Source organism: Aplidium turbinatum, chromosome 1 (assembly GCF_918807975.1).
Source record: "Aplidium turbinatum chromosome 1, kaAplTurb1.1, whole genome shotgun sequence".
Taxonomy (NCBI): domain Eukaryota; kingdom Metazoa; phylum Chordata; class Ascidiacea; order Aplousobranchia; family Polyclinidae; genus Aplidium; species Aplidium turbinatum.
Genome location: NC_137472.1, coordinates 12,013,788 through 12,085,876, shown reverse-complemented (window position 1 = coordinate 12,085,876; position 72,089 = coordinate 12,013,788). Strand labels below are relative to the sequence as shown.

The 72,089-nt window shown below is 38.3% G+C and overlaps 1 protein-coding gene and 1 non-coding gene across 2 annotated transcripts; one reads left to right on the top strand and one right to left on the bottom strand.

The window, feature by feature from the left end:
• Positions 1 to 16,825: 16,825 nt before the first annotated feature.
• Positions 16,826 to 46,329, bottom strand: LOC145777486 (uncharacterized). Its single transcript, XM_082588904.1, has 5 exons — positions 46,077 to 46,329; positions 45,140 to 45,184; positions 39,164 to 39,274; positions 38,151 to 38,319; positions 16,826 to 17,407 (listed from the first exon to the last, which is right to left on the bottom strand). Exons 1-5 carry the CDS (start codon positions 46,327 to 46,329, stop codon positions 17,167 to 17,169), a joined length of 819 nt encoding a protein of 272 aa, XP_082445030.1. The 3' UTR covers positions 16,826 to 17,166.
• Positions 46,330 to 52,236: 5,907 nt separating this feature from the next.
• On the top strand, positions 52,237 to 52,343 carry LOC145785140 (U6 spliceosomal RNA). The gene has a single exon (XR_014291132.1). It is a non-coding gene; the product is annotated as a U6 spliceosomal RNA (small nuclear RNA).
• Positions 52,344 to 72,089: the final 19,746 nt, after the last annotated feature.

Genomic DNA, 72,089 nt, shown 5'->3' with positions numbered 1-72,089 from the left:
GCATGCATGAAGCATGGACTTCTAAATAGTAGCATCTGGACTGGAAACTCACTGTACAACAGTTGGCCAACAGTGGGCCAACAGCCAAGTAACTAACCCTGTTGGCCCACTGTTGGCCAACTGTTTGGCCTCATGTTGTCCAGTGAGTTTCCAGTCCAGGTGCTACTATTTAGAAGTCCATGCATGAAGGTGGACACGATGATTGGCTTCCTTGCCTTCCCGTCCTCTTAATCAAAATCTTCAACCACCGGGTGTAAGCCTGGATACGACAAACAAAAATCACTTTTATGAAGAATTACATCATCACATCGTTATGTTATTGCATCAGCTTTCTTTGTTGCTTAAAAAGACAAATCGTTTTGTTTTTATTTTATTTCCAGTTATAGTAAGTTATGTTAAAGTTATCTTAGACTCACTACAAACAAAATTTAGCCCGTTTAAAAAAATGAAATGTTTTTATTTTTACAACAACAAGTCACACAAAGTTTTTCTTCAAAGTACAAAAACAAATACAAAACGACAATCGGACTGCTTCAACTATCATGGAAGCACCCTTCCAATATTTGATGAGTCCATCGCAAAGTCGCAGTATGGTTAGAGCAAACAAAAGCACCAAATACATAATAATTGTTCTCTCTCAGTTGCAAGAGGAATATAGAGAACCCATTTAGGGCCTCTTCGGCAGCAAATTCATGCATCGCTTTTCGATGATAGCACAACTTTGTTTGCTCAGACAGAAAAAGTAAGATAACCCTTAACTGTCTGTTTGAAAAAGGCTGCCATAATGTTCTGACTAGTGATCAATCTATGAAATATGGAAGTACTACATCAACCTCTCAAATAGCAAGACTGACAAGAAATGTTACAAAACAGTTCTTTTACTCCATAAAATATCACAACAATACATTCTCAGATGATACAGCAAACGTGCTTGTAATTTTTACAACCGTCTTGCAAGCAGGCAACTTCTTCAGCTACCACACAATGCTAGAGAAACATTTATACAATAAACAAACAGAAATAGAAAAAAAAACTTTCACAATATTATATAAAAAAAAATTAAAAACAAAATAATAAAAACTTATACAATGTTATATTCAAACAGAATGGCGTGTTCAGGATTTTATGCACTTCACATATGCAATGGGTTACTTACGATTTAATACAATTTGGCTAACCAGCAAACCATGGTCGTTTAATTCATTTAACAAAACAAATAGATCAGTGCTATGCTCAAACGTTTGAACCGCTAAATTATAAGAACAACTTTAGTTTATGTAATATGTATGTTTTCTTTAACGAGAGCTGATTCTATTTCAAGTAAAGTTATTTGATGCTGTTTATTGTTTAATAAAACAAACAAATAATCTTTGTAATATTAACAGCAATGCCAATTACCACACTATTACATAAATAGGCAGAACTGTATTCCACTGCAAGTAGGCTACTCAGGGAATATTATTTCTGTTTTTGCGTTTGGTCAAACACAAATGTATGATTTTTAAACTTTTAACGAAAGATGATACACTCACTGGGAAAATGTTGGCAGAAACAATTGAATTCTCGTCATTTTTTCAAGAAAGAGACATGAAGCGTTTCATTTATTTCCCATTTCTTCAGATGAAAATGGAATGGAAATGTCTTTAAGGATTACAACAACTTCCTACTGCAATCAAAATCAGGTTTAACTTCCAGAACAGGCTTTGTCATGAACGTTGATGTCAACGACAACAAGACATTAATAAACCTAAACTCGACAACATAAAACTTTGGTAAAACAAAACTTAAGACGAAAAACCCTCATTACATCACCTTTCTTTATTGATCACAAATAACATTTGTCATTCAATCTCCTGCCGGATTTTTTTTAGACACATGTTGCGGACAGCGTTATTATGAGTCCTAACTTCTGGCATCCAAGCATCCCAATGACGAGTGGCACAACAAAACAGAAGCATAAAAAATATTTCTTAAGATTAAGCAACAACACTATCATGATGAGATCAAAAATAGATAGCTCTCTAGTAGCCTCACATTGTATTCCGAGTGAACATTAACAATCTGGGATGGTAAGCAGGAAGACCAGCAATCCCAGACGCTCAACAACAGAAGTCACTGCCAGTTATTGAAGTAATACTAACATAACATAGCCTACTTAGCATACACATATTTTAACTTAAAATCATTCTTGTCCAGTTACAAAAACAATGAAACGCCATTAGTAAGATCAACCGAAGCCACTGCCAGTTTTTGAAGTAATACTAACATAACATACTTAGAATAAACGTATTTTAATTTAAAATGGATTTTGTCCAGCTATAAAAACAGTGAAACGCCATTAGTAAGATCTGTATCTATTACCTTGTTAAACCGACTGTCAAAGCCGAACCTCGACCCGGAACGCTCAGTACAGGACCCCACGAGAACCGCTCTTTTCAGAGCGCGGCAGTTCCACTGTCGACAAGTACCGTCGTCCCACCATCTTACAGCTGAACGCTGAGGGCATCACATCCAGCAAGATTGATGTGATCGAGCAGCTCGCTCATAAGGACCTTGTTAAACAATAATTAAATTCATAAAAGTCAAAAGGCTTTTTACTGAAGTTTACTATTAACAATTTATATAATACCACATCACAGACACTTAAAACGACCTTGATTCACCTGCTATTTTTCTCATGTAAACAAACTTCCTCTATATGTGCATTATCAGAATAGAAATAAAATTCTTAATAATGGTCTTTATTCAAGCGATCTTGTTTGGTAAAACAACGCCATTGTGGAAAATTCTTTAATGGTTACTCAAGACAAACACAATTTCATGAAGCCCTTTTTTCGAGTGTCAAATCACTATTTTAATTTAAGGCCTATAACTTGCACCCAATAAATTGCTGTATTTCACTCAGGTTTTTGCTTAAAGTTACCAAGCAAAAGTAAGTTTTTACAAAAGCAACTGATTGCAAACAATATGTTCAAAGAACACATAGTTAAGCAAGCTGGTTTTCAAAGAGTACAATATTATTTTAATAACCTCTTTATTCGCTTTGCTCTTTACTCACTAAACTACATTAAGTTAACAATAAAATTAACCCATTATAGTGGTAATAGAGAGAGTTATGCAGTGAATTTGGTTTATGCATTGTATACATAAGGAAGTGAGTGCACTTCGGACAGATTTTCAACGTTTTACTGCTACATGAAAATCATGAATAAAAACACTGGTAAAGATTTTCGACCATTATGTTGAATCATTGCGAAGAAACCATACAGAAGTGATCGCAGTTTTGGTAACATGTGTCACTTCATCTTCTGAATGGATACGTGATGGATCAAAACAAAGAGATGGGCAATTTTGGAGCCAAAACACTGGAAAAACAACAAATCAAGGTAAAATTAATTTTAACAACGACTACAGCTTTTGCTTCTGCAAACAAAGTTTGTATCGTCTTTTATTTCTTACAACATTTGCTTTGTCGCGACTGTAGTTTCTCCCTTCTAGATCCTTGCTGACTGAAGGCTTTTTTCTTGCGATTTTGTTTAATCCATTGTTCAGTCACAATGGCTGTTTGTGACATTATTTTGTGCGAAAGTGGCCGCACTTGCAAGTGCAAAGAAACAATCTCGGAACAAACTTAACTGTGAACCAGACATGCGATGTGAATTGTTTCCATTAAGCCACGAATTAAAGTCCAAACCTATGGAATCTGAGTCGTGGAATCAGAAGAATTTGGGCATGTCCGGAGTCGGAGTCGTCTAGAAAAGGCCGACTCATCTGTCTGGATACAAACGATAAACAATAAAATGTTTAAGACAAATGTACGACTAGTCCAATTGATGTCAAGTTATCTTGTTGTGTATCGCGATTTCGAATAATAAATTCTCTTCAGCACAACTTTGTAACAGGCATAGTAAAATCTTCAGTAGGTCAGTTTAAGAATGCAGCAGTTAAGTTTAGAAAGAAATCAACAATAGTGTTTTTCGGTTGCTAAGAAACAAATAAATTTAGTCTGCGAGCAGTAGTGACAATATTATGTAAATTATGAAGGGAATTAAGTCATACATTAGTAAAACGGAGTGACAACGCCAGGGAGGGATTCTGGGGAGGCAAGCCATCCTCGCACAAAAGTGACACAAAATTGCCCTATAACGGATCAAATTGATACAGTCACTATCAATTAAATGCAAAAATAATGAAAAAGGCAATATAACGCAAGAGAACAACTGCACGCCCAGCAAGCTGTAGTTGTTCTCTTGCGTTATATTGCCTTTTTCATTATTTTTGCATTTAATTGATAGTGACTGTATCAATTTGATCCGTTATAGGGCAATTTTGTGTCACTTTTGTGCGAGGATGGCTTGCCTCCCCAGAATCCCTCCCTGGCGTTGTCACTCCGTTTTACTAATGTATGACTTAATTCCCTTCATAATTTACATAATATTGTCACTACTGCTCGCAGACTAAATTTATTTGTTTCTTAGCAACCGAAAAACACTATTGTTGATTTCTTTCTAAACTTAACTGCTGCATTCTTAAACTGACCTACTGAAGATTTTACTATGCCTGTTATAAAGTTGTGCTGAAGAGAATTTATTATTCGAAATCGCGATACACAACAAGATAACTTGACATCAATTGGACTAGTCGTACATTTGTCTTGAATTTATAATTATTTGGCAGTGCATCCTATGGATCCGTAATTGGGCCTCTCTCTTGCATCAGCTTGCTGGGCGTGCAGTTGTTCTCTTGCGTTATATTGCCTTTTTCATTATTTTTGCATTTAATTGATAGTGACTGTATCAATTTGATCCGTTATAGGGCAATTTTGTGTCACTTTTGTGCGAGGATGGCTTGCCTCCCCAGAATCCCTCCCTGGCGTTGTCACTCCGTTTTACTAATGTATGACTTAATTCCCTTCATAATTTACATAATATTGTCACTACTGCTCGCAGACTAAATTTATTTGTTTCTTAGCAACCGAAAAACACTATTGTTGATTTCTTTCTAAACTTAACTGCTGCATTCTTAAACTGACCTACTGAAGATTTTACTATGCCTGTTATAAAGTTGTGCTGAAGAGAATTTATTATTCGAAATCGCGATACACAACAAGATAACTTGACATCAATTGGACTAGTCGTACATTTGTCTTGAATTAATAAAATGTTTGTTTATAATATTTTTTTCAAAATCGTCAGACTAATAAAATAATGGCGTAACTCACTTTTTGACGAAATTGAGATATTAGTGTTTTGTAGGTCCCTAAAGTATAGCGCATCTGCCACATAATTTTCTAAGACCTACGTTAACGAGAAAAGGGTATTTTCGTAAAAATGTCAAATGGCCTAACTCAAACGCATGACTTAGGCCATTTTACAAATCTTTTTAATCGTTTGCTGGAAGTAAAGCTTTCCTCCAACAGAGTAGATGGTCGGAAGACGACGATCTAAATTGTATCGAAATAGAGCTTCCACTTAATCACAAGACTAGACGATTAATTTAGCACAAAATAATTATGTTTTTTTGTATTCTATGTATCGTAATCTTGGCCATTTCCAAGTAACTACCCTACTTAAACCAATCTGTTTTCTTTCTGTTCCTTTGAGAAGCTTCATTTTCCTAGCACTCTGGTAGTGCGACTTATCACCTCACACTGTGATACAGGTCAGATCTTCTCAATGCACCGGTTCTCGGAGTCTTCTTGCACCCATGGCAGGTTTTTGTAGAAAGCCATTGTTGGATACAATTAATTCTCAGCTTAATATCACACTTAGCAACTTTATAAGCTCATTGCTGGTCCATCGCCATCATTCTTGAGTTTTACTGATGGGAGGAGAACATAGGAAAACATAGATTTCAAAACGTTTGAATTGACTTTTATGTGTAGGTAAATGTGCTAAAATGGAAAAAGAGGAAAATCACTTTTTGGCAAAATTTCTCAATGACTTGTTTATTGTAGTGTCCATATGCCCATTACTGTAGAAAGATCACAATGTACAGAAAGAAGAAAGTCTTCTACCCTGGAACTACCATAATCCAACTTCATCGGCAATACAAAGAGCTTGCGGAATCATTAGGAACATGATCATTAAGCACAGCATATTTTAGTGAAGTATTTCATAATGAGAACTTCTCCGTGTTCATCGTCGGCTCCAGTTCGTGTCCGAACATTGGTTTGTGTTCAAATTGAATTTGGCTTTGGATGGTGATGTCCTTTGTGGCTTTGGAGGCCCAGTCTATGATGGAAAAGACGTGGGCAAAAGGCACTGGGAGACGATCATCATAGATCCGCCGCCAATGTGTGAAATCGGGCTGGAGGCTTCCAACTCCACCAAGCTTGCCCCCGTTACCCGTGAGATCATCGCCATTGGGCTTTGTTTGGTTCAGGTCCAAATTGAGACAAAGGCCATTCGCTTGTATGGTTGTTTAAGGTGGTCGTGACTACGCGAGTGCCACGCACACACTCTTGGCCAGCTCCATGTCCACTGCGGTCCAATAAGATAGTAACGTGCAGCTTCAGGGGAACTAGTTGCAACCGGCTGCCGGGTGCTCTGTTCATACCACGTAAGGATCAGTGCGACGTGTGTGTTTTATTCAAACACGGTAATATTACCAAGGAACAATACGATGACCACATCAAGTAGAAGAATGAAGCTTGAGATGAGAAGACGAAAGACAAAAAGTCCGCTAGCACATTAAAATCCGTATGGACAATGGATTTACAAGCTGCACTTATGTGTCCCAAAACTAAGGCAAGCAGTACGTATTGTAAAACCAAGCTGCAGGTACACCATTTTACACTATTCAATCTTTAATCAAAAGATGCTTATTGCTCTATTTGGAATGAAACAAAAGGTGATTTACGCAGTGAAGTATTTGCTTTCTTGCAGTTTAATCATTTCGAACGGGTAATTTCTGGAAGCCCCGGTCTGGAGGAGATAGTTATTAGGAATGATGGGTGTGGATATCAAAATAGAAACTCTAATGTCTCTAGTGCCTACTGTGCCCTTGAATGGAAGCATGGCGTCACTATTACTCAAAAGTACCTCGTGGCTGGTAACACTCGAATGGAGTGCGATAGCACCCACACTGTGCACAGTAATATCGAGCAAAAATTGGTAAACGACATTTTTACGACGAGAGATTACGAAATTATCCTCCAGAATGCCAGGATCAGACCGCATCCCAACAATGTACAGAGGATGCAACACAGTGATTTTATGAAAATCGATGGATGATGCTTTTTGTGTATCAGACCTGGAATGAAAGCTGGAGATCCCACGGTTCATGATCTTAGAGGCCTGAATCATGAAAGCAGTGGAAAGGTATTGTACAAGGTTTCATTATGTGAGGCTGCACAGTGGGAGGATATGCCACAGCGGTCACAAACAAACTTAGGCGTCACTACATGGATTTCTATTTTTTCAAGCCATCTTCCAATAAAATTGAGGAAATACAATGATCTCCAACCTATGAAACATGTTATGCCAACAGGGTGCGACTCCTTTTTTGATAATTTGCCTCATCACATTTATTCAGCTTGTCTTGCCAACTCTGAACTGTTTTTGAGCGAAATATGCAGTCTAGCACGAAATATAACTCCTATCGTGAGATAGGAGTTGCTATTAGGGATTTTCCTGTTAATTCTAGTCATATTATTACTGTTATTATGTCACCGTTAAAAAACTCATATTGATAAACTCGAAATATCAAATGGCCTAAGTCATGACTGTGCATTCGGAAAATGGCCTAAGTCATTCCAGCACATTATGGGATGCAAAATGAAGCAAATCAAAGTATACATGCTCATTGTACTTGTGTCTACATGCTATTTTCGTTTAACTGTACAATAAATATGATAAAAACAACTGTGTAGACAGTTTTTTTCGATTTTCTCAAAACAAGAAAAAATGAGTTACGCCATTATTTTATTAGTCTGACGAAATATTATTTCTTATTTTCCGTATTAAGTTCAACAACTTTATCGAAATGAAATGTTTTTTCTTGTTAGTTATTATAAAAGTGGCTGCTTCAAATTCGATGACAACTTAAAGTGGAAATAAACTTAAAAAAATGAAAAAAGATAAACTTTTTAAAACAATCTGGCAATCTTTCAAAATGTGGCAACGCTGTAGCCGGAGTCAGAGTAGCGGAGTCTGACAATTACAGTATAAACGAGTAGTCTGAGCGGGAGTCGTAGCCTACACTTTTCGTCGGACTCCACAGCCCTAAATTAAACTGCTGTCTTCAAAAATGCAGCTATCTTTTTCATTAATGCGAGGAAAAGAAGATTGTGTTCCACTTAATCTTTTGATTGAAGTATGATAGAAAATACCCTTTCGTCACTTTAAAGTCCAAAAAATGTAAAACTAATGTAATTTGACTTTGATTATTTATAACTAAGACTAGAAAAGGAGTGAAAATGTTTTAAGGTGACGTCAAGGGGGTAGGGGCCTAAACAGTTTAAAAACACCTGCTTTAGACTGTAACAACCCATTCCATGAACATAACTTACAATGCAATCAAACAACATAATATTAGGCTCCTTAAAATGAACTTTCCGCATAAACTACTTCTCTGGAGTAAGTAGATAGAGCAAGACTTTATAGTTTGGGAAAGAAACTGTCTTTGCATGCACCTGGTATTGTACTGGCAGCCTATAGCCAATAAAACATCAGGCTGAAGTAGATGGCTTTGCGGTTACGCATTTGGCGCTGTTGCTGTAACAAATTGCTCAATCTGCAGCTGAGTGGAAGTTCTCATGACGAGATACAATGACATTGTTCACAATCTATATTCGAGAACAAACGTTATATCAATGTAAACTTACGGCAGTGAACTGTTAACTAAATTGCGTTTTTCTTTGTATTCGTCTTGCTGAACGATTGTAATTTACTATAGATGGATGATATATGTTCTTGTTTTTTGCACCAGTAGGCTATTGTTGGAAATCGTGGCAGAACATCAGTTTAAAATTTAAGCTTGCAGGTTTTGATTTTAATTTTATGTAACCATCTGTTTAAAATAGAATTTTATGCGTGTTGATAATATCGGAGTTTGCTTTATTTGTTGGTTTTACGTATTTTTCAAATTTTCTTTTTTACATGTGCTAGCTGAAGATGCTATTACTATAGCGAAATCGATTCTTACTTAATAAATAACACTAAGAGGTTAGATTGTTGTGCAAATGCCAGCATTTGCACAATTAGTTTCAGTTTTATAGCCGTAGATGCTTGATGTGTAGAGAGCAGACAACGTTTATGTTTATCAGGAGAACTAGTTTTGCGGATTTTTTGTTTTCGCTGGTTAAAATTATATAAATCAGTTTGTAGCCTTTGCAGAATCTTCTCTTGCTTCATGGGCCAATTCAACAGATGCTGTAGGTGCGACCTCTTTCTTTTTCACGTTTGTGTGGAGCTGGTTATATTTAAACCCTGTAAATTGACCAAAACTCTGACCACCAAAACCTATATTGTAGCAATCCAATAGCATGCCAAAGATAGTTTTTCTTCGGAACAAGTGAACCATTTTAACCCATACGTCATTTTCTAAAGATTTTGTATTTTTCCATCGAAGCTGATTGAAATAGAGAAAAAAGGAACAAAAATAAAACTGTTTACACTCGCCCTTTGAGAAAGGGAGATAAACAGCGACAAGAGAAAGAATAAAAATTAGAACGTATAGGCTACAATTTGGATGACTGCTATTGTGATAATTCGTAATCTTTTATTGTATCGTTATTCTGTAATGTTTAAATTAATTTTTGTTATAGACCTACAACATTATATGAATACCTTTTGAAACTAAAAATTATGATTCGAGTAACACAATTGTATGGAAATAGTGGTACTACGACAGTTTATCGAACGGCAGTTTATCGAACGACAGTTTATCGAACGACAGTTTATCGAAACGACAGTTTATCGAACGACAATTCATCGAACGACAGTTTATCGAAACAACAGTTTATCGAAACGACAGTTTATCGAACGACAGTTTATCGAACGACAATTTATCGAACGACACAGGGCCGTAGTCAGACCGCAGAGCAAGGGGGGGCCAACTTTTTTTTAGGGGTGGCCGAAGAAATTTAAATGAGCAAAATCATTATAATTGTAGCTGTTGCTCTTGAATGTTGGGATTTTGCCAGGGGGGGCACAATTTCTTTCAGGGTGGGCGAGGCCCCCCTGGCCCCCGGCAGGCTACGGGCCTGGAACGACAGTTAATCGAAAACCTAACCTAAAACCTGACCCTAACCCCCAACCCCTAACCCATAACCATTAACCCCTCACCACTAACCCATAACCGTAGCCATACCCCTAACCCTTAACCCCTAACCACTAACCACTAACCCCTAACCACTAACCCCTAACCACTAACCACTAACCACTAACCACTAACCACTAACCCTAACCCTAACCCCTAATCCTACCCTTAACCCTACCCCTAACCCTACCCCTAACCCTACCACTAACACTACCCCTAACCCTACCCCTAACCCTACCCCTAACCCTACCCCTAACTCTACCCCTAACCCTACCCCTAACCCTACCCCTAACACTACCCCTAACCCTACCCCTAACCCTACCCCTTAACCCTAACCCTTAACCCCCAACCCCTAACCACTAACCCCTAACCACTAACCCCTAACCACTAACCCCTAACCACTAACCACTAACCCTTAACCACTAACCCTGACCCCTAACTTTAACCCTACTCCTAACCCTATCACTTAACCCCCAACCCCTTAACCCCCAACCCCTTAACCCCCAACCCCTTAACTCCCAACCCCTTAACCCCCAACCCCTTAACCCCCAACCCTAACCCCCAACCCTAACCCTTACCCCTAACCCTTAACCCCCGACCCCAACCCCTAACCCCTAATTCTAACCCTAACCCTAACCCCTAGCCCCTAACCCCTAGCCTCTAGCCCCTAGCCCCTTTGATGAATTGTCGTTCGATGAACTGTCGTTTCGATAAATTGTCGTTCGATAAACTGTCGTTTCGATGAACTGTCGTTTCGATAAACTGTCGTTTCGATGATTTGTCGTTCGATAAACTGTCTTTCGATAAACTGTCGTTCGATGAACTGTCGTTCGATAAATTGTCTTTCGATAAATTGTCGCGTCACGTCTAGTTTATTGGAGTTGGATAGTTAAATTAGTTACAATGCCCATTAGGCAAATGCGGACAATGTTTCATGTTTGTTCGATCCACTTCTTGTTTGGAAAGTAATCGCCAATCAAATGATGAAATTTATGTTCCAGATTACAAATGCAGACTATTTACAAATGCAGACTATTTACAATGATTATAAATGCAAATTATTTCTAAACAATCAATATTTTCTTTTTAACCCTTTAACCCTTTGAGGACCGTTGGTACATATGTGTACCATGAACTTTTTCCACGATGTCTAATCATTTTTTTGTAGTTATCAAAAAGTATTTGTCTCTAAACGTTTCTTAAATAGATAATCTATTTATAAATAAAAAAAATTTGGAAATTGTATTTTTTTATAGCTTTGCTTTAACTGGTTTTGTTTGGTGAATTGGTCAGGGTTTGAAGCGGAAAACTTTGAAAGATCAACAAGACAAGTAAAAAATTAAAAAATTATATAATTTTTATTCTACATCAATGTTTAGTGATTAATCTGACTTATCCCATCAGTAAAACCATAAAGAAATTAAAAAACATGTTGCAAGACAATGCTAAACTTTTATGGTACACATATGTACCAAAGGTCCTGAAGGGTAAATTCTATTAGTCTAATGGAGGGATATAGTGATGTGGGAAAAAATTAAAAATTAAGACTGTTGTTGTGAAATTTTAATATAAATAACACAGATCTACATGCAAAGGTAAATTTAACTGATAGCATTACTTCCGGTTGAAAATTTTTCAATAGTTTGGCTCGAATTATGTCAATAGGCCTACTGTACAAGCAATTATGATTTTGTCGTCGTCGCCGTGTGAGTCTCTGAAAACAGCTCCACCTAACCGAATAACTTTACAGACTTATTGAAGCTAGTTTTTATTTCGCAGAGTAGCGATGAGCCATGAATGTAGAAGTGTTAGCTGTAGAGTTAGGGTATTCAACAGGTTATAGGAAGTGCTAGTCCAGCCTAGGACATCTCAAAATCACTTGAACCTTGTATGCAACGGCTAGGCTAGTCAAGACTAAGCTCAATACTAGTAAAGTTTGTCTCCAAAGCAATACTATTAGGTTTTTTTTAAATACAGCTTAGAAATATCAACTTTTCAATAAAGTTTGAATGCATTTTTTCAAAATTTGGGGTAAAACCATACTCAGAACGCACCAAATTTAATGTGATTTTTCAAATTTTTCTGGGAGGAGACCTCCCAAACCCTCCGCGAAGTCGTTTGCCTTCGGCGAACTCAGCGGCAGGCTTCGCCCCTCCCCCCACTATTCACTGCAGCCCCACTGCTCACAAACCGCACCAGCCGCCACTGTGTAAAACCATACCAGCAATGGTACTAAACACATTACCCTTAAGGACCAATGGTACACATATGTACCACAGCGTAACTTCTATTTGAAATAAAAAAAATTTTTTTTTTTTTTAAATACCTCTTTAAAGTGATAAACTTGTAGTAAAAATCATCAATATTTCAATAAAACATGTCTCAAAAGTTTATGGTCCTCAAAGGGTTAAGGGATATAATATTTCTAAGAAAGTTTTTTTCCAAATAAATATGTTTTGTAGTTTAAAATGGCAACTTAAATTGAATTTAAGATTTTTTTTTTAAATTTGTTTGTTTGTTTATTATAAAACGGTATGGTACATATGTGTACCATTGTACCTTAGGGGAAATTTTATTGATAGCTCTTTTGATAATAGTTGCTTCATATGAGGAGCGGTATTGTTTTTCATAAGCACTTTCGTTTACAGTCTTGGGATTTTAAAGATTTTACCCACACGACTATTCAATGTTAGGTATGTTGGGGTCAACTCAGCCCCATATTCACTCCTTTTATTATGAAAGTGTTGTTTCCACGCAATATAACTTGATGAAGGAAATCAGAAATTCCTACATTCATACAGAAACATCTTTCAAGTATAATGGTGACAGTTCAGTAAAGTTAGCCACACTCATGGTACAAAGAGAAGCAATTTCTACCATTTACATAGCACAGGTGGACATTGCACTCAACACATATAGGGAGTCAACTCAGCCCCATATTCACCACTTTTATTATGAAACTGTTGTTTCCATGCAAAATAACTTAATGATGGAAATCAGAAATTCCCACATTCATACAGAAACATCTTTCAAGTATAATGGTGACAGTTCAGTAAAGTTAGCCACACTCATGGTGCAAAGAGAAGCAATTTCTACCATTTACATAGCACAGGTGGACACTACACTCAATACATATATTGCTTGTTCTAACTTGGAGTGTTTTTCTGGTGCAATGTTTGCATATATGTACAATTTGTACATAGGCTATTAACATTTGATAATACTAAAGAGCTACGAATCAGCAACAACACGAAAACACGCTGCCTACAGGCACCTCAATAAGATCTGAAAAGTTATCTGATCTTTCCCCTAAGGGACAATGGTACACATATGTACCATAAAATTTATATGATTTTTTTCAATACTAAAATACTTTCAACGATAATAAAAACGTTTATATATTACAATACAACAACTATCCTTTATGTTTCGGAATGAAATAGAGCAAACTGCTGCTTGTTGTTTCCACAAACATACCGTAAACAGACGTCACCGTGGTACTGCGCTAACTGCTCACAAACCAACCTTTGAAATGTGTGAAAAATGATCCAGAGTTTCGAAATTATAATTTTATATTGAACAATCAATGCAGCAGAATACCATAAAAATGTAAAATTAACAAAAAAATGTTTATTTTAGTTGCGGAAGCCCAAAACTTTTATGGTACACATATGTACCATTGTCCCTTAAAGGGTTAAATGATTGTCGGCCTCAAAGAAGCCTTGAAAATTTAGAGACCAACCTGCCCGACTGACAATGGGAAATTATAGGCTAATAAAGTTCCCTCTCCGAAAGCTCAGTCAGACTAGGGTTGCCATACGTCAGAATTTTCCCTGACATATTAGGGAATTTAGTATTCAATTCTGCGTCAGGGAGAAACGTTACGACGTGCTTAAATGTCCTGGATTTTGACACTCAAACTACCAAGCTCGTTAATTGACTCATTTCAAGTCTTTATTTTCCTGTATCTCCGCCGAGCATCATCTTTTTAACTGAAACTTCTTGACAATTGTTTTCTTCCAATAATATTGATCGCAAGGGGACAAACATTTTACTTCAATCTCTCTAGTATAGAAGAGAATTAATTCTCTCCCTCTGGTAAAGAATGCAGACCAATGCAATAGTTTATACTTTAGAGTCTGTTAACTATAAATTATTTTCATTCTGCGCTTAATGGATGAAATAATTTACAGACAACAACAAAAACATTTCAACAATCGGAAAGTTCATTCTGTCAAACTCAGCAGTCTAACCAGGCCCTCGTCAGCGGTTCAAAGCCTCAACAATTACGCGAAACTACCATGATTAAACTTTCAAAAGCTTCTTAATTCCGAAAATACAAGTTCCCACAATCAATCAACTTTTGACGTTGTGAAGGAAACCATACTAAACTACCGGTTGGCGAAGGATAACCCAGCTTGTCGCTTAACATATGCGTTCATTTCATGAAATGTCATGACTAAGGTAGACAATCAAGGAACATATCTGTCAAGTATGCTGTGTCCATTTTTGTGTTTAAGATCATGCATCGAAGGAAGAGTGTGAGAATTAGAAAGTTGTGAGACTGTTCTTAGATTTAGATCAGTGGTTTTAAACTTTTTTTTAAATCTGACCCCTTTGGAGCAATTCAATGGAGCCTCGTGACCGCCCATAAAAATATTCAATAGAAGTTTAAGCTAAATGAAAAATTTAACCAAATTTGATTCAAACCGACATCCAGTCTATGTCGCGTTTCGCTGTTGTAATGTAAACTTTTGAAAGCAAAAACGTTTTTTTGCGGTGTTATCAGTATTTTTATCTAATTTCCTCCAATTAGTTCCATTTCCTATCTAACTTGGCTAGATCATAAGAAAAAAATATTGAATAGCCTAAAAGCTACATTTTCGCATTTTCACCAGCTGAATTCATAACAATCTTTTGGTTTCAAACTCAGATTGACAGTTGCGAATTATCTTGAATGAATCTAATGTAAATTTGATGTTGGAAATTTGTTCCAACATCAAATTTACATTAGATTCATTCAAGATAATTCGCAACTGTCAATCAGAGTTTGAAACTATAATTCATGAGGCACTCCAAATAAAGCAGCACAACCGCAGGCTCAACACATAATTATTCGCTGGAGGGGCATCTATTTTGTTAAATGTTTTAGGTATCTATGAATTTATAGAAATCAGTTTCAATGAGGTGGTTGGTGCTATATCTTTTTAGTAAGTTTGCCAATGCGTAGTACTGTTGTTGAAAGAACTTGCATACAAAACACACACTGAGGTTTTTCAATGCCATTGGAAACGATACTGACAAATCCATATTTGATATAGAACCGATATGTCATACACGACCTTTGTCTGTGAGGCCTGTATGTCATATAGAATATATGCAGTGTCTATGGGCTGCTTTTTAACTTTTAATCATTTATTTGGCAGAATACTCATGTTTGTGAGTTCGCTTTGTTTGACAAACAAAGATTTTGCAGTAAGTGGAATTTAGTGCTGTATTTGCCTACTGTATATGTTTATGTACTTCAAACTCTTAAATAAACACGCAGCAAACAAACTACGCATGGTGAAAGTTACTTTTAGAATCTATGTCTATTTCTTAAAGCAGATTCTCAAGTTACGCCAGTTTTCTCAGTGGTTAAGCGACCGACTCAAATTTAATCGATGCACGTGCAGCTCTCTGGATGTGCGCTTGAGCAATGCATTTCAGGACAGCTTTCCATTCAGTGGCACCTATTGGATGAAACAATTCCCCAGCAACAACACTTCAACAATCGGAAAACGTCACTCCTCAATTTCAGTGGTTCAAAGCCTCTAAGTCTAGAAGTATGCGAAACTTCCAAGATTAAGCTCTCAAAGAAGCTTTCCCAGTCCGAGGATGAAGATCAAATCCATCAACCATTCAATAATTTTGTTTGCGCAAACATACCGACATTAAAAGCAGAGTGAAACTGTAGCGGTGTAGCCTATAGTTACCAGAAGAACGCAAGCCACTTTATTTATCATACTGACATTGTTAGCCCACTTTTGATCGATGATTTTTAATGTAACATTTACGTCCTTTAGTGTTCAGAAAAGGAGTTTTTATGGAAATAGGAATGCGCTTAAAAGTATCTAAAAAGTCTTTTTTTGTTGGTGCTACATCGATTAACATTTTAATTGCAACGTTAAATGAACTCTTTGCAACGCTTCTCGCAACACCACAACGACTAAATACTGAAAGGTCTCAAACAAAATTACTTTATCTAGTCCAATCGACCAGATTAGTCTATCAAGGTGAGTGATAGAGCTAGATTGCCTCATCAAAATCTAGTAATTCGTTTAAAGTGCACTGGTTTGCGTTTTCTTCTTCAGTCGCTTTTCTACTATTAAGCATGTAAGTGTGAAAAATTATATTTTGTAATGTAACTTGACTTTGGAGATAACTTTTTACCTTGGCTTAGTTTTACTTCTCAATTTAAACATTATTCTCATAAAAATAATTACTTTAAAAATCCCCAATCGCTTATCAAGCCATTGTTACAAAAGAGGCTGAGTTTGACTCATGATAATAATTTCCCAATAACAATATATTTTGTTTACAATGTAAACTTTACATAATACGCCTTTGCAATGATAGATGTACAAGTTCGTGCTAACCAATGCAGTTGGCGGCAATCAAAATGTAACATGCTGTCAATTCGTTTCAAATTTTCCAATAATTCGCAAAACTTTGAAGCCACTGAACTTTACGAAAAATTAATATAATTTCTAGTTGTAGTTATTCGAATATTGCTACATCCGTTACATATTGGTAACAATTGTTTCGTGACAATAACTACACATGATTCACGTTAAAATGGATAAGGTATTCGACTTCGGATTTGTCGCATTATCTAAGAAAAGTTCGTAGTAGGCGACTTGTTTACATCCATCGCTTTTCGCATAATGCGTTGTAGATAGAACTGCATGACACGTCATAACTGAGCAGGTTGTCTCGATGCAAGAAAGCACAATCTTGCTGTCTATCCCCATTTGGTTGTCTACTTTCCCACAAGGCGTCAGTTACAGGATCACCATTAATCCATCTCCATGTTCCCTCTACGTCGATATCATTCATTCCAATGTACATATGACTGTTGGGATTCAAAGCTTTTTTCAAGATCCTGAAAAAACAGTTAACATTCGTTAACATTAACTACGTCTATATAATTCATTCTAATGTGCACATGGTTCTTACTTGATTTCAAAGAATTTGCGATGATCCTGAAAACACAGTGAACAAAAGACATTCATCGCAAAAACACTATTTATGTGATTAACTAATGGTTTTCAACTACTGCTTTCAGGGTTGCATGGTCATAAAGTACATTTTGTGATCTCAGACAAATTGGTAAAAAGATTCCTCTCAATAATGTTATCTGCTACAATAAAAGCGAAATACTTTTCGACAATTTCATGAATCGACACTTCACAATATTTTTTAATCATATAGCGGTATCCCTTTACCACCCAATTGAACGAAATCGTCCAGTTATATAAAATTTGCATTTACAATAGTTTCGACCACTTTTTTTCTAACTTATTAATTTTATCCGGAAACCAGTTTTCCGCTTTCGAAAAATTACATATTTGCCGTTTTTCCGCATTGCTGGTGTTTTTTGCGACGTTGAAGTTCGGTCTTCAGCTGCGTATAATTTTGCTCAAAGTTATTTTCTTTGGGAAGTCATGGAAAAATATCTAGGTAAGTTATACTTATGAAATAATTGTACGAATGAACAATGTGTTAGAGTATCTTCAGTCAAATTTTAGTTGATTTTTTTTTCAGGTACAAAATTAGGCTACCTTTCATTGACTCGACCTTTTCGTCTATTCGGGCAGTAGCGGTTTGCATATTTTGAGTGATTTTGGATGTTTGTTACGTCATTGCAATTGCAATATAAGCAATGCAACTTGTCGAAACTTATGTAAAAAAGATATTTCTATCAATATTGGATAGTTTGGTATTATCTTTTTTGGTTGTTTGATTCCATAGGCTAGGTTAAAAGTGGTTGATGCACCCTAATTATAAACAAGTTCGGTTCAGCTTAGGCTTTTTAATAAACATTAGCCTACCAAGGGTCAATATTTGACAACATCAAAGTAATAAATGCTAATTACTTGTCACAAATATTACATTTACACAGGTTATAGGGCTTTTACATTTTATAAAAAAGGTATAAAACAACTTTTTACCCAACAAGGAAATGATTTGATGCAGTTTACCTTGGTAATATAAACACATAAAGTATAATTCAGACATTGATCATTCCTAAAATCAGCCTATTTTTGTTCTTGAATATGACAATGACAAAGACAATATGCAGCAAGACACATGGCCAAGGTGGATTTAACATATTTGTTGAGAAACGTTGTAAGAGTAGCCTAATAATTTTGCAAAAAAAATGTTAAGAAACGTTAGCAGCTGAAACCATTATCAACAGCTTTCTATTATAAATAACATAGTCTATGTTTATATAAATGTTCATACTTTTGAAGCATTTCATGGGTTTATATGTGTGGTTTGTGAAAAGTGCTGGACTGATGTAATAAACAAACTGTTGTTATATTAAATATTTTTGCAGAGAATATTCGAAAAATTTCTGTGATCTGTCGTTTGAACCTGATGTTCAAGAATACATCATCAAGAAAGTTCGTTAGACAAGATGTTGATGTAGCGCCCTAGAACTCTCTCTGACGTCACGCGCGTCGCTCCACTGGTGTGGCGTCGGATTCCTGGAATACACTTGACTTGTACAAATAGGCTACCGAGGACTTTTTGCGCAACTCCTTACTCTACGTCTCGCATCGAAATCTAGGGAATTGAATTTATGGGATTACAAGCAATGAATTTTTGTAAGAATGCCTAATCGCATTTTGGCTAGTGCTGCATACACGTGTAGAATTGCCATCATGTTACGTCGTGTGGTTGCGTAGAGCGATTGTAATGCTTACTTAAGAACTCTTGATCGTAAAATGGCCTAATCGCATACTGGCAAGTGCTGCATAGTAGTGGCGTATCCTGGTGAGTTGAGCAATGGAAGCAATAAATGTCGCGGGGGTTAAGGTATTGTAGGGGGTCCGGGAGCATGGCTCCCGGAATCTTTTCGCAAAATTACACTCAAATAATGGATTATATTGCTCTGGAAACACTTTTAGGGTAATATTTTTATCAAATTTATTAGCAGATAAACAGCTATTAACTTATTAAAGGTAGCTTTTACTATTAAACGGGCATAAACTGCGGCTAAAACTAGAGAACACCAAAAACTCAGCTATAAACTGCAAAGCTACAGCTGCCTACTGGTGTAGCAGCTTAAGCCAGTATTCATTTCAGTCAAGTCTAGCTTAGATCTTACATATCCTGTCTTATGCCAAAGTCACCAGGGGTGTAAGATCAAGTGCTAGATCAAGTAGATCATGATGAGGTTGATTGAACATCCAATCAAATTTATTTTTCATATACGGAGAGTATAGTTTACCTTCTGATTCTGTAAAGCTGCACACCAGGCATTAGCTTGCTGGCAAACACTACTTTGGATATGAAGTTGGTGATGAAACAAAAGTTGTACTCTTCATATTGCAATAGATATACCACAAAGCTTCTGTTGTGGCTTGGCGATAAACGGAAAGCAATGCCTTCTGTGGCATGAGTAAACTTCTATCAATAAGAATAGTTGTTTTTGCATGACAAAAGTAAGAGATTTGTGAGCAGAAAGAAGTCTGAATTTAAATGTCCATTGTCCAACTTGCCTTTTAATTCTTCATCCCATATCCATGGTTCTGAACTATTAAGCTTCCTTCATTTAGAGATGAAAAGGTCTAATTGACTGCTAAACCGGCAAGTTTCGTGCAATAATGCTGTAAAAAATTTGCCACCAAGGGACTGTAGCGCACCCAGCATGGGGCTAAGGGGGCTCAAGCCCCCCCCAAACCCGCCACCAAAAATGAAGTTTTTGTATGTTTCCCATTTATACCTTTTGCTGACAGATTGATATGAATAAGACACAACAATACAACAGGGCTGAGCATTATAACAATATATTTTACATGTTTGCAAATATTTTTAACGGTCGAACGTTTTCGGCTTAACTTAATCCTATCTTATTAGGCTACGAGCTGTTTGCGTACGCTTAAAGCACGTCACGGGCAATTTTAGGCCCGTGCTAATTAATCGCTAGTAACAGGAGCTATGAAAAGCATAGAGCCAAGATATTTTACAAGATCATAGCCATGTGTATTGTGCGTATAGAAATTAAACTTTTACCCAACAAATTCATTGAAATAAAGTGTTTGAGATGAAAAGACGTCAGAAAGTTGGTTTTTATTCTACTTACCCAAAAATAGCTTCAAATTTGAAATTTTTGAATTATAACATAAAGCATGGCTACCTAAAGATACAGCCTGATTTGTCACAATTTGAAGAAATGTCCGGATTTTGCTACTTTTGGGCAAATGTTTAAATAAATATTTTTAAAAAATATATTATTACACTTTTTTTACTGTTTTATGTTGAAAAACAAAGAAAATTTGATTTCGAAAGTTTTCGTCAGGGTTTTTCAACTTACTTTTTCTCATTTGCCATTGCTTCCCCAAGGCAACAAAAAGCTTTTAGATCATTAGGAGACAGCAAAAAGTAAAAAAATCTCAGAAAATGTCAGTCAAACACTAGCAGTAGCTGTAATCAAAATCTGCAAAATGTGACAAATCAAGCCGCATCTCCAGATAGCCATGCATAAAGTAATGCTAAACTAAACAAAAATTTACTTTTGCTCGTAAATATAAGGCATTTTTGGGCGTTTTTACATTTCAAAGTAATTGCACTAGCATTTATATTGCACTTACATTAAATTATATATATCTAGCATTGCACGAAAATGTCCAGCCACCTGAGACGAAATGCTTGTTGTGAAGGGCAGGAAGGTAGAAAAATTACCAGTAGCCTGTAGGTTTAGAAAATTTGCAAAGAACAAAAACTAAGTCAAGAAATTTCACATTTCTAGCATATTTCCTTCTGAGAAATATTTTACTACTAGAGTGGGGCGTCCTCATAAAACCTCGTGTCGCTATACAGATAGTGTTAAGCCCTCACCAGGAACCTGAAAATATTCATAAAAATGCAATAAATTTCAACTTCTTCAAGGTAAAATTACATTAGGAAGAGGCAACTACATGAATAACTACAAAAAAAATTTGCACTCCAGGGAACGTGATACCTACATTAAGTAAATATTGAGGAGAATAGACGCGCCTCCAGAAAATAAGTTAATTGTTAGTTTAAATTTGGGTTGCAGCGTTTGACACCGCTTCCTGAATTTTTGTGTCAAATTGGGATTTGCCTTTGCGTAAAATTTTAAATGAGTCAGCAGAGAATTTTCGATCTGTACAAAAAGAACTCTCCATGATATGGTCTTTGATGGCATTTTTAAAGTTCAGATGCTCTAGTGGTCAAATGTCTGGTGGACATACCGGATGCCGATGTGCCGTACGTCAATGCCGAATCACACGGACATGTAAAACTGTAGGCCTATACGAAATTTGAGCAGAGAGACAAAGGCGTCTGGGACTTTAGTTGAAAATATGAACTACTTTTGAATGTTTTGTAAGTAGGAAAAACGTCCACATCAAATTTACTGTTTACAAAATTAGTGTTTTGTTTCAAACTGTTTTCGTGCTAGTTGTTGTTTTCGCACTTATTTGTGTTGGCAAACAGAAAGCGAATTCTATTTTGTCATTCATGAGGAAAAAGTCGAGATCTAATAGAAGATTGCGAGAGTAGACGTAGGAATGAGGATGCTGATGGTGCTAGTAGCATGGGGTACACTAGGCCAACTTCTAATCTAATTGAGAGAACAAATCCTGATGTATCGGCAACCGGTTAGTTGTGGGCCGTGAGTGCCTTTAAATATTAATCAAAGGGATGGGTATTGGCCTATTGTCATTGTCACTACTGTCGCAAATCACTCGGCCGACATTTCTGAATTAGCCCCTCCCCTAAATTTTTTTTTGGGTGCGCTACTGCCAAGGAAAAATCCTACAATCAGAAGGAAGAGTAGGCTACATGTCTACTGTAATTTATCGAAAAATGATATAGGCTACCTGCCTTCGATTCTTCTTGAGGTTGGCTTGATGAAACAATTCTGAAAACTATGAGTTTAGACGGTGAGAGGTTTGTTTATTTGTAAGCAAACTTTGTTGGCAGCAAAACTGATGTCAGACTGTTTTGATACAGTATTTATTAGAACAGGGATCGTTGTTTCTAGTCACAGTTTTGCCTTTGTGTTGGGTTCAGTATTTAGTAAAGCAAGCTAGAGAAATGTGTGATTTGGATTTAGTTAAATCGTTAAGAATTAAGTGTGTACAAAATTTCAGCTTTTATCCCAACTCACTGAATCAAGTCATACGCAATAAATAAAAATACCAGAAACGATTGCAAGCATGGTTGAGGCAGGAAGAGGAGGGATTGTAGGATCGCATTGAGCCCCTACTCTCGTAACCAAAAATAAAAGCTGAAAATTGGACAACTTAAGTAAAGAACAATAAAGTATCTAAATAACGAAATAAAAGAACCAACAAAATTGACACAATTGAATGAAAAAGAACTAAAGTACTAACTTAAAGACTAACAAATTTAAATTTTAACCAAGGAAGACTTCAGAAGGGGTGGTCAGCACTTTCCGGCAACGAAAGGACTTTAATGAACTTTGATTGTGCTGTAAACTGGAACTCTACTGTAGCCTAATTGTGTATAATAATTTGTTTTAAATACTGTATTGTTTGTCAAGAGGCTTGCGTCACCGTAACTCAACGAGCGTTAAGTTCCTAATTAAAGTTGGTTAGGCTCTCCATTACGTTACGTGTGTCGCTATTACTGTGTGTAGGGTATAGTATACAGTAGTGTAAATTTTTTAATTTGATAAATGGAAGGTGATGGTGGCCATTCGGTGTCTAGTGCGTTTCCCGTTGGCAGTGGGACAGGGGGCGCTGCGTCTGGGGGTGGTGCGGCGGAACACCCGGGCGTTGGGCAGGTGTATCCTTAAGGAGTTCATGGCAGCCTTACCCATGCTGATTTCAGTGCAGAAGCTGTGCTCAGGGACGTCAGACATAAAAAAGAGAGGTTCTGCAGGGGGTTGGAGAATTTAGGAGAGGTCTCCCCATGGTACAGGATGAAGCGTCCTTAGAGCGGGCCTTGGCGGAGTTAGAGGGAAACTTTGGAGAACTGTTAGAACTTGCGAATAAACTAAAAGATAGCTTTATGATATCTGAAGCTACAGAACAGGTCAGGTCAGAGATTGAGGAATTGAGACTGACCATAAAACAGAAGCAAATCTCCAGGGTAGATACAAAATTAAGTACAATAAAAGGAAAATCAACCACTGGTGCCTCGAGTAGTCGCTCGCGCCGTTCAAAAGAAGAAGAGATTGAAATCCGGCTCGAAATGGAGAAGTTGCGGTGGGAAAAACAAATGCGGGTGAACAAAGCCAAAGCAGAGGAAGCCAGAGCCAAAGCCAAAGCCGAAGCAGAGGAAGCCAGAGCCAAAGCCAAAGCCGAAACAGAGGAAGCCGAAGCCAGAGCCGAAATTGAAATGCAGATCAAGGCAGCCGAACTGAGAGCAAGGCAAAGTAAGCTGGAGTTGTTTTCACAATGTGGATCGGACCAAGGGTCGGAGCGCGGGCAACGACGGCCTACGGCCAGTAGTCTTGGAGTCACCGACTACATCCCTACAGCGATAGAAAAGGTCCAGAGGTGGGACGCTGACATTGTCAATCCGCCTGGGAGATCCCATGACGCTCATGGGGCCGCTAGCATAGATGCCCATTCTAAACAGAGCAAGGCTAAACAGGAGAATTTAATGGAACCGCCACATAGAGAAACTCCCCTAAGAAAGCTCTTTCCAGGGAACGCCCTCACAAACAAGTATAGAACGTGAAATAAAGATAATTTTTTGGCAAAACCGCCTGGGGGGACCCATGGGGCCGCTGAAAGAGAACCTCATTATGATTATCAACGTGATTTTTATAGAGAGAAGGTTGTGAAACCGTCACAAACATGCCCCTTAACTGTAAGGAAAGATCTTAAAACTGAGAGATGCAATTTACCACTAGTTAAAGATGATGGCCGTGAAACTAGACATGTTATGACATCCCCGCCTGGGCTTAATGAAAACAGAGGTGCTGAGGATCAACAAAACTGGTTCTATAAATATCATAATTGTCGCACTTTCTATGACAGGGCCGCATTGATCAACTATGACGGCAACAACATGCCATTTATATTTTTTAAAAGCCGTATCGAATCACTAATGGAGAGTTGCCTATTTGAGGGAAATCGGCTGACTTTGCTACAGGCAGCCTGTGTACGTAGCGCCGCGCAAACTATTTCAAACGTAGCATCGGATACTTCTGGTTGGATCGAAAAGGAAAGGATCGATATGTCGCTGGATCGCTTGTCCCAGCGCTTTGGCGTTAGAGGCGGATTTCTCGCGGAGCCGGAGATTCGGCGGATACGGCATGGCAATAAATTATCTGAGATGTCATCATCCTCAATAAAGGAATTCAAAGACGAGCTGGCTCAGTGTACCCTCTTCGCTAGGGCGTATAACCAGCGTCATCAGCTAGAAGGACGTTTTGTACTAGACTTGGCAGGTCGATTACCTGGATATACGAAGAAAGACTTTTTATACTATCTGAAAGAGCAATATGGTAGCACCGAGGAACCAAGCTTCCAAAGCCTAATGAATTTCGTAAATTGCAAAGAGACGTGTCGCTCTACGGACTTCGCCATACGCTTAATGGAGGAAGTCGTTGCTAGAAAAGATACAAAACGGTCGGCGAGTGATAATCACATTATGCGTATTCGTCAAACCTCAGCACAACCTGTCAGAAATGTCACCCAAGGTAGCAGTCGTTGGTCTGGCTCTAGTTCTGAGAGCCGAGAAGAAACGTTTGGTAGCCGCTGTTGAGGGTACGAGGAAGGACATACTTTGTATCTATTGTGAGAATAGGAATAAGCAAGAGCGTCACAGACTACCCAATTGTCCTGAGTTCCTAAACTTGACGCCGTCGCGACGCCGGGATGTCATCGCCACGACTGGTCGTTGTCTAAACTGCCTACGTCTAGGACACGAAGCAAAAAACTGCACCCAATCATGTAATTGTAGGCGCTGCGGCGAACATTTCCGATTTAAGCACTATTATCTACTGCACGACGCCTATGTGAATCCTCAAGGAACATCGGGCAATGGCAATGGTCTTAAAACGGCACCTGCCATCACTAATCGTAGTGTAAGCATCGCTCATAAGAGGGCAGTGTTTAATTGTGCCACGGCTGTGCGGGTCATAAACCCATTTAATGGAGAGACCACTCTGGTTTACTGTCAACACGACCCAGGCTCTCAGCTCACATTTGTTTCAAGCCGATTGGTTAAAGAATTGTATCTAAAAGCCGCGGATAATGTCTCTTTCCGCATGGACACTCTAGCAGGCAAACAAGAAATACACTCTGATCTGGTTAAATTTAATATCCAATCCTAAGTTACTGACGAACTGTATGGTGATGTGGAAACAGTGGTAAATGCACCTTGGAGTGACCATGTCGAAACATTGCCGCAGCATCAAGACTTAACACTTTGCTCCTCAAAGGGAGGCCGGATTTGGCCCCCCCCTCATATTTCCTTTAATTATTTGAAGCACAGTAACGCCATGCACTTGGTTTTTCTTGACTTTTCCTAAAATTGCCAGGCGGATCTGATGATATTAAATTTGATGCTAAAAGTTGTGTAGTTTTCTTGTAAATTCAAGATTTTGGTGAATTTTTGCTATTTCTAGCTAACTTCCAGCAAAGCGTGAAATGGATTACATTGCGATGACAAGCCATAAGCTCATAATTGCTTCGTGCATCGATATGCGCGAGCAGAGAGAAGCATTCTCTTGCTTTCTTTTGTTTGGTTTGACCTCAATAATACAAAGCGCGTTATTTCTTATGCTACAAAGAAAAGCCAGTGATCGCAAAGCTGTTAATTAGAAACAATAATAGCAAACGTTTTTTGCGTTATCAGCTCTACAAAGAAGAATAGCAATCCACGATCAAAATAGTAGACTATGGAGGCCACAAACTATTCAAAACAGTTGTTTCAAGCAGATAATATTCATTGACGAATAAAAAACGTTACAATAAGAAATCTTCTCTTGGATAAAGACACGAAAACTTGGTTTCGAAATAAACGTTCTATGGAAATGCTCTCATTGACAAAACTTGCAATTGAGGAAATGTATCACTGCAAATGCTTTTGGGAGAAGCCGGAGAAATAGCGTTTTTGCAAACAGTAATTGTGAGATACTCAAAATTATGAGATAGGCTTCATTTACACGTAGCAGCTAACTCGATGGCGTCCCTTCACTGATTTATGTCGCCTACTTGTTGTTATGTCCTGTATTTTTGTTTCACAGTGCACTGTGTTTTGTTCCAAAGAGCGCAAAATAAAGATGATAATGCTTCATCTACATTACAAAATATTTTGTAATGTAGGCCTACAAACAAAATGTACAATGTACACAATGTACATTACAAAATATTTTGTACTGTAGACGAGGCATAAAGTTAGGCGTCACATAAGACAAACAACAAATCAGCTTTCTTCATCATTGATTCAACATCTGAATACGTTGCGCCAATGTATAAGAGGCCGGCTATTGTGAAGACCCGCCATTTAGGCTATAAACGATCCGATTATACCAAAAGTGGGACAAACTAGTGGATCAAAGAATGAATAAACAATGCTGAGAAAACTAAATCTAAGTGACGAACAATACCGATGTCTTCATTTATCTTGGAAAAATGCTGCCCAAACTTATCAACAAAAAATACCGTAAATAACGGCAAGGATCCCGAAAGCAGAATTTGCTCAACTTTGGCATGAATTTAGTCAGACATCTACAGTAATAATTCCACACATACAATAACGGGCTCTCAACTGCTGTAAGATAACACGATGGTTCTGGTTCTGGGCGATTTGTGTAACAGTTTAGGGGAAGACACTACTTGAAATGATGCACCACACAAAAGATTTTCAATGAAGACTGAGTCTAAAAACCGATGTGGATTGTGCTGCACAATGACTTCAAGTTCAGGACAGACAAGGCACAAAAATATCACGATAAAAATAAAGACCTTGTGGGAGATTTTCGAGAATCATAACACGATGCAAATACCAAAAACGCATGGTTTGCATGCTGCTCTAAGCTGGCCGGCAACCACAAAGGTAGACAATACAGGCAGTTTATAATTCGATAACAGCGCAATAAACATTATAAATACGTAAACCGACAATTTTCTTTTACAAACGTTTTACGTCTAATAGTAAATTTTCCCTCAACAATTTTTTGTGAAGCACTTGCAAACCACGGTTTTATAAAATAATTCATCATTATTATTTTTTACTTCTCGGATATTGTAAAACGTCATCAGCAAAATCACAAAAAAAATTTCATTACTTCAATGTAGTAGGCCTAAGAATTTCTTATAGAATTGTAGCCACGTTGTTTCAACAAAGAAGCCATTTTTTAGCAATATAGAGTTATAGAAAATAATTTGCAATCATGCAAATGGTTGGAAAGAATCTAGGAAGTCTTCTCACAATCTGGCACAAAATGATTATGTTTATTGTATCTCTGTAAAATGTTTTACGACAAACTTTGAAGCTTCGTTATAATCATTTTTATCTTTGAAGTCAAAAGTTATTTTTTTTTTTTTGGCCAGAAACATAATCACTGCCTTGCTGATGTTGTCGATATTACGCGTATTTTTAGTGCTTCAAACAATAAGGACCCAGTCAGCAATCCAGTCCTTTTACATTGATTCAACATTTGTAAACGTTAAATTTATGTAGATTTGCTGACTGTGGGTTATTTCACATTTCCTTTGTTTACGCACGTTCCTCAATTCGCTGTTGCATTATTTCGACGCTGGCGGCAATTCGCTGTTGCATTATTTCGAATTGATTGACACAATCTTCAATAAAAAGTGAGCTTCGAACTTAGCTTTGTTGATATAAATGCTGTATTTTTTGTGGATGTAATTTATGAGTCATGTTTATAAACACCCGTAAGCGAAATGACTTATGATGTGGCCTGCATGATATTTGTGATGCGACTTGACACAAATCCACAATTTCAAAAGCACCTAATTTGAACTTAGAAATTTCAGATAATTTCAACAACTTGTTCAACTGTCTTCTCTCTACTAAAAATATTCATACTACAAACTCAATTGTAGACCTAAATACACAAACGAAGATGTAAACAGCTATTCAAGCAGGCTAAGGTGTTACTTATGAGAAATTTGGTTCCATAAAACTAGAAGCTAGCCATGAGTTTGGGAATGCATTAGTTTAGGATAAAAATGTAAGACAACAAACGCAGTTTTGTTTTTTTTTCAAATTCGTGTAACAATGTTACTTTGATTGTAACTATTTTAGAATCAGTGAGTAGCTTACAATAAGATTTGCTCGCAAGTCGTAAATTCTAATCAATGCAATGATTCGGCACACCGCACACACACTTCGTGCGTTCGATCGAGCTCTTTGTTATTCAGAAGTTTGCATGAAATCGGATTAGCACGGTAATTAAATAGCGGCAAGTTAAATCAAAATTGTCGTTTTTGGGTACCTTTGCAAAAATTGAAATATCAAGTTTAACATATAAAATTTTAAAATAATGACTTTTCAAACTTATATACAAATGATTTGCTTTCACACCAGTGCAACTTCTGTTCAAATAGCATCAGCGGATAACACGTAACAGCTGATTGAATTTGATCCAAAAACGGCCCCCCCTTGAGCAGTTAACTTCCAAAAAAACGTTGAAAAGCAAAGGGTTAAATAGGTTTTCACATTTCGATAATGTTGAATTGATTTCGTTACCTAACAAAATGTCGGTCGATATTCTAATCGGAAATGACCATGCTTACTTGATGCGAGTACTAGAAGAACGTGTTGGCATGACTCGGGAAGAGCCCCATGCTATTTTAACCCCACTGGGCTGGCTGGCTAGTGGAGGTCGAGATTCTATGATCTCGGGTGATTCTATAGTACGTCGTGTTGCCATTAATGGTATCGTCGCTGAGGAGTCACTTAGTCTTGACAGTTTTGATGCGCAGGAGATTGAAATCAATCGTTTAAAACATGTAATAAAGGATTTAACTCTAACAGATGAAACGATAGAACTGTCCGCAATGATGTCATAGCACAAAAATTTGTTGAGACACAACTGAAAGTTGAAGAAGGGAGATTTGAAATGCCCGTACCGTTAAAAACCGACTTTGAATTACCGGATAACCACTCTTTGGCTCTTGACCGTGTTCTGAGCTTACGACGAAAGGCTTTAAAACAATCTGATGTTCGAATATTCTTAGTAGACACGATGACTGAAATGCAGTCCAGTGAGTACATTGAGCCGGTAAAAGATGACGACTCATCGGCATGTGTATGGTATTTACCATATTTTGTGAAATCCCAAGCAAAAAAGCGAGTGGTATATGACGGCAAATCTGAGTTTAAGGGTAGGTGTGTTAATGATGTGATTTTGTCGGGCCCAGACATATTAAACCCTTTAACACAAGTTCTGGCTCGCTTTAGATTGGAAAAGTTTGGCCTGATGGCAGACCTAACCAAGTGCTTCTTCCAGATTCAATTACCAATGGAACAACGCGACTTGTTCTGTTTGCTATGGTTTGAGAATAATGATATCGAAAAGGGCAAAGTAATTCCGTTTAGATTTTGTGTACACCTTTGGGGAATTAAAAGCAGTCCATACATCGCCTGCTTAGCTATTCAAAAAATGATTGAATAAAACCCCACTGGAGCCAGTGACCTGATCCTGAGTACCATTCGAAAAAATATGTATATGGACGATCTGATATTCTCTGGAAATAGTCTTGATGAGGTCAGTGAGATTGCAAAAGAAGCCATTGACTTGTTCGATAGCCGAGGCTTTAGTTTGGTGAAATGGAGTCCCAACAAAGGAGCGTTGGATGTTTTGTCCAACTTCAAAAAGGAGATGTTGGCTTCTTCTTTTCGCAATGTCGACCTGGAAAAAGACGATACAGATTTACCTGTAGCAAAACTCTAGGTTGCGTGTGGCAAACTGAGTCAGATTCATTATTCATTAAGTGCTCTCTTCGACCTTTGGAGAAGTACACACGTCGCTCAATGTTAAGCCAACTTGGCCAAAATTTCGATCCACTAAGGTTCGGCGCGCCTTTCTTCCTAAAAGCTAAGTTAATTCTGCAGCGTTTAACTATTGAAGGTCTTGATTGGGACACCAAAGTGCCACCCGACTACATAAAAGAATGGAAGTCGTGGCTTCATTCTTTAGATTTGCTGAAAGAATTTTCTATACCTAGATGGTATTTTGTAAACACCCAGCCGTGTTGCGCAGATGATATCGTATATCAGTTACATGGATTCAGGGATGCTTCCAATCACTCCTTTGCTTCCGTGGTGTATATACGTAGGCTGTGTAACGGAGTCCCTTGTGTATCCTTTGTTTTTGGCAAAAGTAGGGTTGTCCTCAAGCATCAAAGTGCATGGCCGATTGCCAGAAAGGAGCTTGTAGCCGCGCTTAATACTACGGAGCTGTTAAACCAGTCAGCTAATGCACTATACCTGCCTGATCTTAGAAAACATTTCTGGTGTGACTCGAATACTGTCCTTCAGTGGATCAGAAACCCTGATTTACGATTATGTAAGTTTATTACTCGTAGGTTAAATCGTATTTTACTCTTGTCAGAGGTGAGCGAATGGCATTACTGTCCGACACATCTCAACTCGGCAGACGTTGGAACCAGACCGAACGCCATCACCAAAACAGGTTCCAGAGAGATGTGGTTGAGCGGTCCATCTTTTCTCATGCAGGAAGGCGAGGTCCCAACGGTGAATGGAGCAGATGCTGCTATTCGTAAAATGGAACTGTCGCCGGAGATGACGGTAAGAGAAAATGCAACTGGCTCCATTAGCAAGATGATCGAAACCGCACCTATTTTGTACGTGTTGAAATAAGAGAGCCGCCTATCTTGTAGCTTTCACGGAGTTCATTGTATCCAAATGCAAGAAACATAGGTATGTAAAACCAAAGTTAAATGCATCTTATCTAGAGGACGCTTTAAATAGGGTTGTTTCCTACGTACAGAAAGTGGTGTATAGAGATTTGTTAAGTTGCGACGGTCTGCCAGAGTCGATCGATGTGGTAACAAAACGTCTTGCTTCGAGCGAAGCTGGCGCTGATAAACAGTGCCTGAAGGAGTTGCGCTCTCTAAAAAAGTATCGTCCTTGTGTGAACACACGAGGGAGACTTCGTATTGAAGGTCGTTTGAGTAAGTCTCCCGAAATAACTGTCGATGCGAAGCATCCTCTCATTTTGCCTTCGAGGCACGCATTAACACGGCTAGTTGTCCTTGACGCTCATTGTGATAGCTATCACTATGGTGTGCAACAGACACTGTTATCTACTCGCCAACGTTTTTGAATTGCAAATGGTAATTCCTCGGTGAAACATTATTTGCATGACTGCGCTCCATGTGCCTTAGAGAAAGCAAAGCCTATCAGGCAGCTTATGTCGGATCTACCATCACCACGAACCACGGCCTATAACAAACCCTTCTTCAACAGTGGCGTAGATAATTTTGGTCCAATGACGTTTGTGGAAGGAAGAAGCCAAAAGAAAGCATGGGGATTGTTATTTACCTGCCTTGCGAGTAGAGCAATCCATGTGGAACTTGTGACGTCACTATCTTACAGTGAATTTGTTTTAGCATTTACCAGATTTGTAGACTTGCGTGGATCTATACGTAACATGTACTCAGATAACGGGACCACATTTCAAGCGGCATCTAAAAGACTACCAAAAATTTTGGAGTCTCCTGAAATTCAAACTTCTTTGCGAAAAAAGGGAATTAACTGGGAGTTCATTCCTCCGTATGCCCTGGCCCAGGGAGGGGCCTGGGAAGCAATGGTCAAGCAATTCAAAATTGCCTTTTCCCACGTTATTGGGAACTCATCACGGAAACCCAACTTTGTTGAACTTGTTACATTTACGGGTAGTGCCACAAGAATAGTCTACGAAAGACCTTTAGTCCCTGTCTGTGATGACCCTAAGGATTCTATTGTTATCACCCCAGCCGCACTCTTTAACCCATTCTTGAGCCCATTTTCATCAGTAGGAAGTCCTCATGACCGAGATGAGTTACGGAGAGACAATAGGTATAACTTGGCTCTATCTCACAGTTTCTGGGAGAAATGGATCTCTTTCTATTTACCTTCCCTGCAGGGTAGAAAAAAGTGGGCCAGTTTGGAGGAAGACCTACAGCCTGGCCAATTAGTGGTGGTTGGTTCTCCAGAAGATATAACTAAGAGAGAGAGGTACCGTCTGGGGAGAGTCCATGAGATCATCCCCCAAATTAGGAATGGAAAACCGATTGTCAGGCGCGTCAGGGTGGCAGTTTCAGTGGTGGATGAGACATCGGGTGAGGTCAAAGTGGATCTGATCCTAAGGGATATATCGTGCGTTGCTCCTGTGGAGGGTGCTTGACTGCGTTCTGGACCCGTCCCGCACTGGTCTGTTGTTAGCGGGTGTCGTGGAGGCATCTGTACCACCTTTGCCTTTCATTTAAATTTGTAGTGTATTGTAGATATGTACCGCGAAAATCTGTTTTTAACCTGCGTATTTCTATGTGTCATCCGCAGGGCCCCAATATGCTCCTCAACAACATGTCCTAGTAACGTATGCTCTACAGTGATCTCAGTGATCGGCCTCATTATAAGTAGCTAGTTAGTTACTGTGTAATGCATTTGATTTGTTTGCTATTGTGTGTTTCATGGTTCATGGTTTCATGTGTTTTCATGGAAATGATGTAAATACTAATCGTGTAAGTATTCGCCAGCGATCTCAGTGATTTACGTCATCATACGTAGGCTATCTAGTTAGTTACTGTGTAGTGTGTTTAATTTGGCTACTGTGTGTCTCATGATACTAACGTAGATATTAATAATTAATCGAGTAGGTATTCGCTAGGTCTTTGTGGCCAAGGTGTTCGAGTGCCTTGCACTGTTATACAAGAATAGTCACCATTTTTTGTGTAGCTTTGATGTAGCCTATATACTCTCTGTGTATTGTATGTCGGGCATCGACCCTTCTACTTCAACTTTATTTTTTAATTATGTGCCATAATTAGGGGCCGCAATGTTCCGGCGGGTCGATTGCCCTCTGGATTAAAAATGAAATTGTGATGAAAATTTGTTGACATTGAATTTGCGTTGTTTTTGTGTCCCGCGTGATGTGACTTGCCTGGCTGCCAAGAGATTTCACAACTGATTGTCGCTTTGTGCCGCATGCCAGGAGCCGTTGTTTCTGGTCACAGTTTTGCCTTTGTGTTGGGTTCAGTATTTAGTAAAGCAAGCTAGAGAAATGTGTGATTTGGATTTAGTTAAATCGTTAAGAATTAAGTGTGTACAAAATTTCAGCTTTTATCCCAACTCACTGAATCAAGTCATACGCAATAAATAAAAATACCAGAAACGATTGCAAGCATGGTTGAGGCAGGAAGAGGAGGGATTGTAGGATCGCATTGAGCCCCTACTCTCGTAACCACTGCAGTTTTGATGTGTTTGATGGATAAAAATAACTGCTCGCAACAATATCTCCTGCCCCACATAAACAATAATTTTCTGGACATATTAACTAATTTAATAAATACTTTATGTGAATGTAATTCTTTATAAAATAAAAGAAGAGTGTGTTCTCTGCGTAAAGTTTTCAAACTTTCTCGACTTCGCAGTTTAAGTTGGAATTCGGGTGGCGCTGTATCACATTGAAATGAAAATGGGTCACTGAATAATTTTAATTTAATTTCAATCTTTTTGAAGCCAGAAAATCTGACTGTAAATTCTTCAAGCAAATCATCACATAACTTAGCATACTTTTCATAGTTTACAGACCTGTCTTGAGCTTTTTCAGATAGACTACGAAAATGTACAATTTCATCAGCTTTCAATTGTGCTATGAAAAGTTTTAATTTCCTGGTAAAGCTACTTATTCACTCGAACATTGAACTACAAAACTGATCTTTCTCTTGTAAATGCAAATTGAGCTCAGCTAGCACTTCTGTGATGTCAACTAAGAAAGAAAAATCATTCAACCATTCTTCATTTTCTATGAAGTTCACATTTTATTTCTTCTTCTCCATGAAGTTCAAAATACTACTTGGAGTGAAAATGACTAGCGGGCCGCATAAAAATCTCAGGTGGGTCGCAGGTTGAACATCCCCGGCCTAGGCCAAATTTGGAATGATGTAATGTTTTTTCAAGAGCACGATGCCTTGTAGTGTATTACAGCAGGGGATAACTTTTCCAGCAACTTTTCGATTTTCATCACAAATTTTCTATTCCACCGCTGACTTTGTTTTTTTTTGTGCTCAATTCAAGTCAATGGAGATTCTAAATAGTTGTATACGGTATCTTTTTGCAATTTGCATCCGACCCGCAACTGTTAATTTTTTTTTTTTTTTGCAATCACTCTTCCGGCATTAGGCCGTTGCAGATGAGTGAGAGGGACGGGTTAAAGGTGGGTTGTTACGCCCTTGGCTGTCTAAGCTTCTTCAAAGATGATCTACGACCGTACTGTGCTAGTGAGATCCACCGCTGCAATCAGTCATCCCTACCACCGAGGACGACTGAGAGGGCGGTTGAAGAGTGGATCTCGACTGGTTCTTCTTTCTTCTGACCGTAGGAGGAGGTTTAGAAGGAGTGGAAATGTCAGATTACAAAGGAATGTTGTGTTTTTGTGTTATATCTTTCGTTTTATGTCATGATGACCCACAGGGCTTGAATGGTGGACCGTTTTGTGTCCTGTATGTATGTGTCGCCGATGTCCAGAGATATCTTCTTTTGGATGATGGTGTGCTTGGCGACATTCATCATGGTCAAAAGAATCGGGTTGTTCTTCTGTCCGTCAGGGAATTGATTGTAGAGGATCATGTCCTTTGTTATTTCCATGTCTTCTTTGGTTAGTTCAAGATATTGTTGTTTCAGGCGCTCCCATATTCCTAGCGCAAAAGAGCACTTGGTGAGGACGTGGGCCACATTGTCTTCTGGTTTTCTGCAATATTTGCAGTTTGTTATTCTGTCGGAATGTATTGATCTATTAAAATCTCCCCATTTGTACCCTCCATGTGCAATCCGAAAGGACATGGAGGATAGATGAGGTGGAAGGAGGAGTTTGATTCCCTTGTTTTTCAAGAGGATCTCATTCCAAGGAATCTTCTTTCCGTTTTGATCAATCTTGTCAATTTTCTTTTCATTTTGCGTTTTCAGATTGAGATAGATGTTTTTGTAGGAAGTATTTTCCCAGTCGTGTTTCAAGCCATTGAGGTTACAAAAGGACTTGAAGATGTCCGCGTATATTTCGTTTGGAATTGGTGCATGCGGAATGCTGTTGGAGAACAGATGAGGATTAATGTGTCTCATTTTGTAGCTCAAATTATCTCGCTGCGATCCGGCCCTCAGAGAAAAAAGTTTGATGAACCCTGTATTAGACCAAAAATTAAGCACCTCCCTTTGCTTAAGGATGGCTTCAAAGAATGGCTAAGCCTCCCGTGGTAGCAAGATGGGTTAGATTAAATTTTGGTTAGATTAAATTTAGATTAGATTAAATTTAGGTTAGATTAAATTTAGGTTAGATTAAATTTAGGTTAGATTAAAATTAGGTTAGTAGTTGACAATATTTTTGAAAAATTTAAGCATGAACAGTTTAGTGACATTGTTGAGAACATACTGAATGCATTGTTTTGCTTGCGAATATTCTTGTTGTTTTTTTAGCATTGTTTGTGGTTCTCGAATTTTTGTTGTAATGAAAATAACCCAATATCGTGCTTACTGATATTTCAAACACTTGACATGAAGAGAAAATCTGACTTCAGATTTGAAATCAACGGTGAAAATTAAGCAAAAAAAAAAAATGTTCATGATCTGTATCAAATTTTTTTTGTGGACTGTTGTTATTACCGTTACACACCTAGAAGTCTAAAACAAAGGTTCTTAACTTTTTAGTACTCGCAACCCTTGAGATGTCTAGTCTGCATATGAATTATGTGACATAATATAAACCAAGCTATCTTAATACTAGTGAAAAATATATTTGTTCTGCCACTGTAACTTTTTGGTGTATCACATTGAATTGATATGAAGAGATTGGATTATGAAGAATTAAAGGTAGACGAACCTCTGATTAAGAACATGATCTACATGTTTACTTGGTACAACAAATCAATTTATTTTTAAGAAATTTACAATTGTTTTTATCAAATCTTTTTGTACTCAGATCACTCACTACTTTCACTAATTGACAATGACATGAAAGTAGAAGGTCATTCTAAACCCTTTTTTCCATCGATGTTACAATGCATGACAGAGGCCAATAGTAAAAGAATGTAGAACTTTGTACATCCAATCAGACTGTTAGTAGAAAAACATAACTGCATATTTTTATCAATCGTTCACATTTGAGCAGTATCAGCTGCTAATTGCACTGACTCAAATTGCTTGGTATATTATCGTGCGTATTGTTATTTATAATACGACTACATTTGAAAAGTAATAAGCCATTGTGTTTATATTGATTTTAATGTTACAAATCTTGTAAGTCATTTTACTTGCAAGTATGCTTTTCATATGATATTATGGTGGTTTTATTGCTTTTTGCAGGCCTACTCATTGTTTGCAAATATAAAATGTCACTGGTTGAAAATATTTTCAGCTGTCATGCCCGAATGGACGAATTCGTCCATCAATAAAAAAAAAGAAATTTTTCCTTCAAAAATTTAAACCAAAATAATATTTTAATAGCATTATAAAAAACATGTCATAAAAAAAATAATTAGCCAAGAAAACAAATTTGGTGGAAAAGGGAGAGGTCGAAACGGTGTGCACTGTCTGCCGTTATAGACGCTCTTGGCTTACACCGATTGAGCACTTTACTGGAGGCACCTTGCTATGCATTGCGCAATGCTCACTGCTTGCAGTTTGAGCACGTTGGCAAGGTTGGCAGTAGTGCTATTTTTGGTGTTTAGTTCGCACAAATGGGAAAATGTCACATGGAGGTATATGAAAATAGCCAATATCTCCATCGACATTCCAGTGTACCTACTGCACTGAGGAGACCGGACGGTCGAAACGGTGTGCACTGACTGCAGATAAGATATCAAATAAACATGATGCCAACAAGTGCCGAAGCCGAGTTGTGGTAGCACCGCCACTATGTGACGTTCGAGAGTATGTGACTGTGCCTTTGACATGGAACTCAATGACATACTAAGTATGTCATAGTTAGTGGTAAACACGAAGATTGCTTTCTCCTTCACTTCATCTAAACCTTAAAGAAACCTTCAAATTTGTATAACTCAAAGTTAAACGCGAAAGAGCCTGGTAAAAAATACTACATGAGCAGTTTAGTTTATGACGGGCTACTCTTAAGTACCTTAACTCCATCAAGAGCAAAGAAAACACGGAAATATTGGGTAAAGATCAATCGTTTTCGCGCTGGAGTGAGACGATTAACAGTAATATGTTTCTCTGTGGTCTTGCAAAACCTTGTGTAAGTAGACCAGATTTTCAAGCCTCGCTACATATTATTCATTACTTCCTTATCTATCAACCTCGAGATAGAAATTTATCTCATATCGCTTGATAGCAACATAGTTAAATGTTGCTATCAACAGCGACTGGACGTAACAATCTACCACTTTATTTGCAAGGAAAATATGTTGGTTTAATCAAATATTAGGTTATTCTATAATTATTGTAAATGTTGTTTGCAGTCTCACCTTCTATTGCTCATGTCTCGAACGCCGTACACAGCCAAATCAGATACCATTCCTTGACAAACCTGTCTGCTTGCTTCATAATTTGGTACGGTGGTTGATAGTTTATACTGATATCCATTCTCCAATCCAATCCATCCGTCGTCCAATCTTGCAAAGCCATTTTGGAATGCTAAAAAATGAGATACGTTTCAATATTTCATATTGATCTACAAATTGTTCATTAAAGTAAATTACGCTTATTTCTCATTACGCCTGCTTCTTAGAGTTTATAGATATATCAGAACATCTTTGCCAAAATTATAAAAGATCGAGTTAGCTACACATGAGTTGAGGTAAAAAACACTATAAACAAGTGAGACAATCTTTTAAAATTTATCACAAAAACCAAAAGACAATTACGTGCGGTAATTTTAAAATGTTCAGTCGTTAGTAATCTCTAGATAGAAGGTGGTCCCATACTCGGTTATTGAGTTTCGGGGAATGAGAAGATAAGGTTCTCATCATAATATGTCTTCGGTATAAACGAGAGTAGGGTTGCCGGTTCCTTTATCTCGGGTGCTTTTTTTCAGCAACTTTACGCACACCCAATCTATTATACCCTGGGTATAAGTGAGCGTGTTAATCAACTAACAGTTTAACTTGGGTGTCGAATCAGGCTTTCATTGTTGGAAAGCCAACACCTTATCCACTGTTTAAACTCATACACTCGTCGACAACTGGTAACTTACAGGCGCGATAGCCACATAACAGAATGATTGAACAAGTTATACTGTTGGTCTCTGATTCATGACATACTGCAAATGATCATATGAAATTCTGTAATTGAGTACGTTAAATTTGACAAGAGGTACTTTTGCAGCAGAAATCAAGTCAGTAGGCTTGTTTTAGAGCTGCTTTGTTGTTTTTCAAGGGGAACCTAGATGTTCGTTTGGTATTTGGCTAACCTTTTTTCAATGCCCCTAATTATTACATATCATACCAATTCCTAAACGATTTTGTGATTCAATACACACTTGCAGTTGTAGTTGCACGACTTGTTGTTGTTGTCTCAGGAAGTCTGTCTCTTGCTTGGTTCATTTGCTCCAACAAACGATTGAGCTTTGTAGTAAAATTCCTCGTAAATTCTGAATCGGTTTTCGATATTAAATCCTGTATGTACCGTTTTCTATTACAATACAAAAGTGAAGTATATTGGCTACGTAAAGTCATATTTAATGTACAACTAAACATAATTTAATTAGTTTTAATTTACAAATCTCAGAAAACAAAGACACTTTGAGACCATGAAGGTACAAAATCGCAGATGTGGCCTTCTAAGTGACTTTCACTCGCATGTATTCTTTTAACTTTAAACAATGTAAACAACAACGAAATGTTATACAGCTTTAAGGCGGAAAATAACTGAATCTTTGAATATGAATCTGTCAAAAGAAGGTAAAAGTCCCATACGCAGTGATTGAACTTTGCGGAATGAGAAGACAAGGTTCTCATTATAACCTATTCAGCCTTCGGCACTAACAAAAGTAGGGTGGCCAACTTCTTTCTCTCTGCCGCCGTTCCTTCAGCAGCTATGCCGACAAGTTATTACACCCTGGGTAGATGTAAGCGGTGTTTATCAACAACCAGCTTGAGCTAGGAGACGAACCAGGTTGGCATAAGTTATCCACTGCCCCATAAATCTGTCTACCTTTGAGGAGCGCCTTTTTTCTTTTCTTTTTTTTTATCAGCCATAAGTATCGTATTGCTCGTTTGAACTTTTATTTGCATCATTAGCGATAAAGTGTGAGTAACCACTGACGCAAACCAAAATGAGCCCGATCGTGAAGACCTTGAGTAATCGGCCTGCCGCGCCCCGAGCCCCACATGCGCGGCGAGGCGTGAGGGGACGGGACACTTTGCACCCGAAAACGTTTGGTCCACCAGCTAAGGACGCGGCCAGGGCTGGATGTGGTGCCTGTGAGGAGAGAATTGGTGGCCGAAATTTCGCTTGATGAGACCGCGTCCCGAAAATTTAGAAAGACCGGACGGACCAGAAAGACGGGTACAAACTGCCCGTTTGTAATGGGGGTTCGTCTTCCTGCAAGCTGTTTGTGTCTGCTGGGGAGAACAGCTTAGAATTTTGATTTCTGAGAGCTCACGCCCGGCTTCTTTTAAAAGCGGCCTGGAGCTAAAAGCTATAGTCACTTGCAGAACGGATGAATGATTTGATTGAAAATATGGGGCGTTCTGCCGGGGCTAATGAAACGTTTAAATAGATTCTTTCAAAAGTATTGGGTGATTTTGTTTCGGAGGATCGTAATTGAATTAAGTGAATTTTACCCGCGGAGCACAGGGTTGCACACAAGTTGAGAAAATTCTCGCTCAACTGGGTCATCGAGTTAGCGGACAGAATCGAAGACACAAAAAACAGACGTTTACAGGAAGGAAAATCGGGGAACAAGATTTTTAGGTGGGAGGCCAGTCAGATCAAATGGATCTCCTGAGACCGGACGTGCTGAGGTAAGGTTTGTGAAAACCCAACATTTGAGAACGCGACAAGATTTATTAGGGGGTGTTAATCATCATTTTTTTCAAATCCAGCTTTAGCCCTGGTTTTAGAATACAACAGTACATTCTAAGACTTTTAGTAAATTTTTTTTGAACTTTTCGTCCAAGGTTTTTCCTTAAATTCCCTTACAATGCAATTTTGGTAGAGAGGTGACTTTCTTTAACAATAAACAGATAAAACCAAGCAACCACACGGCATTTAACATCATATTATAGTGAACATAAAACTATAAACTGCGAACGCTTTCGGCCATACTCACGATGCACGGCATTGCACTCCAGCCAATAAAAGAAAACATTAATGAATGAACCGTTTTTTCATGAAACTAACCGTTTTTCATCGATGGTTTTATTGGGCCACAAGCCGAATACAGAGAGCTTTGGCACCATGGTTTTTGGTTAACCTGTACACCGGTGGAAGCCCAGCCTGCATGACCCTACATCTATAGCTCAGCCAGCCATTGATATTATAACTACCTTGACCATATATTCATAGGGTCAAGGATCCTATATCCGCAAGTCCTTGTCCCCTATATCCTTGACCCTATATCCACAAGTAGGCGATTGCGATCACTATCAGTTTGAGCAATAGTAGCAACGATCACTAATTGACATACTGTACATTAAGCCCACACCCGGACATAACTTAGACTACAACGGATCTTGTCATTAAACTTTTCACAGTGTCTAAAAAGTAATTTTTTGATACAACATATAACATGAGTTTTTATGCTGTAGTTTTTACAAAAAATTCCAGGAAATATTTCCATAGAAAATCCGACATTGTTGTACGAAAAGCTATTTACGGCCCAGAAGTAGGCTATTTCTATACTGGTAGAAAAAGTTACATAGCATAGATTTATTATAAAAATATTGCCGTCAGGGACTTTTGGAGTTGATGTTTACATATAGCGTATTTGCACAAAAATAATATTGGCCTACAGAAATATCCATGTACATATACAAAAGAGCAAACAGCCTGTGAAAGTTTCTAAATGGGTAGAGAAAAGCAAAATTAATCCCCCTCCCTAGTTTTATTGCCATTGTTGTGTTGTTTTTTTTTTTTCATATATTTTGATTATATTATTCAAATATAATTATTTATTCATTGATATAAATATATGAAGAAAAAAAAACAACAATGGCAGTAAAACTTTATGCTAGATTATGTAACAGTAGACAGATTGATATACAAGATTCAGTTATTTTCCGCCCTAGTTGTATATATATGGCATTTCACAATGTTGAAAACAATACATGCGCTTGGAAGCCATTCTAAATACAATTAATGTCTTAAAGCTCAGGTCTTGCAGCTGCCACTGTACTTGAATGAATAACACTGGTCAACATTTTTTTTTTTTTTTCTTGCACGGGCTTTGAGAACTGATTTAAGGTAACTTTAGGGTGCTGAATCCGAATCTGACCTCAGATTTATCCTATCACGTCAGGTTTGTGAGATATGATAACAGGAAATTGTTTCTTTTGTCAAAAGTTGAAGATTTGGCGTTGCGTTTACCACCAACATATGCAGTGCTATAACGAAAGGTTAGTGTTAGACAGGCCAAAACAGCTTGAATATGGTTACTGAACAAGCATTGCCATAGGCCTGTTTAAATCTTTGTGGTTTCATGCAAAACATTGACGGGGTGGAGGTCAGTTATACTTTTAGACTCCCTTTTAGCTTGTTACTACTGCATGGTAAATAATGTTGGTTAAAAAAAATTGGTATCAAAATTATAGTTGGCTGGTGTATTTCAGCTACTTATGTACTACATGGCCTGGATTTCTGGATATAGCACAATGTTTATGTGTAATAAACGCAACGTCAAATCTTCCACTTTTGACAACAGTAACAATTTGCTGTTATCATATCTCACAAACCTGACGTGATAGGATAAATATGAGGCCAGATTCGGATTCAGCACCCCAAAATTACCCTAAATCCATTGAAAAACTCCATGCAAGAAAAGTTGTGTTGACCAGTGTAATAATAATAATAATATGTTATGGTTTTATTTACCCTCTTCAACCGCTAAGACCTTTTAGCCACAGGGCTTATTGATTATATCAGATTTACGATGTCATTACATTATTACCCGACTTATTCTCACTGCGATATGCAAGAAAGAAAACAGTCGACACCGATTTTAAAGTCTTTGGTTTGACCTGACGGGGAATCGATCTCAGATCTACCAGCACCAGAGCCCAAGGTGAAACTACTCCGCAACTGAGCTGTCCCAAGATGTGAAGATTGTTATTGAAACCGTTAACGTGATATAAAGTGTACTGGAAACGCTGATTAACATGTAATCAAGATACATGGCAAATGAATCTGAACGCGGGAACGTGCCTGGACGTAATGGAAAACAACGCACGTGAGGTATAAAAATAATACAGTGGTCCCTGCATATTAAGCCCACAGTTAACAGGCCTACCCGCTTGTTAATCCCAACTTGACACGGTTGGGAATTACTAAATAAATTGGAATAGCAGAGATTCGTCCCAGCTTGATAGGCCCACCTGCGTAATCCCAAAATCACCCATTCCCGAGGTGGGCTTCATAAGCTGGGACTAATGTAACTGCATTAGATAACACTAATGTAAATGCACATGCACAACACCTCCCCAATAAAATTAATGCTACCCATAACGCTACAGTGGTTACCGTCTTTGCGATTACCTCAATATAAGGTCGACTTTCATTAAATCGGCAATCAATTATGTATGGGTTTTAAATGCAATCGACGAGGTTCGTCTTCGTAAGCAATCGGCAACTTTGGGAATCCTCTCCTGTAGTCAGCGATGGAAGACCGTTGCGTTGTTATGGAACCAGAGACGGTATTGTCTCTAGATTGTGAAGTCAGAGTCGGATGCCTTTGCTTTGACTTTACAACACCGTTGACAAAGTACACTACTGCATTGTCTCCATACTAACTCTTTTTAAAGATTGTGAGAGAGTTTAAGTAATGTAAAATTTTAATTCCTTTACGTTAAAAAAGTTTGCGGTCTCAACCTTATTCCTCCTTCCCCATTTAAACAGGTACATTGTTAACACCACCGCAAATGTTTTTAGCGGCCGTCACTAAAAAAACACAGGTAGAATTCGAGGTAATGACGAGATGGTGTTATAGCTTACGGCATTGCCTATATAATTAGTAGCCTTTAAGCCTATATAGCCTATATAAATTGTCACTTCATGAATTAAAAAAAAGTAGATTTCTTGTTTTTTCGTTTAACTTTTTATAATCTCAAAATAGCTGGTATAGATTTATACCAATACAAAGCAAAATTCTACACAAGTTCTAAGAAATAATTTTCAGTTTTAAATTTGCCAATGACATACTAGACAACTACAGACAACATACTGTAACAGTTCTTCTTCGTCGTATGAGCTGTTCTTCGGGACTATATGTTTGGGCATGATGTCATCAGCCACTCGACAGTCTCGTCATCCAGGGTCTTCAGTCCAAGCGTTCCATGTGGTGGTTGATGGATTGGGCAGTCATGGACGACATGATCTACTGTCTGGTCTGTGGCGCCACACTCGCATCCCGGTGAGGGAGCCAGGCCCCATCTGCACATGTCTGAACGAAAGCGACCGACGCCGGTTCGTAGGCGGTTAAGCCGGACCCACGCAAGTCTTGCGAGGGACATTCCCGGAGGGTGGGGATCGACGTCGGGTAGGAAATCATGGAGTCGGGAGGTGTTGTTTTGCCACTCCATGTTCCATGTGTAGTTCGTCCAGTGTGCCGCACTTATTCCAAGATCTTCAACGTTGTTCAGAAGCTGTTGTGCGGCGGGCACAAATGGGTGTCTTGATTTCAGTCGCTGCTGTCCTCCAGGTAGGCGCTGGAGTTTACTGTGGAGGAGGTGGTCGGGGTCCAGTGCGCGACGAGCAAGGGAAATAATGGCTCCTTTACGGCGAAGCTCAGCAGGTTGGATGCCTGCAAGGATGGGAAGGCAGTCCGTTGGAGTGGGACGCAGGCATCCAGTCACAGTGCGTAGTGCGTCATTGATGGCGGTGTCAATGTGGCGGGTGTGAGAGCTGCGGCACCACACTGGTGCGCTGTACTCAGCGGTAGAATGGGCGGGGGCCAAGGTAGCTGTGCGAAGGGTTTTCGCATCAGCTCCCCAGCCGGAACCCGCCAGCCGCCTCAAAAGTGCAACGCGCGTCGATAGTTTTTTGCGCAGTGACTCCAGGTGTCGTCGGTAATAGTTTATATTGTTAAAGTCGAATCCACAATTCAACATAACATTCTTGTAAGGCAAATGCATTTTAGCTTTTATTTTTTCAATTTTAAACGTTTCAATAGTTTGCCAAGATGTTGCTATTGGTTCTGATAACGTCTGTTATCTGAAACAATTGTTGTTGTGACATAATTTTTTTCGAAGAGAAAATCTATTTACTTGAAACTTTGGATCAGCAAATAGTTTACATTTACCTGAAAACTGTGACTCCAATTGTCTTTCCAAAGCTGATATTTCACCTGCAAAGTTATCCATATGTGTTGCAAATTAGAAAAAGAGCATCAAAAATGATTCATATTTATAGTATCGAATCAGCCGACCGCGAATCTTTCAAAGCTGATTCAGGTAATCGTCTGATTAGATAATCAAGAACCAGTTTGGGCAAAGTTTATCTGTGAATTAGTAATAGGAAATTCTAATCATCTGTTTGTGATTAGGACATACGAAGAAACGTAGCCCACGACATAAATTGCTTTCAAGAGTTGCTTAATTTGTTTCATCGTTGTATATAATAATCTGTGTATAATAATCGGTGTAGGCCACAATCCACTGCTAGTGCATCTGCCGAGTAGTGTACAAGACAGTAGATGGGGCGACAGTTGGTTAAACGACTGTTCATCAAAACAACAGTTGAAGTAAGTAGTCCTCAAAATAAATAGATCAATTAGGAGCTTAAGTTGCTCGGTGTACAATTCAGTGCTGGTGCATCTAACCCTGATTGTAATAAGAGAGTTGTAGATGGAACGAATACAAACGAATTTGTTTTCACACGGGTCAGTTCAATCTTTAGCAGCTTATTCAAATAGAATCTCAAATAGAAGAAGATGTTTCATCTTCTTGATTTGATAGATGGAACGACATTCAGTAGAACAACTTTTTATCGAAATCACAGTTGATAGAATGGTAGAAATCGATAGATATAGATATCTAACATGAGCTAAAATTTTAGAAATCAAAATCCAAACAGTTAAAATCTCCCAGTGTTACAGAGTTTAATGAAATCCGATATTTAATCATCCAATCTATCCAAATCCCCAGCTCCCTTGCAGTAGGATCAATCATCGTTTAGTATCATATTTCGTTAGTTTTGTTTCGACTGAACTTTAGGTCATAAATTTGTAAACAACTTACTTCGGAGGTCTGTCACAACTGAGTTGTCTGCTGGAATCCCAGGATCACCTTTTTCTCCCTTTTCACCTCCTACTCCTCTCGCTCCAATCGGACCTTTCTTCCCAGGAGGACCTTGCATGAGTTCTCTAGTGGCATCATTGTTGAAGACTGATGACCCTGTAGATGTCCCTGATGATCTCAAGCAAGTCAATTGCTCTTGAGCGCAGCAAGACAGCACGAGAAATACAAACAAAACTGAACTTTTACACAACATGTTTTTCTAAACAAAACACCTCTAAACAAATTTAGTTCAAAATTTGTAAAAATGAAATGTATAATGTAATAAATGCGAGTTACCTGACCTATAATACTTTATTTACTTGTTCAATATTTTGCATATAAGCAGGGCTTTGGAGTAGGAATCGGAGAGATTTTAGCGTCCTGACTTGGAGATGGAATCAATAGTAATAAAACAGCGGACTGCTCCTCCAACTTGATACAAAACGATGAACAATATAATGCATGCTTCAATCTTTTTCACAATATTGTTTTTGTTTTCCGTGTTGCGCTGTAGCCTAGATCTTTACTCAAAAATGCAAGTGTTTGTTCTTGTCAGTTTCTTTTGAAATTCAGAGTTCTAAATATTGATCACAACTTACAGTAAGTGAAATACAATTTTAAATAAATGAAAAAAGGCAATATTTAAAAAAATTGGCAGTACTTGAAAATCTGGCAACACTGAATTCTGCGAGTTGTAAACGGAAGAGTTGGAGTCAGAGTCGCATATTTTTTCCATCGCATTGCAAACATTATTTTTGTGATTGATTTACAGCATTAGCATATTTTCTTTTCTAACTTGGTCATGTGATGTTAGTTGAAAGATAATCTGAAGTTTATGACTGTAGGCAACTTATCCTTTGAAAATCCGGCAGTTGATTGCGATTAAAGACGCTCTCAACGTTAGGCTTTGGGAAGAGCTCAGATTGCTCAACAATCAAACAGCTACAACAACATCAGCAACAGCAATCCAATTATAAATAAGGCATTCGTTTGGACTTACATTCATGCAAGCATGTTTGATTTTGCTTGTACATCATAGTTTTAGTTTGTTAGACTGCTGGGTAGCTAATGTAGCAACACCATGTGAATAAACAATTTTCAACATAAGACAAGTGGCTCTGTTTTGGCGTTTTTAAACAAGTCGGGGTTTGTAAAGATTGGGAAGAAATCAGTTACGGAATGACGTAAGTGTTGTGTCTGCCTAGCCTGCTTTACACAATTTTACAGTTCAGATTTAACTTGCTTGTCATAGCACTTGTATTTGCGTGGCGGAACGAAGAATACTCGACAGCGAGACACGATTCATTATATACTATCGCTTTACGAGTTTCGATTATAGATAATGTAACTGCACAGACACTAGGCCTACATCTCTTTCCTTTTCAGAATCAAACACTATTTCGAAATGTAGTCAACAGATCAAGAAGAAAACATAACAGGTCTGGTTGAACACAACACAGTAGATTACATAACAAAGTTAATATCAACGTGATTCTATTGTTTATTGAAATAAGCACTAACAAATAATACATAAAATGCAGACAGATACAACACAATGAAAGGGAAAATATATTTTGGAGGGTGGCCAACAATAGCACTAGTGAGTGCCAAAAACAAACACCGGTAGTCCCTAGTTATGACCAAGCAGGCCTAACCCACCCAAATACTATAACTGAGCCAACAAAAAAAAAAACCAGGCTACCTCAGAAAAAAAAAGAATGGGGAGAATGACAACTCCAATCGAGAGCGTCATGAGCCACCAGATTATTTGAAAGCCGATGTTCAGCTGTTCAATCGTGGAACAGATTTTGCTTGTAAGTTTGTCTATAGTCTGATATTCAAACATTAAGGTTAAGTGCTGTAAAATAAAAAAAATAATTAGCATAAACCTTTTAAAGCCAGAAGTTAAGCCAGGAGTCGAACTAGCCATGCAGCAAGCAAGAGCACACCGTTACTCTACAGTAGAGTATTTCCCACGAAAATAAATTCAACAATCTGCACGCCAAGAATTGTTATAGTTCAGTGGAGGCGGCAGAGAGCAATTCAACGTGGGAAGAAAGGTAACGACTAGAACATCACACGGCCAGGGCGAAAGAGAAAATTGAATTGAGTCCTGTCTTTGTCATGAGTTACCATGGGGGGTGGGGGAACAGGTTATACCTGGGACTGGTATATAAGTCCCCCCCCCCCACCTCCCCTGGTAACTCATGACAAAGACAGGCTCAACTCAATTTTCTCTTTCGCCCTGGCCGTGTGATGTTCTAGTCTTTTCGGGGAAGAAAGGGGAAAAATCCTCAAGCGGATTCTACACAAAATATAAAAGAAACGTAACCATGTTAAAAAATTTCATGATTCGAACAATGACCTAACAGTCCCAACTCACTGATGTGTCTTCGAAACATAATGTCTCGACTGAGATTTTTTCTGATTCAACTGATGTACTGCATGAACAAAATAGAATAATAAAATTTACGAAAACTTTCAGATTACTCAGTGTGCCTTTTTGTGTCATAATTAGGGCAACCAAAAGTCAATCAAGTCAAAATTTTTCTGCCTTGTTCAAAGTCTATAAAACGTCCATAAACTAAATTTCAGGCTGACACGAAGAGAGGTTTAAAAGTTATTAAGTGAAAACAAAGTCAAATTTCATGGTTAGATCAAAATTTTCTTTTTACGTAGTTTTTCTTCTCTCTATTGATATTTTTATAGAGCTACACAGATACGGATTTTTTGTTGCAATTTCTGTTGCTATTCTGACGTAATAATACGTTTGTTGCAATTTCTGAGGTAATAATCTTGTTTCGCCCACCTCTGACGATTGAATATTAGCCAACTACGGCGCTGTTGATGATTTGGTTGCCAGGGTAAAAGCAGTGACCATTAAAAACAGGTCAAGAAGAGCTAGTTTTACTTCTATTGGCCAACCTCCACAGCCAATTGTAACTTGATGGGGCACTTGGTTGAAAGCTGCTTTCTATTATTCAAGAAGTCTACCCTAAGTAAAAAATATTGTGGAAGGCTTCCATGATGGTGGTGTCTTGCTGCGGAGTGCTCAAGATGCTGCAAAAGCCCCCAATTTATCTACTCGCCTTATAGAAATAGAGGAGCAGTACAGTGCACTGTTTGATATAATTCAAAAGATGGAGGACAGACGTTACACTATTCAAGAAGCTTACCAGAAAATGACGTCCCTTGACTTTGGTGTTGATGGCTGCCAAATTGGAAAATATATTCAAGCAAGAATCTCAAGAAATGACATCTAGTGCATTGTGAAAATGGGACGAGATGATATTTCACCACATTTATTTAGCCTGCTGAGGAACTCCCAAGCAACTTTTGTATCAGTAGAGAGAAGCTTCTCCATTTTAGGACAAATTTTGGCGAGAGCCAGGAACTTCAAAGGCGATAATGTGAAACATTACTTGATGTTGAAGTATAATAGAGCAGAACCCTCTCAGTAATTTCGAGATATTTAAAGACAATCTATTTATACTTAACAATTACAATTACAAAACATTATTACAATTATACTACGCACTGGTACATTCTCATATCGTATATGGGATAACGATTTGGGGTTCATGCTGCAAGACACAAATGAACAAGCTTAGCACCTTACAAAATAAGGCTGTCAGAATAGTAGCAGGTGGCAGGTGGTCTGATCATGTCACACCTTTCTATAAGAAACTTAACATACTCAAGCTTAAAGATTTGTACGAACATGAAATTGCTAAATTCATGTTTAAATTTGATACGGATGTATTGCCTCTGCCTTTCGCACACTACTTTGAAAAAACCAAACTCATGTATAATGCACGACTTACTAGACACTCTTCCAATGATTGTTATTTTGTCCCACGTTACGCCTCATCCCGACTCCAGCGCAGCATTAAATATGCCGGAGTGAAAGTCTGGAACTCCTTACCAACGAGCTTGCGTAAATTGTCATTTTATTCTTTTAAAAAACAACACAAATACTCACTCATCGCCAAATATTAGCACGATTAATTTTGTATTACCTTTATGCTACCGATAGACTACTAAATATATTTCTCTATGACCATCTTCTAACACCTTGTCTCAATTTTCGTTATTGAATTATTCTTATCGCAATTTTAGAACTTCTATTAGAATCTGGGGTATCTGCTTGACTCGAAGACCCATGGTCTCTTCGCAGATTCCCGTTGCTGGAAATTCCTTTTTTATTGCTGTATTTATTGTATTATATTTACCTACAACGAAATAAAATCAATCAATCAATCAATCAATCAATCTATATTTATCTTTTGCAGTTTTTCGAGTGACTTTCATTACCTGTTCGTTATCTGTGGTGTCGTTGATTCTTCCACATTTTTATTTTATTTTATTAGAAAAAGAAGATATCTTTACCTAACGGTTTGATTTCTAGTATGCTGTGTATTTCGCATTTGGTTTGCCAACGCAAAGAGTTATTGGTCAAAATTAGGTCAAAATTTGTAAATTATAAAGTCAAAATTTCAAGTTTTTAGGTCAAAAAATTGGTTGCCCTAGTCATAATTAATTTTATTCGTAAGATACTCAAGCGTTTATGACCCAACATCTACGTCAGTGGTTTTAAAACGTTTTTCGTTGCAACGTTTTTGAAAATTTTGTTGGACTTGCAACGCACTCAGCGCTAGGAATTTCAGTCATTTTTATTTATTTATGTTCTAGCCTTTATTTGTCTCACGACGAAATGAATTTAGAATTGCGCTATGTGATTGTTAAATCATTAAGCAATTGCTACAGTTTCGCAATGATGAGTTCTCATGCACATTGCATGGGATATTTAAACCAGTGATCCCTAAACTTTTTCTATTCGCGTACCATTTAGCAGTTTCATAAAGTGTTCGCGTATACCACCTATGCTACAACCAGAAAATCTCAAAAACATACAGTAAAAGGCAAGAAAGTTTAACGAATTTTAATACGACTTTAATATGAGACTAAATATAATTACAGTAAGTTGTTGAGCTGTCAGATTAGTAGAAGACAAAAAATAGGGTGGACTGCTATTGCTCCTAGGCCTATCAGTAGCAATATTGAAAACTGAAAAATTTTGGCTTTTCTGTTAGACAACCCAGGTCAGAGGTTCTGAAACTGTGCGTCGCCACGCCCTTGGTGCTTGGTTTCAATTTTTCAAGGGCGTCACACAATGATTCTGCTTTGTATCCAAACTCAATTGCATAATAAAGCGCTCACAGATATTGTTATATTGTTGTCAAAAAATATATTTCAATGTACACCCAAACTCACTCATATTACTTTGTTTATTGATGCAAGGGGCAATATTTCTAGCAACACACGTCACACAATACAAAAGGGCTGCACTTTACGCCATGAGCTTTTATCTGGTATCATGGTTAATAGCAAAAGACCTTGCAATCGTATAACCAGCCCAACTCGTTTAGATATGTAGATCATGGGTCACCAACCTTTTTTGCATGCGGGCCACTTTGGCACTAAGGAGAGCTGTGGCGGGCCGCACAAATAAAATGTTACGTATGTTGACTCTTATGCTAGAAAAGAACGCATTTCGTACCCAGTATCCAACGTTACATGTTGTTCATATTTATGTTAGAATACCGCAGCAACGAAATTAATCGAACAACGCTACTGCCAGGCCAAGCTTCTTTTACAACACTTTTGACTTTTTTAACAATGTCTAATAAACGAGGCCACTTGTTTTGCGCACTTATAGCGAGGCGAGCGGTTTCATCAGAATATTCATCGCCAAGCAAAAATGGTGTTGTCACTTCGCTTCATAAAAGATATCTTGCAAGTAACAGTTTCAGTAAACAAGGATATGTTTGACACATTGCAATACAGGCAACAATAGTGGCCTGCAAACATATCAGCGAAAAATAGGCTCCAATAACAGGGAAAAAGAAACCAGGCACCATGAAACAAACGCTTGCGGAAATCACCGAAAAATCGTAATTCTATCGTAATTCATGAACAGTCTTCTCTCTAAAAAAGCTATGAGTTGGTTTTTCATCCTTTTTGTGAGAGTCTATAAAACCGTCTTTCTTTAATCATACACAACTGTCACTTGACTGCGGTGCTTATTAGCGTGGCAAGAATTTGTTAACAACATTTTGCAGTACTTGCTTATGCAGTACATACACTAAAATTGGAGCGATACAGAGAAAATTAGCATGACCCCTGCGCAAGGATGACACGCAAAATCGTGAAGCGTTCCATATTTCTTCAAAAAAAACATTTTGCAGTACTAAGCTAAATATTTTCATAATAGGCTACAATCAGAAAAAGTCTTTAAATTTATTTATAATATTTTGCCAATATATTATAAATTGAGTTGGCACACCGACCTATTTTGCCAACACAAACTTGCGTAAAAGAACACTGCTCGTGAAATCCAATAATGCTCGTGAAACGCACACTAGTGTTTACATGACATTTGCAAACTTAAAATAAGTAACCCTATGCTCACAGACAATTTCGAAATCACAACAAAAACAATAATAACAACTGGGACAGTGTGGCTGGACATCGCATTGGAATAACTTGAAACACCCCCCACCTGGAACTATAATCTGATTGGTCGGTTTGTGGAATCGTATGCAAAGCGAAAATATGCTTCCCGGAAAGTATTTTTTGCCTTCATGCTCTTTAACTCCTCAAGAAAAGTATATTTTGGTTATACTTGTACGCTGATACCTTTCGCGGGCCGCCATTTGGTGACCCCTGATGTAGATTATTTATCAGATATAATTTTAAACTAAGTTATTTATGAGATATAGTTCTATGAACGCATATAGTTTATAATTACACATAACCTTTATTCACTTTCATAGCCATTGGACTTCGTCATTTTACTCGCCTGTTCGGTCAATGAGAAATTGGTGGGTTTGACTACGTTTTGTTTGGCTTTCACGTTTTGGTTTAGGCTACACCCTTCTACCCAGGGTGCAATAAATTGCGTGAGCGTAGTTATTGAAGGAAATGCGCCCGAGAGAAGTGAACTGGCCAGTGGCCATCCTACTCTCGTTAGTGCCGAAAGCTTGCAGTAGTAGGCAAAGGCAGGTTAGTTGATACAATTTTCACATTTAGTGAGATTTCACTAAAACTGTTGGATATAGAAACACCATTTATGGTGCTAAAGAAAGTTCGTTTGTTGGGCTAGCTTTCCCCCAAGTTTAGTTTGTTTGATGTCACTGGTAATTAGTTCAGACTCATTCAAACATACATCCATGAGGTTAGTTGATACATAGATCTCCAGTTGATACGATCAAAATACGTCTCAATTATACTGAGAATATATTTTATACTTTTGAAATTAATACTCAAACTACTGTAGTGTAGATAGTAGAACCATATTGCCAGGTCAGGGTTAACCAAAAGCCATGACAGTGCTGCAGTCTTATAGTGTTATCTAGTGTAAAATATGATAAAGATATTGTACATCCGAATGTTCTTCCTAACGCCAACCTGTTACACAGATTTGGAAATTAGCATAATTGTCAATTCTTATGACAGCCAGGGTTTACGTACAACGTACAGTAAGAGAGTCTTCAGTTGATCTTTAGCATCCAGTGGCGTAGCCAAGGGGGTTTTGGGGGGTTACAACCCCCACTTTAGCACGCGTGTGACGTCACGATATTGAGAATGATGCTTTCAGTCTCTATGTCTCTAAAACAAAATTTAGCCTAATTTTAAACGAAACTGCATTAAAAGAGCTAGGTTTGCCGATAGGCTACCAAACATTCAAATATCTCAGCCAGGAATTAGCAACAGGAAAACATAGCGACTTAGCTTTATTACCGAGAAATGCCCAAAAAAACATGATCTTATTTTTTTGCTATGCCACCGGACAGCACCATTTTACAGGAATATTTATACCCTCATTTTTGTTGAAAATGCTCTCAAAATGCACCAACTTCAAAATAATTTTTCAAATTTTCTGGGGGAGGCCTCCCGCCGCTGGATGCTGCCTTTGGCGAAGACGCCGTTGGGCTTCGCCCGCCGGTCGTCAAACCACCCCCTTTTCAAAATTCCTGGCTACGCCACTGCATCGATCAGTTTTTTTCTTTTATAAAACTGGGGCATGTTGTCAAAGAGCCTTATTAATTCTGTGATGTCAACTTCACAGGTTCTGCAGCTTCATTTACACACAGCTCAAAAGTTCAAACAACTAATTCCAAACCTATTTTCAGAGTTTCACATGTAGGCCTATTTTACCTGAAAATATGGTTGAAATATTGCAGGTTACTGAATGTATGAATGCAGGTTAGTTGATACAGTGTATCAACTAGCCTGGGCTAAAATGTATCAACTAACCTTTTCCGTACTTTTATCAAAAACGTGTCTGCCATCAATCTAACAAAGTCGGTTAAAATGATTTGATTTATGCAATGACACTATATACCTATATACTGCTTGTCGCCAATAAGTTAATCTTTTACCGTTTTTCAAACACTCGAGAAATAACTGAATTGTAAATTTGAAAAAATTTACAAAAAAACTCAATTTTTGAACATTTCGCATTATTTTACAAACTTGAAATTGGATAACAGCGAAATCATCATGTCACCACTCAATCATTATTCTTCACCAGTTGGTGGCGGTATTTGTACAAAATCCGTTTTGTGGAATCCGTTTTTAGTGGTGTATCAACTAACCTTCTGTATCAACTAACCTGCCTTTACCCTACTGTATTTGCTTGGATCAAGTATGGAAGTCATCTTTACCTTACTAAGTAGGCCTACTACACTGCTAGAGAGAAAACATGCAGCATTTCTAGTTTGAATTATCAGCTATTTTTTCTGAAGTTTATCCGTAGGCTATAATTTAAAATAGAAGCAGATTTGTCCGTACTGCACAGTTTTGTTTTATTTTCAGTGTGGATACTTACACAATACTTTACATACTTACTCAATGAAATGAAAATTCAAGCAATGGAAATAAACGTTCAAATAAACAAATGAAGACCATAGTGTTTCAAATGGAATGGGACATATTGTGTTTGACGGGTTTATTCGACAAAACATAACCAAGCCTGATGTCTCCATTCGAACAAACGATTCAACCGAACTCAAAATGATTCAATGTTTTGTTTGCGAAGTCGCATTGAAGAGTCCTTGTGCAATTCTTCAAAACTTGTTTAAAGACTGTTCAACACCGTTCAAAAACAAAATGGCGTGTTGAGGCTTCTACAGGTCTAAGGTAGGCTACGAAGTCAGGTTTTTTAGACCTCTACATCAACCGGACTCTGAAATTTGTGACTTCAAATCAATTTCTGTTCGAAATACTTTAGGAACATTGACTCCTAACTCCAAACGCAAAAAAATAAACCACAATTCAGATTTTTGTGCCATAACTTCTATCTTCCTCATCCCATGTCATGAAAAGAAAAGCATATTTTGAAATAAAAACAACGATTGCTTGTAGAATTTAAACCAGAGAAGTAGCCTACACAAAAATAAAATTTGTAGGCCTACCAAGTTGGTCTAACGGACGATAAAAAGATCTGGCCAAAAATAATACCAGTTGTTTATTTCGTTTGAAACAATTGCCATGCTCTAATGGTGCATTCACTAATTGTGTAAGATAAGAAGTGAAGCCGTAGCAGCTTCAACATTTACTTTCATAGATTGGCTTCTTAATAAAGTACAATAGAAATTACACTGAATTCTAGTTTAACATTGCTAGCAACACCAGCTCACGATCCAAAAAATGCAGAGAGATGGCCTAAAAACAATTTGAGTTGTTGTTGTTCTAAATTTTTCTATTTCTCTTCAAATAAAGCTAGACAAACCACTTCTCTGCCTAGCATGCAGAAAATAGGCCTATATTGGAGAAGTTATAATTTCTCATGTGTGGGAAGCCCTTAAATTCGAAATGTCAAGATCTCCAAGCATTGAATTATTCAAAATATTCAGAACAAAGTATTCGATGACAACCCCCATGCTGCAACTGTACTGCACACCAAAGATCCTCCAGAGTTGAGAGAATTTGTAACAACTCAAAGCAGAAAAGTGGAGGCACTTATCAATTTTAAGTGAGGTATGCAAAATTATCAGAGGGGTGATTACAAAGAACTTTTAGGCCTGATGGCGGTGTAGGCTACATTGGAATTAACAGTGGACAGTACAACTTCATGAAATGTCATGTTGTCTATCGAGCAATGGCTACAAGATAGTAATACTGCAAGACTTTCTACCGCAAACAATCATTTCCAAGTCACAAATACAAAAATAGACCGATTTGTTGACATTTGCACTTAATTGTATTTAATGGATGGTGGTTCAACTGTCTAATTGCTGCATCAGCACCACGAGAAGATTTGTAACTGGTAAGTAACATCAAAAGCTATGCTGCAGTAGACAAAACTATCAGTGTTGCTGCTTTAAAGCTTTAGATAGGCACACGTGGTATGTAACTGGGGTGCTGAATGCTGATTCCCTTAGCTCTATGGGACGAACAAGTCACTGTGAATGAAAAGGAAGCTTTGACTGGAACTCTGCAGCGTTTAAATGCAAGTTTCAATGGCCAGATTACAAACAGGTTTGGTAATGGATACGAAAAGCCATAGCTGTCAAACATTGTTAATGATAACTCATTGTCATTATGCTCCTATGCAAATGCCAGCTGAAAAATGCTTTTGAACTTTTGCACATTTCAACAACTTTTCTTGCCAAACACCCAAAAGAGTGGGAAATAGATGATGGCTATGCTTCTGCTAATGGTATCATAAGTACACTTAGAGTCTGCAATGATTCAAAGGAGAGAGGGGTAAAACTGGTATTCGACTTTCTTCATGTAGCAAAACAGGAAAAAATGTGCAAAACTACATTCAAGTGGTGGAGGAGGATGGAAAAAAGATACCAAATCTCAGAAAACGTCGTTTTTCAATACAACGAAGATGTACAACTGCATTTGCGGAAATTGTTTTAACTAAGACTCACATTGCCTGTTTAGATTTATTGATATAGTACATGTAAGCAGTTTCTTTACAATTGAATAAGTTTTGTTGTGCATAAGCCATTAAATTGTATTCTTCAGATAGTACAGCTTAAGAAATGCAACAATATCGTTTTTTTTTTTTTTAGAAAACTAGTTCAAAATTAGAATTACCGCCCTCTAGTGGTAATATTTTGAAAGATATTGTTAAAATCAAATTTCTTACACAAGAAAATTGAGGGGTTGCATGCAAGTTCCATAACAATATGATGAGTAGTTCAGATATTTTAACTTTCCTTTTCACCACTAGGGGAAGTATTGTGCAAAAAATTAGTGACAAAACTTGAATATATTTGGATATACTTATTTCATCCCTCCAATTTTTTTTAACAATTCAGAACATCATAGGGCATCTTTCAAATATACCCCAATATTGCAAAACTTATACACTGCCCTCTAGTGGAAAAAAACATGAAAAATTTCAAAAAGTGGGTCTCAAATGGCATCGGCGGTGGAGGTAAACGTCGATGAAAATTCATGAAACTTCATATTTGTGGTCTAATGATCTAAACACAGTACCACAAAAAAGGTAAGCAGGGTGAAACCATGATTTAAATTACATTGGGCGCCTGCAACACCCTAATACTGAACCAATGGTAAGGATACCTGTAATAGCGATGATTCTTAATTTGATGCATATTGTTTCAATACGCCGAACACTGCGATTACGAATGCTGCATCACAGACAGCAGAAAGCAGCGAAGGGACATACTTTATATTTATCCAGTGAGATGCTCCCATTGTTTTGATGGCACCATCATCGTGGACAAATATACATTTTCTCTTTAAATTCAGCAAGTAATCTAGCCTACGTTATGTTACGTACGTGAAGCAATATTTCAAAGCGGACATTACAGATTCATGAAATTAGGCAAACAACCTGCACTGTAGTCTAAACATATAGAAGTATTTTGAAATTTTGCAAATTGCGGGCCAGCGCATCAAAACTCAATCAATATCTTCCTGCTTACGTGCTGTCATTAAATAAATTCCGTTTATGAAAAATTCGAAATGATATTGCCAAACAAAAGAAAAGAAAAACGATCTCTTGTTTTCACCGGCAAAAAATTAGTATGCCTATGATTTTTTTTTGTAAATGTCCTTCAACTATATTTCAAAATCTCAACAAATTGATATATATTTTGAATGTTTACACTCCTCTACACGGTTTTTCCGGTAGGAACTTTAAAATCTAATGCAGAGTATTCTTGGGATGTTGAATCCGAATCTAACCTCAGATTTATTTTATCACGTCAGGTTTGTGAGATATGACAACAACAAAATTGTTACTTTTGTCGAAAGTGGAAGATTTGACGTTGCGTTTGTCATACATACAGACTGTGCTATATCCAGAAATCCAGGCCAATGGGAGCATAACTAAAATGCACCAACAAACTACAATTTTTATACCAATTTTTTTTCGACCCAACATTATTACAAAGCAGTAATGACAAGCTAAAAATATAACTAACCACCCTCTGTCAATGTTTTGCATGAAATCACAAAGATTAAAGCAGGCCTATGGCAATGCTTGTCCCGTAACCTTCCTATTTTGGCCTGTTTAACACTAATCTTTTGCTATAGCACTGCATATGTTGGTGGTAAACTCTTCCACTTTTGGGAAAAATAAACTATTTTTAGTAGTTAGGAAATTCCGACTTTGGGACAAGCATGAAAAAAAATTACTTTTCAACAATTTTAAGTTATTAAATGTTGTTTTGAAACAGCCTAGTCACATAACTCCAGCAGGAAACACGTCGTGACGTGTTTCCTGCTGTGTTAAAACGCTGTTGCTCCGAAGCCCTAGCTTCTCATGAGAAACATCTGAAGTAGGCCTAGTATCTACCATCATCGAAAAATACTTGGAATTGCCTATTTCATTCAAAAATTTGTTTATTTTTTAAGTTAGTAGGCCTACGCTATTATTTTAGTGGCAAAAATGGGCAATACTTCGGTATATCTGCAATAAAGGTAGCGTTGCAGTTACATAAAACACAAACAATCATTTTTCTAAAGTGGAATTGTTTTTTAAAGTTGCACACGATATTGCTGCAACAGGAAGTAAATGAATTTCTTAATCTACTTCTTACGTGGAATTCCCTCGGTTCTCAAGCCTGCGCAATTTTTCAATTAAAAAGAGATGACTTTCCCTACTTCCAATTGCCTGTTGTATTACTAATGTATATGCTATACGATACAGTGTATGTGGTCACAATGGAACAATAAAATTATTATTATTAACAGAAACAGATGGAATTGATTAAATTTGCACTGGTTGGACTGTTAGGTTGCAAAAAATTAATAATATGGGCGACACCACATCCAAGCCAGCAATGAAAACAGGGGCCCTTCTGGTTACCAAAACGCTTCCTAGCGGTGTCGAACTGATCTCTTTGGAATGTGGATCCAAGACGGATGCAATGCGCCACAGAACCTGAAGCAAAAAATTTCAAGTTCAGAAGTAATAAAAGTAGCTCTTCTTCGTAGTTGAAGGGAAGGTGAAAGAAGAAAACGTTGAAAAATATCTATATTGCCATTATAACAAATGGTGCATTAATTTAAATTACTATATTTTAAACTAATGTGGGAAATTCAACCCAAGTGCCCACTTGAATTTTTACTGAGCCCCAGTCCGGCTTGCTTGCTGGGATGACAAGTTGGAGTAAAATACATTTTTATTAATTGTTACAAAACAAAGTCTGGAAAACCACACTTTGTTTAAACTTTGACCCTAAGTAGACCACAAAATATCGACTCATGGGCCACGGTTTGCAAACCTCTTGATTAAAGATTCGGAATCTGAATAAAAGTTGCCTAGTTACCCGTTTGAAACATAAATGTAAAATCTACACGGCGTTGATATTGTCTTGCTGGTTACTTTCTAAATAAAATCTGACCCTTTATACAAATTGCAATACTTTAGTCTTCGGTATGCACGGCTTCATCGCTATAATAGCATCCGGGCTGATAACAAAATACTGCCTCCCAAGATGATGCTCAAACAGACTGTCATATTGGCAATTTTTATGCTAAATTAAGAAATGTGGCGTTTTTCAATGGATTGTCAGGTTAAACCATGGCACGGTAGCAACACCTCAGGGCTTAGGCTATGGAAATAATCATGTTGTTGACTAAATCAGTTGAAAATGAGATGTTATGAAAAGCATCATCAGGAGCTTGGAAAAGTTTTCCTTTAAAGCCTAATATTTTGTTTTGTTTTGTAAATTGGCTAATGCAAACTGATAAAACAAAGCTTTTTAATCATTTGAAAGGCTAAAAAAAAATTAACAAACGCCAAAAATATATCAAAATGCTAAACTCAAAATAGCATGCCAAAAGTATTAAAAAAACGCCAATATGGCAGTCCTGATAAAAATTCAAGTTGACTCATCTTGGGCCGGAGTGTTTGGTTTCCAGTACAGATGTTGTTATGGCAACGTCCACTCCACAATCTATCCTTGCACTAGTTTATGTTGCAAAAGTAATTTGCCACATCAGCTCTTAGGAGATTGAAAATAAGCCTTATCTCTTATTTGCAGAGTAAGCAGCATTTTCATTCCAAATAAATTATCACATGCAGCCTACTGACCAATCTAAACATATTAAACATAAAAATAAAGCAAACAAAACATCTAAATAACTTTTTAACGCACTTGTGTGTTTTATATACCCAATACATTGCTAACCAAAAAGTATGGCTTAGGCTACTATGATGCGAAACACGAACTCGAAACTAGCAACCAGCCGCAGCCAAACACGGATCTCCTCTCAGCAATGTAATTTTAATAACTAGATAGTTGACTTAAATTTGGTCATAAACATCCGCTATTCCATTTCTTTTAACTTTCTTCTTTTGATCAATCAGAGTTGACTCTGTCAAGGTAACGATCATTGATGGTCTTGTAACCGGTGATGAAATCTTCTAAAATGACTGAGACTTTTGATAAATTCTTATTTCTGTTCGAATTAACGTGTACTTTATAAGGTCGTAGCTAATTAATTGAATACGCTACTGAATTACATTGTATTATAATCACTGAAATCATATTGAATTGATATTAATAACAATACCGTCTATTAATTTTCAGTGCTTATCTAAGTAATGTAAATTAGTATACTTCGGTAGATGTTCATTGTGATGGCTTTTTTGCTTTGAACATTAAGTTTGTTTTAACAAAAAAATTAATATTCGAAAACGAGTTCTGCAACACTGGTTTTTGCACTCTGCAATGCCTGATGCAGATTTATCTGTAGATTTCCATCACGCATTGAAGCGGTGATCTGATAATGAAATTTTCTACGGTTCGAGAAAAAGTTTTCTCTGCCTATAAAACGTTGAATGGTAGTTTAATTAATTATTTCTGAAAGTTCCTTGGTTTCATATTATCTGAATTTTCTTTTTAATAGTAGTTAAGCAGTAGCTTCAGATTGTAAAAGTTGAATGAAATTTTACAAAAGTTGTAGTGCTTATATTCCGAAAAAGAACAAGTGTTAGCAATCTCAAATGAAATACTAAAATGGCAAAACAAATTCAATCATGTATGAAAACAGCTCAACAGAGTGAAAGATCGAAACAAACCAAATAAGGTAATGCTATGTGGGAGATTTTTATAAAAGCTACGTCAATAGATCGGTTTCACAATCGAGCAAAGCTGCAAATAAGCTGCAAAACATTGCAGTCAGTGAGAATGATATGAAGCTACTGCTTAACTGCTATTAAAAACAAAAAAGATAAAAGTAATGGAATAGCAGATGTTTATGACCAAATGTAAGTCAATCATGTATTTATTAAAATTACATTGCTGAGAGGAGATCCGTGTTTGGCTGCGGCTGGATCTCCTATAGAAAATGAAAATGATTTTAGAAAATGAAAATGAAAGTTTTCGGTACTGCGACCAATGATATTTGGAATATTGGGGCATTTCTTGTTGGACAAGTAGCAGATGATGGTGATGTACAAATTCGCAAAATTTATGGTCTTGCTGGAATTGGCGTTAAATCATTCAATGTTGGATGATTAACTATTGTAAAAGCTGATAATTTAACCTCTACTTTGACTAAATGTTTATTATAATTTATTAATAGTTGTACTGATGAGTTCTCTATGAACGAAAACCGGTTCTGCAACATATAAATTGCAAGATGAAATTGTAATGCTGTGTGGGAGATAGCTAGTCGTCGATGGTACAAAGTTTGACTTCGAGCAAAAACTTTAGAGTTTTATGTCTTTTAATGATTCGTTGAAGTTTTAGATTTGTGATCGCCCATAGAGGAAGTGCCTTAGTGCCTAATCCTTTCTATGACTTTACCATCTTTTCAATAGGTATCGTCTTTTACATCAGGAAGTAACCTAGTAGCCTATAGTCACCAGAAGAGCGCAAGTCACTTTATTTGTCTGTGAGTAATGTTATCTAAACTAAACCTGCGACATTCTTCTATCTCCCAATGACTCAAATGCAGTGCTCTTCAACCTTTTTGTCAGTGGTACACCTTTTTCAATTTTTAATAACTTCGTATATTTCACAAATAGCAACGTTTAATTGTGCACAGGAAGTAAAAAATACTAATAATTAATTAATTGTTTGTTAAAGTGAATATAGTAGTCTTGAACGGGGCACAAGAAACTAAGCATGCAAAAATGCAAAAAAACTCAAAATTGAAGTTGATTTAATGGCTAGCTTGTTGTTGCATTGTTTCGGCAAGTTAGACATAACGTGGTGTTAGCTCTTTCTCTATTCCTCCCCGCATTAAAAAGCAATGTCAAGTATCGAGTTTCGTTTGTTTGACTTGATCTCAACAATATTGGAAAATCCTTCTTCACACAAATAAGTAGTAGGCATCTGCACCAAGAAATCAATGGCTTTTTGCGCGAAATTTTGTATTAGGGAAATTCAAGAAGAGAAACCCAACATTCTGTGTAATCCATTTCTAGGTAGCAGTAGCTGCTGCAGATTGCAATAGAAGCAAGCTACCATACTAATTCTCACTTATTAAAGCGCTTCATCTCAGGGACACTAGCAATATTTCCAAGTAAAAAGAAAAATGTCTGACAATAGGCGGACATGTAGGGATTTTACTTATTCTATGTCCCCTGCGTAGGGTTTTGCTATCTAACGGTCGTAATTTGTTTATAAAAATAATTTAAAAGGATATTGAGAAAATATTGAGTCTCTAATTAAAAAAGGGATAATTTAGGCTCTCTGTCTGTCTAGTCTAGGGGTATGACTTCCTACAAAAAAGCAAACGAATTAAATAGGATTAAACATTTTTTATTAATCAGTGTTACAAATTTTACTGTTTGGGGAATTGAGAAAATAGCTGTTGTATTTCCAGACGTTTAATATAAAATAAACAATAATAATTGTAGCGATAGCCAACCAAGTGAGAAAACCATTTACCTCTTGTTACTTACTGATTCAGTGTATGAAATCAACGCAATATATAGTAAGAAAGAAACGCAAAGCAATCAACTGAGGAACGTGGTACAGAACGCTCAATTGATTACACGCGCAGTGCGGTGGTAATCAATTCCAACGTCTGTACCAGAAAACGCTGAACGGTGATTATGTAGTGACGCTGGTCACGAGTTACATATATTCAACGTAAATAAAATAACGACTATAACACCTCCCCCGATAATTTTTATACACAAGAAAAATATGAACAAGACACCGAATTAAACAATAACTCTCAAAGTCCGAAACGGGCCGTAGGTCTGCGGCGACGGCTCGACCTTCGTGGGTTGTGTGGCCCGAATTCCGGTACAGTCGGTGTGTCGTCCAAATCCGTTCGAGCTGAGGTGGAGACAGCGGAGGAGCCGACTGTTGGTGCAGGAGTTTCTCCAGGCTCCTGGTCCTCCGATGATGCATAGCGAGGTTGCAGTTGGTCCATATGGCGCCTCCACGTCGGACCATGTGGCAGCAGACGTACCAGGAAGATTCGGCTACCCTGTCGCTTAATCACCTCGGCTGGAACCCAACGAGGATCCTGGCTCCGTCGTGGAGTGAATGATAGCGCGTAACAGGGATCTCCCGGTTTGAAATGCCGTTTTGTACCTTCGGAGGCGTCCGTGTTGTGAGGTTTTTGTCGGGGTACCACTTGAGACGATGTGGGGAGAAGCGTGTCGATCTTGGTTCGAATCTGACGATTGTTGAGTAATTGGCTTGGAGAGTAGCCACTCGGAGTTGGCGTGCGTCGATACTGCTGTAGGAATTCCAAGACTGCTTGTTTCGGGGGCAGGGAAGATTTGCGAAGTGCTTGCTTGAACGTACGTACGAGACGCTCCGCCGCTCCATTGGTTTCCGGATGGTAAGGGGCGCCCGTGATGTGTACCATACCCCTCTCCTTACAGAAAGTTTGGAATTCTGTGGATTTAAAAGTAGTAGCATTATCGGTAACTATAGTATGGGGATAGCCGAAATGAGCAAAATCTTCTTCTAGCAGGTTGATAGTAGCTGTTGAAGATAAGGAAGTAGTAGCATGAATACATGGGTATTTAGAAAAAGCATCAATGCTGAGTAACCAATGGTAACCCATGAATTCTACCGCATGATCTATGTGTAAGCGACTCCACGGTGCTTCTGGAACCGTCCATGATTGGACCTGAGTTTTAGATTGCTGTTGATATTCGCCACAGGTACTGCACTTGTGACAAAGTTCCGCGATGTCTCGATCGATGTTTGGCCAGTAGACGGACGTCCTTGCCAACTGCTTCATTCTCTCAATGCCGAAATGTCCTTCATGAAGCAACTGAAGGACGGAAGGACGAAGTTTGGAAGGGATGACCACTCTGGAACCGTAAAGTAGACACCCGTAACAAGTAGAAAGAGAGTCTGCGTACTTACGGAACGGTTCGAACGGGTCTTGTGGAGAAGACTTGGCCGGCCATCCTTCATGAATGAAACGCATTACCGTGGAAATGATAGGATCTTTAGAAGATTCTTTACGCAGTGAGGCGCATTTGGGGTCTGGACCTGCAAATCCAAAGCATCGATAGCACAGACGATATCAATGTCATCCGCACTTTCCTCATCGAAGACTTTATCCCCTCCTGCTGGTAAGCGACTCAAAGCATCAGCGTTTTGATGATCCTTTGTCTTCCTGTACTCAATAGTGTATGTAAATTGCGACAAAAAGAGTGCCCAACGAGCCAAACGATTTGCTGCCAAAGAAGGTGTCGATTTGGTCGGGCCAAAAAGACTAAGCAATGGTTTATGATCTGTGACCAAAATGAATGATCTACCAAAAAGATATTGATAGAATTTCTTTAGCGCAAAAATTATCGACAAAGCCTCTTTTTGAATTTGACTATAGTTTCTCTGCGAAGCTGTTAATACTTTTGAAACGTTTGCTATAGGCCGTTCTGTGCCATCTGGGTAACGGTGAAACAAAGTAGCACCAATGCCCACACTAGAAGCATCACATGCGATACCTACCGGAAATGACGCATTGAAATGTGTAAGAACCTCATCAGTAGATAGATGATGCTTCAGCTGAGCAAAAGAGTTTTCCTCTTGTTTTCCCCATCTCCAAGGAATGTCCTTTTTCGTGAGATGGTATAGTGGTTCTGCTACAGTAGAAGCGTTCAACGGTAGAAACTTCGAATAAAATTGTAAGGAACCTAAAAACGAACGAAGAGAAGATACGTCAGTGGGGGCAGACATCTCCAGTACGGCGTTTACCTTGGAACCTTTGGAGATGCCCTGCCTGGACAAAATGTGTCCGAGATACTCTACCTGAGGTTGTGCAAACTTACACTTGTCTTTCCTACACCTCAGGCCTTTCGAGTGAAGTCGATCGAGGAGCCGTCTAAGATTCTGGAGATGCTCCTCAGCAGTAGTGCCACTGACAAGAATGTCGTCTAGGTAGACGGCGACCCCTGGAAGGTGGGCTGTAAGGTCGTCCATGATCTTCTGAAAATAACCTGGAGCAGAAGATATGCCAAAAGGTAAAACATTTTGTAAAAGTACGCCACGGTGAGTGCTTAATGCGAGTCGTTTTCGACTGTCAGGACCAAGTCGAATCTGATTGTAGGCATCAGCCAAGTCTATCTTGCTGAAACCATACCCACCACCCAACTTTTGCATTAAGTCTTCTGGTAAGGGTAACGGGTGACGATGGGTCTCCAGGGAAGGGTTCACTGTGACTGAATAATCGCCACAAATGCGTAACTTGGCCTTCGCTTCTGAAGAATTTGAACGCTTACGGACTGGAACAACCGGTGTGCCCCAATCGCAAAACTGAACTGGTGTCCATACACCACGTGCAATGCCCGAATCATAGGCTTGTGCTAAGTCCTCCTTTAGCGCGAAAGGAACAGGCCTAGGTTTTAGAAAAACAGGTTTAGCATCAGACTTAAAATCTATGTCTAGTTCATAATCTCGCAAGCACCCGAGTTCAGGCTTAAAAACATCTTTGAACTCGTCACATAAGAGGGAGCATGCCTTCTCCAGACTCTTATCAGGCTTGTCGCATGACTGGATGCTCAGTAAAGTAGAACAGTTAGACAGAAGGAATTTATCGATAGAAATTCCTAAAGACGAGATTGCATCACGACCTAGCAAGTTTAGTCCTTTGACTGTCGTGACTACAAAAGAAATATTATCTGACCTTCCCGTGGAAGGACAAGTTACCTGGGCCGTGAAAGAACCCGTGATTGGTACTAGATGCTTGGTAGCAGATTGGAACTGCGACACTGGTGCTTGCAATTGAGGTGCGCCTACCCGAGTCCAGACGTCGCTGGAAAGGAAATTTCCACTTGTAGCAGTGTCCAGTTCTAAGTGTGTGGTTACCGAATTAATGGAGATCGGTACTTCCAACTTTGAATTTCGAGGTTTTCTGCAAGAACTAGAAAGCATGTTAATTTCCTCGATACAATTTACCTTAGAAGGTTTAAACTGTCTAGCTTTCTTTCGACAAACACTCTGTAAGTGTCCCGTAATATTGCAGAAATGGCAAGTGGCTTTCTTAAACCTACAGTCATTGGCGTTGTGGTTGGAATTACCACAACGATAGCATTCTTTATTTTTAGAAGTAAAGAAAGTACCTGTAAGTTGCCTAGTTTTTGGAGGTTTGCTGATGGTCCTTACTTTCGCAACTGGTGCTGGTGGAGTGCCGTAAACAGTTTCTTTGGCCACCTTGGCTGCCTCTTCGGTTTCTGATGCAACCTCCACCGCACGTTTGAAAGTAAGTTCATCAGCTCTGATTTTGAATAACGCCTTAAGCACAGCCTCGTTACCTATTGAACAAATAAAACGAGTACGTAAAGCTTCGTCCAATGGATTTGAAATGGACGAGAAGTCACAGGTGGCAGCTGCCTGGCGTATGCGGATGGCTAGTTCTTGAGCTGTTTCACCGGGCTTGCGCTTCATTTCGCTCCAGAAACGGAATCGCTCCCTCACGATGAAGCGTTTTGGGTCGAATTGTTGAGCCATGTAATTTGTAATTTCCGTCATGGTGAGATCGTTGACTTCCTTTGGGTTTGTTTCCTGCGCAGCCAAATTTGTTAACATTTTGTAGATTGTAGGTGATTGATTGGTGAGAAAAACTTGCGGCATTTTGTCTTGTGCGACTGAATGTGCTGCTACAAAGGTGTTAAACCTCTTCCAATAGTCTGCCCACAGTTCAGTGGTGGCATCGAACGCTACGAACTTAGGTAAAGATACCTGCTGTTGTATTGTTGTTGGCTGTGATCTCGCAGTTTGGGCTCGTATTTCTCGTAGTTGTTCTTGGTGGCGCCTTTCTTGTTCTTCTTGACGTTCCTGGTGACGTTCTTCTTGTCTGGCAATTTGTTCCTTCGTCTGGCGTTCTTGGTTGGCAATTTGTTGTTGCAGGACTTCGATCAGTTTCTCCATGTTTCTAAAATCCTGTAGAAATTCTGTAAAGATCCTGCCGGCGACGCCAGTTAAATGTTTGTTGTATTTCCAGACGTTTAATATAAAATAAACAATAATAATTGTAGCGATAGCCAACCAAGTGAGAAAACTATTTACCTCTTGTTACTTACTGATTCAGTGTATGAAATCAACGCAATATATAGTAAGAAAGAAACGCAAAGCAATCAACTGAGGAACGTGGTACAGAACGCTCAATTGATTACACGCGCAGTGCGGTGGTAATCAATTCCAACGTCTGTACCAGAAAACGCTGAACGGTGATTATGTAGTGACGCTGGTCACGAGTTACATATATTCAACGTAAATAAAATAACGACTATAACAATAGCTAACCAATCTAGTTTATTGAGACGGGTGTCGGATGAGTGACATTCTCTCGTCGTGATTTCAACCTTCTTCTTCTAAAGTTCAGTCCGTTCGCTTTGCAAGTCTATTTTCGAATGCCTGTCTTTTTCAATTCCCCGCTTACTTCATAAAATACCGGCAGACCCTTTTCATCAATAATAGCTATCGCAAGAATCAAGGGAAAAGCTATATCAATTTCATAGTTATGTCGCATTAGAAATACAGATGTGTTGAGCTAGATTCTGTGTGAGTGGCGTTTGTTAACAGGAAGCGTGGCTTATGTTCTGTGAGAACGTTAGGTTTTGAGTTTGCAGCATTGAAATGCAATTTGCAATAATGATAAATTTCGGTTAAATTTCAAAATATAAATTTGTTAGTTAAAAACATGGTACATGTTACACACTTTCCTCCTTACGGCAAAATAACAGATAAATAATATCACAATAACTCGGTTATACATGATGCAATAATATATAGGTGTGTGGTTATGTACTTTACAAAGAAAATTGACAATTGTAGGCTAACAATTGCTAGGGGAACACACATGACCCCCCTCCTTTCGTGGGATGAAGAGATTAAATGCACACATAAGTTAACAAGTAGTCGATACCGTGATTGCAGGGGTAACAGTCGTTTATCATAAGAGATAAGGCGACGTCTTAAGTTCCCCGGGAGCCATTTTGGCTTAGTAGGCTACGATATATAATAATTGCAGGACTGTAATAGGCTACAGTAATTGCGGTTGCTGGGGTAACGGTTATTTATCATAAGAGATAAGGCGATGTCTTAAGTTCCCTGGGAGCCATTTGGCTTAAGATAATATACACAAATTGCGCTTGCAAAATAAAATACACAAATTGCACTTGCAAGGATAACAGTCGTTTATCATAAGAGATAAGGCGATGTTGTAGTTCCCTGGGATCATTCGGCTTAGGATGATATACACAATTTGCACTTGCAAGATAAAATACACAAATATGGTAGGCTAGGCTATATAGGTAAGTGAGTGTCCTTGATTGTTCATGCCCCGCGTCCGGAGAGATAGGCTTGACACTCATAGAAGCAACCATAATAATAATAGAATAGCGGTGAGCTATGCGTGCGCGAAGGTTGTGCTAGACGAAGATGGCGTTCATGGGAGTAATGTCTTTGAGGACAAGATATGCTATTGAGTTCAAGCAATGTTTAGTTCGAGTCTTTGACAGCAGTGCTGATGAGCAGTTCAATTTATGGCTGTTGACGAATGATGAACACGACATAAATGAGTGGCCAGCTTGTAAATTCGCAAGCTGTGAAGCAGACGTCTTGAGCAGCTGAATGCTGGATAGACAGTGCAACTGTGGTGCACGTCGGTGTGTCGCGCAAGCAGCAGTGCTTCTTGTGTGAAGAAAGCTTGAGTGCGTAACAATGCAACTAGGCCTACTGTGCACGGTATCGCAGTTTTGCGGAGGACATGGGATTGACCATGTTGAAAGATAACGATGCAGCTTCGGTGCATGTAGGCGGCAATGAGGTTAGCCGAGCTGACGTCACTAAGAAAAGGCATCTCGAAAAGAGGCATCTCACGTGGAGGTAAGTTGATGAGAGTCACCGTGTGGTGGCGATAGAGAACTCTGTCGTGTCATCCGTTGTAGTGCTGTAGTCTCTCAAGGTCTCTCGCATCTCATCTAGCAGCAACCATGCGGTGATGTGGCGCATCTGCAAATTCGATACAGAGTAGCATCCGCAAGATACATAATTACGGTATAATAAGTAAAGTACGTACACGGTAGTATAACACAATAACAAAAAATATAGCATAAAATTGTTGAAACCACTAGGCGACATGATTTAATCATGGCGGCAGATGCCAGCTTATGAGGTTTTAGAAGCTGTTCAAGTGTGAGAACAGGCCGGAAAATCGGTAGACTGTAAGTATGTACAATGCGATACAATAAAGGGGATGCAATGTCAGTGAATGAGCGAAGTCGTTGAGAACGAATAGCTTAGTTAACGTAGGCAAGGTGAATTGATGAGCACCTAAAATTGTAATAAAATGCAGTGAAAAACAGGTGGTGATGCGATATCAGTGAATGAACAATGTCAGTGAGACATGGCGTAGCTGAACACTAGAACGGCCGAGGTGTCGTAATCGACACTTTTAGAAATTTAGTTCACTATTTTGGGCCTTAATTATTATCGCAACGTTTTCAAACTTTCAGTGGCTTCCTAATTATACTAACACTTTATAGTTCAGTATTCTTTTTCTAAAAAATCTTTTTATGTTATCAGCAATGTGCGGGTATACCTCCAACGGCCGAGGTGTCGAAATCGACTCCTCATACAAATTTAATAAGATTTGTAAAGTATAAAACGTTTCCTGTGTCAAAAAAACTAATTCAATAGTTTTTACAGTTGCTTATAGCGTTTCTCATGGTAATTGTCCAACGCTCGGCTGGATGTGTGTCATCGCTAGGCTTGATTTTATGTCATCCTACTGAGTTTACAGATTCCTTCCACAAATCTATTAGCGATTTGCAACAGGAAGAGGAAGACCCCCCCACGAGTGACGATGGCTTTACCACCGTGGGCAAAGGAGGAAAACACAAACCCAAAACCCACGTGCGCAGCATCTTCTCGTCAGATGCTGAATTGGATAAGCCCATGTCCAACACAGAGTCCACGACATCGACTCCAAAAGAACTCGCACACACGCGGAGATCGGTTACCCAACCTGAATCTCCGAAGACGATGAATCCCAGAGATCACGACGCATCCCACGCCAGCTCCAAGGATGCGCCGATCTCACTTGACAAAGACAACACGTCAACTGACACGGAGTCCATTTCTTCGAGAGAGTCTCTGCGGGCTGGACTGCCCGGGACTTCTCCTCCCTATCGAAATGTCTTCAGTTCGATGGGCGAGCTTACGGACTCAGATGACGATCCAGCCATCCACACGGCCTAGTCCAACTTCTTAAAATTTAACCTGCTGCTTTCTCTATCTATAATCATGTTCGCAGATACTGAGAGTGACGATTCGGACGCCGGACTTGGCAACCTCAAAGTTGGCTCAATGAACATCAACGGAATATCCAAGAAATTGCGAGATGTCAAAAACTTCTTTACATGTCACAGACTCTCTGTACTGGCAATACAAGAAACACACAAAATCCCCACCGATCAACTTGAGACGTGGGCTCATTATAACAATTACATAACATACACTAACATAGAACCTGATAGAGCTCACTTCTATGCAGGGACAATGTTCATCGTGAAGAAGGACATACACGATAGGTCCGAAATCACACACCACAACATATTACAAAATCGAATACATCACCTCAACATCAAATGTGGTAAAAATAACATAAACATATTCAATGCATACTTTCCGCAGAGCATCGGAGAGAGAAAGGCCTGTATTGAGCTACTCTCCGAGGCTATGCTGGAATATGAACATGAACATGTGGTCTTACTTGGTGATTTTAACGTGATCCTTGACCCGTTGGACACTGCTAAGCCGCAAAACTTCAAAGTGACAGACATATTCAGACAAGAACATCCATACAAAAAGCTGTTCACATACAAACACAAAGACCACAATAGAAAGACCAGAATAGACAGAATATACATAAATGAACATGCACTTGAAAATTATCATAACATAAAACATGAATACTTTACATCATCAGACCACAACACATTACCAATAATTCATCTCAAATATCAACAACACATCAAATGGGGTG

What these genes read in the sequence shown, in the direction of transcription:
- LOC145777486 (XM_082588904.1), bottom strand. Translation starts at nt 46,329, where the DNA reads ATGTTGTGTAAAAGTTCAGTTTTGTTTGTATTTCTCGTGCTGTCTTGC. An exon ending in TCGTGCAACTACAACTGCAA is followed by an intron (nt 38,320 to 39,163) that starts GTGTGTATTGAA and finishes CTCATTTTTTAG; the next exon opens with CATTCCAAAATGGCTTTGCA. An exon ending in CGAGACATGAGCAATAGAAG is followed by an intron (nt 17,408 to 38,150) that starts GTGAGACTGCAA and finishes CTGTTTTTTCAG; the next exon opens with GATCTTGAAAAAAGCTTTGA.